This window comes from Scardinius erythrophthalmus (assembly GCF_964197995.2).
Source record: "Scardinius erythrophthalmus genome assembly, chromosome: 8".
NCBI classification, from domain to species: domain Eukaryota; kingdom Metazoa; phylum Chordata; class Actinopteri; order Cypriniformes; family Leuciscidae; genus Scardinius; species Scardinius erythrophthalmus.
Genome location: NC_138228.1, coordinates 4,206,983 through 4,271,199, shown reverse-complemented (window position 1 = coordinate 4,271,199; position 64,217 = coordinate 4,206,983). Strand labels below are relative to the sequence as shown.

General features: G+C 40.5%; 2 protein-coding genes across 2 annotated transcripts; one reads left to right on the top strand and one right to left on the bottom strand.

Annotated features, from left to right (window-relative positions):
* The first annotated feature begins 2,248 nt into the window (after window positions 1-2,248).
* On the top strand, window positions 2,249-13,718 carry LOC308695039 (uncharacterized protein). The gene is made up of 5 exons (XM_081372952.1): window positions 2,249-2,470; window positions 4,105-4,210; window positions 12,480-12,579; window positions 12,798-12,853; window positions 13,085-13,718. The coding sequence occupies exons 2-5, from the start codon at window positions 4,118-4,120 to the stop codon at window positions 13,181-13,183; spliced, it is 348 nt and encodes a 115-aa protein (XP_081229078.1). The 5' UTR covers window positions 2,249-2,470; window positions 4,105-4,117; the 3' UTR covers window positions 13,184-13,718.
* Window positions 13,719-27,701: 13,983 nt separating this feature from the next.
* Window positions 27,702-57,279, bottom strand: cfap45 (cilia and flagella associated protein 45). Its single transcript, XM_081372950.1, has 13 exons — window positions 57,202-57,279; window positions 42,466-42,507; window positions 41,394-41,513; window positions 41,180-41,313; window positions 38,996-39,140; window positions 36,265-36,435; window positions 36,004-36,182; window positions 35,793-35,922; window positions 35,563-35,709; window positions 34,133-34,246; window positions 33,808-34,001; window positions 29,822-30,046; window positions 27,702-27,887 (listed from the first exon to the last, which is right to left on the bottom strand). Exons 2-13 carry the CDS (start codon window positions 42,466-42,468, stop codon window positions 27,812-27,814), a joined length of 1,638 nt encoding a protein of 545 aa, XP_081229076.1. The 5' UTR covers window positions 42,469-42,507; window positions 57,202-57,279; the 3' UTR covers window positions 27,702-27,811.
* Between the last annotated feature and the right edge of the window lie 6,938 nt (window positions 57,280-64,217).

Below are 64,217 nucleotides of genomic sequence, written 5' to 3'. Positions count from 1 at the left end.
ATGCCCCGCGGAAACCCTGGCTGATCATAGCTGTACAGGGCGCCTTATTATTTTTCATCTCCATAAATATATCTAGTAGTAAAGCCAAGGCCGTAACCAGGGTTTGAAAATTAGTGAGGTCTGGGGTGAGGTGCAGGGCCGGATTAAGAATTCAGAGGCCCCTGGGCACAATGTCTTGTAGGCCCCCCCTAAGGCAGGCCAAATGTATAGTTTGTCCAAGTACATTTTAGGACATTAAAAGGAACTTTGTTGTACTATGCTGGAGTAAAGTTAATAAATTATCGTTCTTTCCCATAGGATTTTTAAAACTATGTTGGGTAAACCTCTGTCCCTCTAGGGGGGTTCGGGGACATGCTCCCCCGCAAGAACATTTTGTACATTTTAAAGTTAAATGCATCAGTCTGGTGCACTTTGAGAGCTCAAAATTAAGAGCTTCAACGGGCTACAACCATAGACTGTAAAAAATGGCTTCAACCCATGAACTGTGCACAAAGAAAAAGCATTGACTTGTACCTAGACATTAAAGAGGGCTCAAACATATTTTTTATTTATGATATAGAGTCTCAGTCTACATTAAATTATCACTGGTGTTTTAGGACGCCAAACAATTAGTATAATAATATAATAATGATTTATATAATTATTCCTATGACATAAAATAGCCTATAAACGTACTGTATTAAATGAAAATGAATATTTCAAAAGTATATTTTACATTACACTATAGGAAAATTACAATACTTTTGTCCTAATGTCTTCTTCACTTGCAAGAAATAAACTCTTTGATCGCGTGAGCAAAGTGCGCACTTTTCTTTAAATCACGCAGCACAAACATAATGCCTATATAGGATACTTAAAGTCTTGTGCTGTTTTATAAAGCACAAAACCATATCACGGTTTCGATTTTAGTTCGTTTGCAAAATATAACGCTAGAGACCTTTATGTTAGGCTATACATTTTACATCTCATGTGTATTGGGAAAAGGGAGAAGAGCGAGTTCGGCAAAAGGCGGATTCGAACTCGAGTCGAACGCGTCAAAAACTACTTTGTTGTAAGCACCTCACGCACGCTCTCAAGCCCCGTTCACTGTTCTACATTCTCGCAGCAACATGAATTGCAAACACACATGTGACGTGGTTTAAACGGCTAATCATTCAGAGAGCTTGAAATTTTATTTTTGAATACAAAAATGAATGTATGATGCATAGGCTAATAACCTTTAGATCCCCCCCATGTGACCCATGTAAGCAGTGGAATTCCCTCCCAGTTTAAAAAACGAAATTCAGGCCCTGCATTTATTAAGGCAAACCTAGTAAAAACTAATGCAGTCTATACACTGACCTGGCAGCTCTGTGAAATGTAATACAACAGTGCCACCTACTGTCTAAATGCATTAACACTAAAAGTCTGAGTTGAAACCTAGACATAGGTAAATGGGTTTGTCAATTAGCCTGAAATAAAAAAAAATTAAAACAATTCAGATCTTGTACATCCTCACATTGGAGTATCGAGTTAATGTACAAAGTTTGGTTTCGATACGTGACAGCGTTCCTGAAATATGAACTACTTCCTGTTTTGGCGACTACGCCGCCGATTTCGTTTGGCTGTGACGGGCAAACGCTTCCAAAAATCAAAAATCCTTCTAGTAACTTTTGTGAGGCTTAGTCCAAGGATCATGTACGTCCAGTTTCGTGAAGTTCGGACCAAATTTGTGACCTGTGAAACTTTAGTTTCGCTTTCTGTTCAATCCACTATGGCGGACGAACGACATGGACTTGTGATGTCATCTTCGCGAGCAACTTACACCGGTACTGACCGAACGTTTTAAAGTTGGAACGGTGTCTCTGTCTCAAAGGGCCTAGGCGCAGGAGCTGGCCAAAATTTTTCTCCCGGGAATAATAATAATAATAATAATAATAATAATAATAAGAAAACTTAAGAAGAACAATAAGTGTGCGCTTTCAGCAAGCACACTTAATAATAATAATAATAAAATTAAAAAAGACAGCAATGCGTATGAAATATCCATACAAATAAATAAACAAGTTTTAGCATAATAATCAACCTGTTCGAAAAGGGATACGTAGAAGCCCTAGGAATGTATGTATATACATATATGTATATGTATATACATACATATATATGTGTGTGTGTGTGTGTGTGTGTGTGTGTGTGTGGCGGAGCTGCAATCACATGTGTACATTTGTGTGGGCCTATATGAACTGAACCAATCATGGTTCACCTGGTTGCCATATGAATTTTTTTTTTTTTTTTCCAATTGACCGATTGGCGCCAATTCTGATTTCATTCTGAAATTATTTCGTCTTTAGCCTACGAACTTTTGTCGACATGAATCCCACTCAATTCCAGGAGATACTATCTTATAAAAAGGATGGAACTTTCCCACCTGGTTTTTCAAGCACTGAAAAATCTAATTTTTCCCGAAAGACTAAGAGCTTCGAACTGCAAAGTGAGTTTATTTATGTTTTTAATCATTCTTAGCTGACTTCAAAGGATAGTTGATCTTGAACTTTTTATTTGGAATTTAAATAAAGCCAGCGCGCACACAACTAGAACAAAAATGCTAGATTATAGACTATTTATCGTGGACAACTGACCACTCCTGAAGTGCATGACTTTTGGGAAAGATTTATGTCCGTGCGTGAAGTAGCCTATATTTCATATTTCATCTGCTACTGTGCAATTGTTCACATTGTATGATGAAAACTGTCAGGGGTGCGTTTCCCGTACAACGTAACTCGCTGCTTAACTTTCTCGTTGAAGAAATCAACTAGCTAGTCACGACTGTTTTCCGAAACTGTATGGTCGCTAAGTGGTCGTTCAACTAACAGTTACGTTGGTTTATGACGTCGCGCACGTGGTGGTGTAATAACTTGTTTTAATGAATCTGTTTGAGATCGAATTAACGCTAGATGTTTTGTTTTGCTATAAATTATACATGGCATCTGAAGACTATTTCTCATTTTTCTCAGTTATTTTGCTTTATTTACAGATTCAGTCATAGCTAGGCTTCTTGCATAGTAGAGCACGTTCGCACATGCGCACTCTTCAAAAACGGTGCTTTAAATCTCTTGACAAACTAAAATACGTAAATGACATTTATATGTATTCTAAACAGAAGACACAGGTTGTACTGAATGTCAGCTTGCTTATTTTGCTCAAGATAAGGATTTATTAAATTATGGTTGTTAACCCTTCCCCCTCGGTGCTTTTGGCCGTAGGCTATTTCTTAAAGAAACAGTTGTACGTGAATTATGAGCCTGTGGATCGGGAAGCATTTTTGTGAAACAGTGAAAATAAATACTCCTGAAAAGATTATCTGGTCTGCCTCTATAAATGGTGTACTTATTTTGTATGTAAGTTCCATTTCTTGCTAAATGTCTTTTAAAAGTATGGAGAAACGTGACATTATGTTTGCAACTGAGATTTAATGTAATGTAATTTCTGTTCTTTATTAGAAGTTATCCATTACTCCAGTCTACTATATATATACACAGAGACACAGTCATTAATCCATTTTCTGATCCAACATTTTCTGAGGTATTGTTGAAGTATGATACCCAGAACGTGCCCCACCATTGCAACTTTATGTGTCGACAAAGCATACTGGAGGTGTTACTTTATTTCACAAGTTCTAAAAAAAACAAGCACGTAGAGGTATAGATATTTTCATTCTTAAACGAAATTAGGCATTACAACATTTTCTGATGTGTTATTATTGAAACATGGTACCCTGAACATACCTTTCCATGCAACTTTATGTGCACACGAAGCATACTGGAGTTGTCATTACTTTATTATTTCACAAGTTCTCAAAAAACAAGCACGTAGATGTATAGATAATTTAATTCGTAAACGAAATCAAGCATTACAAAATTTTCTGATGTGTTATTGTTGAAATAGCCTATGTTGTCCAGAACATGCAACTTTACGTGCCCACTAAGCTGGAGGTGTCATTACTTTATTATTTCACAAGTTCTCAAAAAAAAAACAAGCACGTAGAGGTATAGATATTTTCATTCTTAAACGAAATCAAGCATTACAACATTTTCTGATGTGTTATTGTTGAAATATGGTACCCAGCATATGCCACTCCATGCAGCTTTGTGTGCCGACGAAGCATACTGGAGGTGTCAAAAAAAGGGCACCAAGCTTCTCGTCAGAGGAACTTAAAGTTTTGCTGGACAAGGTGAGTTGCACAAGGTGACACTAGTGTTTTCCAGCAATAGTTGGTCACTGGCCTGGGTTTCCCGAAACCTTCTTAAAGGAGAAGTTCACTTTTAAAAAAACTTTTGCTGATAATTTACTCACCCCCATGTCATCCAAGATGTCCATGTCTTTCTTTCTTCAGTCGAAAAGAAATTAAGGTTTTTGATGAAAACATTCCTGGATTTTTCCACATATTATGGATTCCATTGGGACCCAAACGGTTCAAGGTCCAGATGACAGTTTCAGTGCAGCTTCAAAGGGCTTTAAACGATACCAGACGATGAATAAGGGTCTTATCTAGCGAAACGATCGGTCATTTCAAAAATAAATAAAAAAGTTTAAGTTTTATAAGCACAAATGTTCGCCTTGCTCTGTTCTGTGATGCGCGTTCGTGACGTCACGTAATACGTAATTACGTTGAAAAGGTCAAGTTTGATGTGTTTACAAATGTGCGGAAGGAGGACCATATACACATTTTCAAATGTATTTGTGTCAGTTTATCGTTTAAAATGCCCATTTCGTGTGCGCATCCTGGGTGTTCTCTTACGAGAGGTTCTCTCGTATTGCGTAAGTAGCTTACGCATCGGGGAAAGTCTTCTTTCTTCGAGATCTGAAGCCAAAAAATTATCCTTAATTTTGTATTCATTGTCAACGCAGTGCAGCAGCCGACAGACCTAGGCAGGCTGTATAAGCGTGCTCATTGGCTGCTCGGCTGCAACTGCTTAAGCCTATCGGTGAGCGCTATGAACGCGGCAACCAATGAGGGCGCTTCGCGCCCTCCGCGCCCTTCTAACCGTCAGAATGGGCGTGGCCAGCGTGTATATATTCAGCGCTCACAGGCTAAAATTCTGATTTTCTTGTCTTCAGCGAAGCTCTTCGCATCGCTGGATCTGGAGAAGCCGCCGCCGTTGAAACCAGCGACCAGCAAGCCTAGGACAGCGCCTGAAGAAGCCGGCCGCCTTCGCCGCCTTCAGCCTTCCGTGCCTGCTACGCTATCCGGCGTCATATCCTTTTTCACTGCTGTGTGTTCGCCTACTGCAACACACCCTCTTCTCTAAAAGAGCACGGGGCGTTTTTCTAAAAATGCCCCGTTTTTCTTGCGGCTCGTGCCACGCCACGCTCAGCGACGGAGACCGCCATCTCATCTGCGCTCTCTGCCTGGGCCGCGATCACGCCGCCACCGCACTCTCCACGGGCGGCTGCCCCGAGTGCGAGGAACTTCCAATGTCGACCCTGCGGGCTCGGCTTGAAGTTTTCGATCAGCATGTCTCCCCGCCCGTCCCTGCTGGGCCGCGCAAGAAGAAGCGCCGCTCACAGCGACCGCCGGAGACCAACCAGGCGCACAGAAGCTCGCCGGAGTCTCTCCCTCGAGCTTCTCCCTCGCCTTCCCCGCCCCCCCTCTCGGCCGCGCAGCCGCCGGCTCTCGCCCGCGCCTCCGCCGCTTCTGGGGATGAGGCGGATGACTTTGGTGAACGCGCCGCGGACAGCTGTTCTCTCCTGGCCTCTGACAGTGAGGAGTGGTCCACTGCCTCCTCGTCAGTCCAGGATTCAGGCCGATCTCGAGCGGGCGAGGACGCGGAGCTTTTACGCCTCCTTACGCGAGCTGTCGAACAGCTGGGCCTTGACTGGTCTTCCCCGGAAGAACCGGCCCCGAACAGACTCGACGGCTGCTTCCTTCACCACCGCCGCCGACAGCCGGCGTCCAGAAAAGCACCCTTCCTGCCGGAGCTTCACAGCGAGCTCTCGAAGTCGTGGAATGCTCCATTCTCCGCGAGAGTGTCTTCACATGCCTCATCGACGCTCTCACAGGTTGACGGCGCCGCTGAGAAGGGGTATAATTCCATCCCCCCTGTGGAGGAGACGGTCGCAGCGCACCTTTGCCCGCCCTCTCGTTGGCGCTCAAAGGCTGCCCTCCCGTCCAAAGCATGCAGGACCACTTCAGCCCTCGTCGGCCGCGCTTTCGCCGCCGCGGGGCAGGCCGCATCAGCACTACACTCTATGGCAGTACTGCAGATTCTCCAGGCTAACCTCCTCCGTGATCTGGACGAGAAGCGCTCGGAGCCTGCTTCCCTTACGGATTTGAGGAGCGCGACGGACCTTTCCCTTCGCGCCACGAAATCCGCTGCCCAGGCCATTGGAAGGTGCATGGCCTCTCTGTCAGTTACAGAGAGGCATCTCTGGCTCACGCTCGCGGACATGAGGGAGTCTGAGCGCGCGGTGTTTCTCAACGCCCCCCTCTCCCCCACCGGCCTGTTCGGCCCAGCGGTTAGCGGGATCGTCGACCGCTTTTCGGAGGTGAAAAAGACTTCTGAGGCAATGAATTTGTTTCTGCCTCGACGCTCCAGACCCGCTGCACGCCGTCCTTCGGACCAGCCTGCACAAAGCTCTGCCCAGCGTCCAGCTCGACCTCCGTCCTCACAGCGACGACAGGGCGGCCGCCCTCGCTCTCGCTCGACCAGCCGCGCTAGACCGCCGCCTCCCCGGGGACCCCGGCAGAGGATCGCGGTGAAGCCTGAGCCTCCAAAATCCTCCTAGCCCGAGGAGAGAAGCGACGATTAGGTCCCGCCGCGGCCGGACCGTCGTCAAAGCTTCAAGCTCTGTCAGTCCCCGTTGCCACGGTTACTGCAGACACTCATTTTGCAGCCAACGAGCCGGTGAACTCACCCTCTCGCCTGCACACAACCGCCGTTTTCACGGCGACCCAGAGAAATCTCAAAGAGAGTATTATGCCTGGTCGCGCGCCTCGCGCTGTAAGTGTTTCAAATGCAGTAAATGTGCCCACTTATCTGTGTTCACCTCTGCACACAAGCACTGTAAACCCCGTGTCTCTCACAGAGCCCACTCGCATAAAGCTGGCACAAGCCGCTCGAGTGTCAAAAGTAGGTCATGTGTCCACCCCGCTGTGCCCACACCTACCCACTGCCCGCTCTGTTACACAACCCCTCTGTACCGGTCAGGTTATAAACACGGATGCTGTGCCCGCTTCTACGCGCTCACACATCCGCTCTCGTACTTTGCCCCCGACGCCGCCTTCGAGCGTCATGCTTCACACTGTATGTTCCCCGTCAAAGACCACCGGGACGCTGTGTGTAAAACGGCCGGTCACCGCTGTGAGCGACCCGCCGTATCTAAGCACCAAGAGCGCGCGCATCACGCCCGCCCCTCCGTTTCGAGCTCTCGAGCCCGCGATCAGCGGCGATCAGAGCCCGGAGGCTATTCTGCCCCTGGCCGCACACGCGAAAGCGTGGGAAGCTATTCCAGGCGCGTCAGAATGGGTGCTGAGCACAGTAAAACGAGGCTATACTCTGCAGTTCGCTCGCCGCCCTCCGCGCTTTCAAGCGCGCGTCGAGACCAGAGTGAATGGGGAAGTAGCACATCTACTTCGAGCAGAAATAGCCACACTTCTGTGCAAAAGGGCAATAGAACCGGTTTCCCCTTCCATGAGCGAGTCGGGCTTTTACAGCCGTTATTTCCTGGTTCCCAAGAAGGACGGAGCTCTCAGACCAATTCTAGATCTGAGACGTTTGAACAAGGCTCTTATGAAAAGACCGTTCAAAATGCTCACAACCAGACAAATCCTCGCGCAAATTCGCCCGAGGGACTGGTTTATATCTCTCGATCTGAAAGACGCATATTTTCAGATCCAGATAATACCCCGTCACAGGCCATTCTTGAGATTCGCCTTCGACGGTCAGGTATATCAGTACACCGTCCTGCCGTTCGGCCTGTCTTTGGCACCTCGCACATTCACGAAGTGCATGGACACGGCTCTCGCTCCCCTGAGGGGTCGGGGAATGCGAATTCTGAACTACTTGGACGACTGGCTGATCCTAGCACAGTCAGAGGCCGAACTCATCGCCCACAGAACAGTGCTTTTAAGCCATCTGGACAGCCTGGGGCTTACGGTCAACTGGACCAAGAGCTCGCTCGTGCCCAGTCAATCAACCTCTTTTCTGGGTTTGGATCTGGACACTGTAGCGATGACGGCCCGCCTGTCGACACAGCGCGCGCGCTGCATTCGACGCCTGGCCGCGTCCCTCCGGCCGGGCAGCACCGTACCTCTCAAAACATTTCAGAGGCTACTGGGTTGCATGGCCTCAGCCGCAGCAGTGCTTCGGCTGGGTCTTTTACGAATGCGCCCGCTACAACGCTGGCTGAATGCCCGAGTGCCTCACAGAGCATGGGCTTCCGGCGGTATTCGCATCAGAGTGACTCAGAGCTGCGTTTCAGCTCTGAAGCCCTGGTTAGCGGCCGACTGGTACCAGCGGGGAGTGACAATGGGAGCTATCTCACACCGCAAAGTTATCTCGACGGACGCTTCCACCTCAGGCTGGGGCGCTCTGTTCGAGGGCAAACCGGCTTTTGGCCTATGGTCAGACCGGGAAAGATGCCTCCACATAAACTGTTTGGAGATGATAGCGGTCGAGAACGCGCTCAGGCGCTTCCTCCCATTCATACGGGATCACCATGTGCTAGTCCGCTCGGACAACATGTCCGTGGTATCCTATGTGAACCGACAGGGCGGTGTCAGATCCATGGTCTCTGCACCCCCAGACAGTCCAGTTTCTCTGGCGCCTATTCGGCAGAGCGGAAATCGACCTCTTTGCGTCGAAAGACAATGCTCAATGCCCGAAGTTTTACTCGAAGAGCGAGGACGCGCTGTCCCAGACATGGCCCAGCCTCCCGCTGTATGCTTTTCCTCCAATCTCCCTGTTGCCACAGGTCATTTCGAGGATCAGAGAAACGCACCACTCAGTGCTGCTTATAGCCCCGCGATGGGAAAACCAAACTTGGTACCCAGAGCTAGTGAGGCTGTCGCACTCACCCCCATGGCCGATCCCGGTGAGAAAGGATCTCCTCTCCCAAGCCGCTGGATCGATCTGGCATCCCCATCCAGAGCGCTGGTCGCTGCATGCATGGGTGATCAACGGATACCCGTTGACCTGTCAGAAGGGGTCGTGAACACGATCACGCAGTCCAGAGCCCCCTCCACGAGACGGCTCTACGCGTCTAAATGGTCGGTGTTTTCTAAATGGTGCGCTACTCAAAACCTGGATCCGCGCGCATGCGGGGTTCCGCGGGTGCTCTCCTTCTTGCAAGAGCTGTTGGAAAAGGGCAGATCCCCTTCCACGCTCAAAGTATATGTGGCCGCTATTACAGCGTTCGCTGAGACGACGCTCGGCCGGGCAATGGGAAGGAATGAGCTCATTATCCGCTTCCTCAGAGGAGCTAGACGGATGAACCCCCCGCGGCCCCCCTCGGTTCCCTCGTGGGATCTGTCCTTGGTCCTGGCGGCCCTAAAGGCTTTTCCCTTTGAACCGCTTGAATCCGCGGATCTAAGGTATCTGTCGCTTAAAACCGTTTTTCTGATAGCTTTGTCTTCAGTCAAACGAGTGGGTGATTTGCACGCGCTATCTGTTAGCCCTGCATGTCTCGAGTTCGGGCCGAATGACTCGAAAGTCATTCTCAGACCGAGGCACGGTTACATCCCCAAAGCGATTGGAACCCCGTTTAGGGCACAAGTTATTTCCCTCTCGGCTCTGCCAGCATCCGATGGTGGGGACAGTGATAACCTCCTATGCCCTGTCCGGGCGCTGAGAGTTTACATCACGCGCTCCGCCGCTTTCAGGCGTTCAGAGCAGCTCTTTGTTTCCTTCGGCGGACGCACCAAGGGTCTTGCCGCCTCGAAGCAGAGCTTGTCCAGGTGGATAGTGGACGCGATAGCAGCAGCTTATGCCTCCAAACACCTGCAGTGCCCTCTGGGCATCAGAGCCCATTCCACTAGAGGCATGGCCTCGTCGTGGGCCTGGTCCAGCGGAATTTCTATCCACGACATTTGTATGGCGGCGGGCTGGGCCTCCCCGTCTACATTCGTGAGGTTTTATAACCTGGAAGTTCCTGCCCTACAGGCAAAAATATTGTCAGTATAAGTGACATGTATGCTCTGCCCAGCTCCCGTGTGCAGACTACGTTCATATGCTGGCACTATTCTGGTAACTACTCAGGGTGAAGTGTTGACTCAGACCGGCTGATCCGTTCTGTTTCCTATTTCCCGTTACGCGCTGTGATCGGTGCTGGCCCGCGCTGCTGGCCGCCCGCATTGTTCTCTGCCGCGTGGGAATTTTTCTCTTCATGTGAGACCGACTATGTCGTTTTCTCCTACCCTTATGAGTGCTTATGTACTGTTTGGGCTCGCTCCGCCGGCCCTACTGTTGTACTGCTATGTTTATAGACCGGCCGCGCCGCTCTATTTCATATGCTGCATGAAGTGCATGTACTACGCTGGCCCGTCTCTCGACCGGCCACATTTTCCAGCAGAGTGTTTTCCCCGGTTCCCCTGGGATTCATGGGCTGGATGCTCGGCGCACACGGCGTTGACAAAGGGTTCCCGATGCGTAAGCTACTTACGCAATACGAGAGAACCTCTCGTAAGAGAACGTACTCGGTTACTAACGTAACCTCGGTTCTCTCTAGAAGAGGGAACGAGTATTGCGTAACCTGCCGTGTCGCGCCACGAGCTTTTGCGCTTCAGACTGCGAAAACCAGAATTTTAGCCTGTGAGCGCTGAATATATACACGCTGGCCACGCCCATTCTGACGGTTAGAAGGGCGCGGAGGGCGCGAAGCGCCCTCATTGGTTGCCGCGTTCATAGCGCTCACCGATAGGCTTAAGCAGTTGCAGCCGAGCAGCCAATGAGCACGCTTATACAGCCTGCCTAGGTCTGTCGGCTGCTGCACTGCGTTGACAATGAATACAAAATTAAGGATAATTTTTTGGCTTCAGATCTCGAAGAAAGAAGACTTTCCCCGATGCGTAAGCTACTTACGCAATACTCGTTCCCTCTTCTAGAGAGAACCGAGGTTACGTTAGTAACCGAGTACGTTTTAATATTAAAAAGCCAAAAAGAACATTTTCTTCAATTTTTCAAGCGTGACCTATTCAACGTAATTGCGTATTACGTGACGTCACGAACGCGCATCACAGAACAGAGCAAGGCGAACATTTGTGCTTATAAAACTTAAACTTTTTTATTTATTTTTGAAATGACCGATCGTTTCGCTAGATAAGAACCTTATTCATGGTCTGGTATCGTTTAAAGCCCTTTGAAGCTGCACTGAAACTGTCATCTGGACCTTGAACCGTTTGGGTCCCAATGGAATCCATAATATGTGAAAAAATCCAGGAATGTTTTCATCAAAAACCTTAATTTCTTTTCGACTGAAGAAAGAAAGACATGGACATCTTGGATGACATGGGGGTGAGTAAATTATCAGCAAAAGTTTTTTTAAAAGTGAACTTCTCCTTTAACGCTACGTCGTTCTTAAGTTACACCTTAAGCTGAATAATTAAAATTCTAACAACAATCAGTGTAATGACAATTTTATTCTTTGCACGAAAACACTCAAATTAGCCTAACTGAACACTGTCTGGATGTATTAAAATTCAGAATTATATTCATATAGACTTGCAACAGTGATAAGGTAAAAAAAATTGTATCATTTAATAAATGCATAACACAAACAGGGCTGGGTTTCCCGATAAAGTTGTATCTTAGCCCGATACGAAGACTCTTAAGGTATAACTTAACTAACTGCTTTCATCTCTTTACCATTTATGTTCGCTGAGGTGGAGCTGCGATGAAATATTGTTCTTGTAAATACTTTCCAGCATTTCAGTAATAAAAGTTTACATATTACGTAGGCCTACGGTTTTGTGTTGTGAGGTTTTGTGCTCTGACTCTGCGTGCAGCCGTGCACGAGCAGTCGAGCACAAAACCTCACAACACCCTCCCCCTGTCGGTGATTGGTTGGAACACTATTTGTTTTGGTTTTGAGTGTTTGGCTAAACCATTTGTTTTTGTGTGCAGATCTCAGAGCCTAGGCTGCCTACAGAGACGCGTTTTTTTGACTGCATGCTTATGGGGCGGGCAGCTAGCGGATCGTTAGCAAAGAATAGATGAATGTGATAAAAATATTTTTGGGCCTGAAATCACTGATACCACCTTTAAGGTACAGCATAGAGTGGGATTCAGAAGATAGGTCCTTTTATATCAGTCAATATACTGTATATGATGTAAGAAGGTATAGCAAAAGTTAATGTGAATTACCAGACATTCACCTTTACATGCTTTGGGTGACTTTAAACGTTCCCACAAATAAATACTATTGCTACAGTTCATATCCCTGCAATGGCTGGTTCATCATGTTCTTTCCCACGACAAATCAATTCTTGCATATTTTGTTCACAGTTTGCTGAGTGCATCTTGGGTGGCTTTCCACTGGCATTTGCTAACTCTGCTACAAACACCACAAGACAGCAGATTGCGGTCTCTCTCCTTGAGAATACAGGTGTCTCTTAAAATTATTGTACATATCATTTAATGTAAGTTATAGAATTTCATTACATAATCATCATGTTATGTCAATTTAGACTGGTTGGAAACATGTATTTGCTGTACATATTTTAAAATTACCAAATTATGTAACTATTGTATTATTTACTCAGACAAACATTGGTTATAATTGGCTTAAAGAAAATTAAAAGTATTACCCATTTGTTTTTGTAGATGACTTAACTGACCTGTGTCATCTTTGTGGGGAGCAGGATGGTGACACTCACTGGGTAACTGCTCATGTTTTACATGTCTTCTCAGGTTTGGCTTAAAAAGTATGATAATCAAATATCCACTAAACATTATTTTTAAATTCTACAGTATGGTCTTGCTAAACAAGAGTTATTTTAGTTGTAAGGCATGATGGCCTGCTTTGTAAGTTGAGTAATTTGCAACCATTGCTAACACTATCGTATAACTATTTCACCATAATTTTTTGTTTCCTCTTTTGTCAAATCCAGATTAGCTGTGACATTTGCACACGGTGGTACCACAGGAGCTGTGCCAAGAGGCCCTTCAAAAAGAGGAAGAACACATTCACGTGCAAAGCATGCCACTGAAATCTGTACCACCATAGATAAATAGATGAAATTTCTGCCTCACGACCCTGCACACACACACACACACACACACACACACACACACACACACACACACACACACACACACACACACACACACACACACACACACAATCTTTTAGCCACTGAACATCATCAAGTCAAGCCATAACACTGAAGTCAAGATATATTTCTCAAGGAAAATAACAGAATCAGTGATGCAAACTTAACATAAACATTCACAAGTCAGGCTGACCATAAAATCTTTTACACTATAATAGATTGTATGCAAACCACACACATTCACACATCAGGTTCAAGAATTTTATGAATGTTTTATGAATTTTTGAATTTATTATATCAAGATTTTGGCGTTTGACAGGTCTGAGAACTGTGGTTCTTGGTGTCATGTTTTGATGAAATTATATGTTTCTATGTATTTTAGAGTTATTTACTATTTATGGACAGCACTCTGGTCCATTCTAATGGTGTTAAATGTGTTTCATAAATAAAACCTGGGTTGAGTTAAGACAGCTATATTTCTGTAGCACTTTATACAGATATTTCACTGTAAAAAACAGGCAATAACAGAATCAGAGTCATTATTCCGATCAATTCAGTGAGTTATAATCTGTCAGATATTACCCTGATGAATATAATCAACTAATTTCAGGGCAGAAATAACCTTTCAGTCAATAAGTAGAGGCAACAATCACTTTTTGGCAGGTAAAATACTGCATTGTAATGGTTTGTACTGGCAATTTACAGGTATTTCAAGAGGTAAAAAGTGCTGTGTGAGTTATAATCTGTCAGATATTACCCTGATGAATATAATCAACTAATTTCAGGGCAGAAATAACCTTTCAGTCAATAAGTAGAGGCTACAATCACTTTTTGGCAGGTAAAATACTGCATTGTAATGGTTACTGGCAATTTACAGGTATTTCAAGAGGTTAAAAGTGCTATGTGAGTAATGGTTGTACTGGCCATCTAAATGTATTTTAAGAAGTAAAAAGTAGGCTACTAGGTGAGTTATAATCTGTTAAACATAATTCTTCTGAATGAAATCAAGTTTCACGGCAGAAATAACCTTTAGAGGCTTCAATCACTTTTAGGCATCACTATTACCACGGACATAAGCGGATGTTTATGTGCGCGTTATGTCTGTTTGATCCACATAAAAGCAGCTGTAGTCGTAAAGAAACTAGGCGATACGGCTTTAAGGGCTTTAACACGCCGCGTGCGCGCTCCCGCGGACGGCAATCAATTTTCGGCGGACCATCACTTTTCGGCAGCTCAGAGCGTCTTTTTAAGTTGAAAAAAGTTCAACTTTTCTGAAAAGAACGCCCTACGTCAAGCGCCTTTTTGACAGCTGACCAATGACAAGCGAGTAGCTAGACCTGTCGTTTCCATAAGCAACAAGAACAACAAGAAAAAATAAATATGGAGCACCATAGACCCCTTCAATGTTTGTAAACATCGAACGCCTAGGTTGGGTGCGCGCGCAGCATGGGGTCAGAAAAATGGTGCGGCTAATAGACCGGCATATATATGCACTGTCTTTGCAGGAACGGGAACAGAACCATAATAAACTTGTTTTAGCTAATGGCGATTGTCTGCCTGAGTAGAGTCCTGCACGGGTTCGGACGAGTGACCCGCAAATTTTGCTCAAACGGGTGAAAAATATCCAAAGTGTGTCGGACCGTCGGACACGGGGGAAGGGTCTAAACCATAGGTCTAAACCAAGCGGCAACCTCCCCGTCTCTCTCTTGAAACCAACACGGAAGTGAATTAAACTGCAATTCGTTGACTGGCCGCTTGAGGCTGTTGTCAGAAGTGAGTCAAATCTGTATCTCCCCCATGTTAAAATGCCAAATTTTACAGCAGAAAAAAACGTGTTTAAAGCCTGGTGTCTGTATGTGGATTTGGTCTATACAGCTAATTTTGCCCTTCATAACAACTGTGAGGGGGGTGAATTATTTTATAACTCGTCCGTTTAGTTGATTAATATTTAAATTTAAGGGTGTGGCCAAGCCACTTGAGTGACAGATGGATTGCCGCTGTCAGTGCTAGCCGTTTGTCTGCTGTTACTAGCCGTCACTTCACCTCAGCAATGTTAGCTGCTGAACTTACCATCTCTGCAGTGTTTGTGCTTTTTTTCGGGATTATTATTTCATACAATTTAATTCTTGGGTAACGTTACAAAGCCCACGTCTTTGGATTCCGTCGTTATCGTTCAGAGAACAACCAGCGCTGTATTTCAGTTGTTTTCCTCTGTGAACATGCACTAATGGATGTCTGACAATTTCGTTGCTTTTTGGGGTTTTCAAATTTAAAACGTCAATAAATGCTCGTTCGTTCTGCTCCCATAGAACAGATGGATTTTAATATGCTTATTTAAGTTACCGTCAGATGAAATCATGCGGGCGTCGGCGCTTTCTCCGTCCGTGAATGAGCGCGGATTTTCTAGCGCATTTACTTGCACTTCATAGGCAATATATCTATGGTTTAACGGTTAAACCATAACCCATTTGAGAGACGGCCAACATCAGAATTTAAAATGGACTGAATAAGCTCTCTACGAACTTGAGCAATGCCGCGCTGACGGACCATGAAAGAGTGACGGACAATGAAAGAGTGACGGACATGTATGCACATAAATCACTGTCACACACAAACACTCTCGAAGTAATACACAGTCTCACTTGTAGCCATGTCTTTTAACTATTATAATATTTCGAAGGGCAAAAATAGGAACGTTTAATTGGCTTTACATCATCAGCTAACTCGATCACGTCGAGCTAGGTGATTTCAGATAGCCAGGCTCCTCAGCCTCACTCACGCCCCGCCTGTTTGTCTATTTTCTGTTATCCGGGAGTGACGCAAGGCCAAGATGGCGACGGCCGGCTCCGCCCACTTTAGGCTTCAAAAATGCTCTTCAGAAACCTACGGGTGACGTCACGGACACTACGTCCATATTTTTTTACAGTCTATGGTCTAAACACGGGTTTAAAACAATCACATGCAAACGTAAAAATATATTCAGATTTTTAGGAACACGTCTACAAAAATATACCTGATTGCCTGTATTTCAAGTTGATAAAATAATTTAAAATCCACATCAGTTTATTTGTCCACGCGCCACGCCCTCCCAGGATCTTTCACTTTTATACCGCGCGCGCGACCTGCTTGCAGTCGTCGAGATGGATGCTGAGGAGTTGAAGAGAAGAATAGCTAGTGGAGATTGTAAAGTTGTCGACAGTCATCAAAAATCAAGTCCAGTGTGTGGGAGAAATTTGGAGTTATCTGAAGAAAATATTGTGAACGCTTATTTGCTGCATGCATTTTCGTGTTGGATAGCCGCAAATGTGGAACTTCATCGCCGAGGAACCCCGCAGATAACTGTGGTAACAAACCAAGCAGTTCTGTCGAACAGTACTTTTTTTTTAATTTAACATTGTTAAGTATGTGTATTTTTTATATAATAAACGGGCAGACTGGGACAATGCTACGATCTAAGATGCTCGTGTTTGTAGTGTTATTGTGTTATTGACAGTTATTGTGATAACAACGGTAGTTAAGCCCTGGTAAGTAAACAAATGTTTTCTGTAAACTGTAGACTGGTTTAATAGTTAGGTGAAGTTCGATCTCTGGCATTAATTGTGACCTGTGTCATGCTACTTAGCAGATAGCAGCAGTATCTGAACCATAGACTGTATAAAAATAGATCTGAACAGCTGTCGTCTATTTTTTTTTTTTTTTTAAACGGATGAGATCCTGCAGGAATCCGGAAAAAATTGACTCCACAACTGGTGTGATTTTCACAGTCCACGACGCAACAAATAAGGCATTTTTTCTTGACGAGAAATTATCTGGTTAACACACAATTCAATGGGATGGGATGAACTTTCTGACCCCGACATGCGCACTGCGAACTTAGAATTTTCCTGTGACGTCAACCGTGAAGGGGTGTTCGGTTCCGGTTTTTTTGGAGTCGACTCCGACTCCCGACTCCTAATTTTTGAGTCGGTGGAATCGACTCCTCGACTCCATTTACTTTGAATTAAAATAGGGTCAGGATTCAGAAGGTGCGTCTCATATGCTTGCTTCCTCGTTTCCTCACTTCTTGCTCGTATGTCCTACGCCCTACGACCCTGAAACCGATCGAGCTCCGCTCTCATGTAGGACATCTAAATTCACCGGGAGGAGGGCTAGGAACGAGGAGGCTTCCTGAGGAGTCAAGAGCGAGGATACAAATGTTTCCTATACTATACTAAAATGTTTAATCAACTAAACCTTATAAATCCCCCTCCTTTTCACATCTCAGCTTCTTCAAATCATATTTAAGTGTGCAATATGTTAGTATTAATCATTAAACTTGTAAAAGCAGACTTGTTTTAGACAGTGTATTTATATGGGGCGCCGTTTGTAAAGCGGCTCACACTGAAAATAACAGCAACATTTTGTCACATTTAGCTTCAAACAATGTTTAAAAAACTGGTATGAATTTTTGACGGTCACTTTTTATACCACATTTACAACAATATTTGTCAACTTAGAAATATTTTAAATAGTTAAATTTAAATATTAAATGTTACACCTAAATGTTAAATGTTAAATCTAAATGTTAAATCTAAATCTAAATGTTAAATCTAAATCTAAATGTTAAATCTAAATCTAAATGTTAAATCTAAATCTAAATGTTAAATCTAAATCTAAATGTTAAATCTAAATCTAAATGTTAAATCTAAATCTAAATCTTAATGTTAAATCTAAATATTAAATCTAAATCTTAATCTAAATGTTAAATCTAAATATTAAATCTAAATCTAAATGTTAAATCTAAATATTAAATCTAAATCTAAATGTTAAATCTAAATATTAAATCTAAATCTAAATGTTAAATCTAAATCTTAATGTTAAATCTAAATATTAAATCTAAATATTAAATCTAAATGTTAAATCTAAATGTTAAATCTAAATCTAAATGTTAAATCTAAATGTTAAATCTAAATGTTAAATCTAAATGTTAAATCTAAATCTAAATGTTAAATCTAAATGTTAAATCTAAATCTAAATGTTGAATCTAAATGTTTCAGGTGAAACTAAATATTTAACAAATATGCAAATTCAAAATGGCGGTAATCGGATTTAGATTCAACATTTAGATTTAGATTTAACATTTAGATTTAGATTTAACATTTAGATTTAACATTTAGATTTAGATTTAACATTTAGATTTAGATTTAACATTTAGATTTAACATTTAGATTTAGATTTGACATTTAGATTTAACATTTAGATATAGATTCAACATTTAGATTTAACATTTAGATTTAGATTTAACATTTAGATTTAGATTTAACATTTAGATTTAACATTTAGATTTAGATTTAACATTTAGATTTAACATTTAGATTTAGATTTAATATTTAGATTTAGCATTTAGATTTAGATTTAACATTTAGATTTAGATTTAACATTTAGATTTAGATTTAATATTTAGATTTAGATTTAACATTTAGATTTAGATTTAACATTTAGATTTAGATTTAACATTTAGATTTAACATTTAGATTTAACATTTATATTTAATATTTAGATTTATATTTAATATTTAGATTTAACATTTAGATTTAACATTTAGATTTAACATTTAGATTTAGATTTAACATTTAGATTTAGATTTAGCATTTAGATTTAACATTTAACATTTAGGTGTAACATTTAATATTAAGATTTAAAATATCTCTACGTTGACAAATATTGTTGTAAATGTGCTAAAAAGTGACCGTCAAAAATTCATACCAGTTTTTTAAACATTGTTGAAGCTAAATGTGACAAAATGTTGCTGTTATTTTCAGCGTGAGCCGCTTTACAAATGGCACCCCATATATTTATCTATTTATTTTGTATATTATTTTATATAATTTTAATGTAGTGAAGCTATGAACTTTAACTTAAGCATGTTTAACTTTATTTTTTATCTTTTTTTGTTTAACATTGAAAAATATTAGTTATATTATTTCCAATAATAACTGTTGTTTATTAATAGTTTTTAATGCACTTGTCATTTAATAATAGAAAATGAACTTCATATAGAGTGAGTACATGCCATTTCACTAATGTTAATGTTCCATCCTCGCATCCTAAGGGGATGGAGGTAAGAGGAAAGGAAACAAGGATGCATATATAAGAATTGACAAGCACACAAAGCATTACATAGTTTTTGTTATACACTTAATTTACTCCCTTCAGTTTTTAGAAGTACAACACTATAGGCCTATTTACACAGCACTTGTCTTTTCATGTCTTATTTAGGGATAACACATGATAACATACATTACCTGGAAATTATAGATATCAAAGCTCTTCTGTAGAAAACGTCTAATTTTGTATACAAATAAGTAAAGGTCATTATTAAAATGTTTAATATTGAAAAATTAATCAACACAGACAAGAAACAAAAATCACCTCTAAGAATGCCTATATGAAATAAAAAAGTATATTTAATGACTGATTGCAACATTACCAGTTTTATTGACGTTTTTGCATTTCATAAACATGCAAGACGTTGAACTGTTGAATTTTAAACAACGTTTACAAATATCACAACGAACTTTAGTTTTGTCTTCGGTCTGGTTGAAATATTTCCACACGGTTGAGGTCGGGGTTGCCATTATAAGTTAACGACGTTACTGGATTCAAAAACAGTCATCACTCAACAGTATCACTCAATCAACCACCACTTACCAATTATGGGCATGTCCCACTCTCACCCTGAGGACTGGTACATGATTGGTTCGTAAAACCTACTGCAGTGTTTTGTGCCAATCACAACCAATTGACTGTATTGAACCACATCATTATTGATTGAGCCGCAAAACAGACCCAACAGAAAAAAAAAACTATCTATACATTAGAGAGAGAGAGGGAGAAATCATAGACCATGCATTCCTTGTGCTGTTCTGCTTATTTAAGTTCTCTTCCGTTTGCCGGAACATTTTACAGTGTGTGAGGTAATAAATCCGGCCACTTCACAGAAGCAGTGGACAAGCTGAGTCACTTCCCAGTCTTCAGAGAATATGACCTGTTTCCTTTTTGCTCACCACCACTTTCAATCACTTAGTGTTGTTGGTTTTATATGCAACTATAAGATTAGTAGCCTATTGTGCAATGGAAGGTGCTAGTCTGAACATATTTGTTGAATAGGCTACTGTTTGTTTTAACAGATGATCTAAACCACCTGTGCTTTTACTGTGGGATGCAGGACCAGGATGAAGCGCAATGGGGAATTTATTTACATTGCAAAATGTAAAAAATTAAAAGGATTTTTTTTTCTGATATTTTTTTTTAATTACAAAAATGTTGTGCATCATCAGACAGCATCTACTAATAAAGGCATGATTAGTAATGTTTGATTTCTTACCTTCCATTGTACAACGTGATGTAGAAAATTCTAACTGTATTCAGAACAACATTATGTTGATGAGAACTTCCAAAAATCAAAGGAACAGTAAGAATATTAGCAGAGATCACCAGAGATATCCTATAATTCAAAACATATGTACACGTCCCTGTTTTCCCGGGTTTGCTGTGACGGCTGTCAAAGGTGGAACACCATGAATGTGTACAGAGGCCTCCTGTGAATGAGGAGTATGCAAGTAATGGTGTCCCTTGCTGTAACATTTGATTTATTACCTGCATCTTAGTCCGCTTGCATTTATTGATTTGTTTGTTTGTCTGTCAGAAGGATTTTTTAAAAAGTTTTTTTTCCGTATCCTGGGATTTTTCTTTCTTTCACTTTTCTAACATTGCAAGCCTTGTTGGAAATATGTGCTGTAGTTTTGACAGTATTTGATTTATTATTTACTCATTATTCGCATGAACAATACTTCTACAGCATTTATTAATCTTAGTTCATCTCATTTTTTTTATATTTACTAATACATTATTAAAATCAAAAGTTGTATTTGTTAACATTAGTTGTGAACTAACATGAACAAAGATTAATAAGTATTGTATTGCTCACTGTTAGATCATGTTAGTTAATACATTAACTAATGTTAGCAAATGAGACCTTATTGTAAAGTTTTACCCATTTTATTAGTTACATTTATATTACTGCTTGAATATTGATTTTATTATTGATATATTTCTTTTTTATTATTATTTTTTGTTGGTTCTTGTGATGGTGTTCAGCACTTGATTACAATACATTTTGTGTATGCTCCCAATAAGTTTAGTTCAGGTGAATAAGTTTATCCACTTGGCTTAAAAGTAGGGCTGATGTGGTTAAGTGGGGGCAAGTTTCATGGATATGACACTTTCATAGTGAGAGATATGAGGGGGGTGTATTTCCTGGAAGATTGGCTTGCTGTGAAAAGCACCTGCACACTATACTACACACATCTATAATATACTAATATAGGTACTACATCTAATGCAAAACTTAGTATTACTTAAGACTATAAAATTATAGGCTAGTCTTTAAGGGACTTTGGTACCTGTCCTTTCAACCAGATTTGGCAGGTTATAGGTGTTACGTAACTTACGTTAAGTATATGGATGCAAGTTGCAAGTAAAATATCTCTTTATTGGGAATGACAACAATAAGTCCAACACGCTGCAGACAGCAGGAGAGTGGTGACGCAGGGACTTCGATGGGCAACCTGGAATGATGATAAGAGTGAAGAATTCCCCGGAGTGATGATCCAGAGTCCACAACAAGACTGGAAACAGGAATCACCACAACAAGATGAACTCAAAAGGGCAAAGCGAACACATGAGGAGAACAGGAAACGACACGGGGAAACTCCAACAACGAGCTGACAAACACAAGACGTAATACAAGGCAAGTAGGCTGGCTGATGAAATGCAGCTGGCGCTAATAAGAATCAGATAATCAGCGGTAACGCCCACACGAAACAATCAGTAGCCTACGCACACTACACACACACACACACACACAATACGAGAGAGAGAGAGACAGCGGATCTAACAACAACCGTAACAATAGTAGTTGGCTCCATTATATTGGTACCATTTATTTGAAATAGCCTTACATTACTCCAATCCTCAGTACATTTTATTTGCCATACGCATACAGAATACAAAATGTGTTATATTATGCGGATACATTTCTAATTATATCTGGACTTTAATGAATCCAAAATTTGATGTAGAATGAGAAGAATGCTAATTAGTGTCGGTTTTCCGTTTAAAGGCGATGTCTTCAAATGCGCGTTCCCGTGACGGGGGTGTTTTTTTTTTTTTGGCATGCCAGACCTTGTTTTAATATTATAAGTAGCCTCTGTCCTTATCTGTCATTGTCAGCGCGTTGTCTGTGTCCTATGGAAGCTTGTTTCCGCCACACAAAAAAAAAGAGAATTGCGACTTTTTATCTCACAATTGCGAGATTACATCTCGCAATTCTGACTTTATTTCTAAGAATTGCGAGATTTAAAGTCAGAATTGCGAGATATAAAGTCACAATTGCGTGTTATAGGCTAAAGTCAGAATTCTGAGATATAGTCACAATTGCGTCTTATAAGTCAGAATTCTGACTTTTTTTCTCGCAATTGCGACTTTATATCACGCAATTCTGACTTTATATCTCAGAATTCTGACTTTATATCACGCAATTGGGAGATATAAAGTCAGAATTGCATGATATAGCCTAAAGTCGCAATTGCGTGTTATAAAGTCAGAATTGTGAGATATAAACTATTCTGTAAAAAAAAAAGTCCGCCCCCCCCCCTTAGAATTGGACTGTATATCTCACAATTCCGAGAAAAGATGTCAGAATTGCGAGATATAGGCTAAACTCGCAATTATGTGTTATAAAGTCAGAATTGCGTGATATAAAGTCAGAATTCTGAGATATAAAGTCAGAATTGCGTGATATAAAGTCAGAATTCTGAGATATAAAGTCAGAATTGCGTGATATAAAGTCGCAATTGCGAGAAAAAAAGTCAGAATTCTTACTTTATAAGACGCAATTGCGACCTTATATCTCGCAATTCTGACTTTATATCTCAGAATTCTGACTTTATATCACGCAATTCTGACTTTATATCTCGCAATTCTGAGAAGTCAGAATTGCGAGATGTAAACTCGCAATTGTGAGATAAAAAGTCGCAATTATCTTTTAAAATGTTTTATTCAGTGGCGGAAACAAAGCTTCCATAGTGTCCTCTTTGCTGTTTTCTGTTCCACTGCGTGAGAAAATGGCGTCACTTGCGTGCTGAATGTATAAGAGTTGCTGAAATCAGTCCCAGAATTGATTGATCTGACAAAACAGCTGCGTGATCTCTCCAGGTTTACACAATGTGAATGTATTTTCCATGAGAGTGCAGAGCTGTAATGTGTGTGTGTGTGTGTGTGTGTGTGTGTGTGTGTTTACTGTAGGCTACACACATGTTGGATATATCAGCTTTTGGGACAAAACCCGACTGATGGCGATCCATTTTCTTTTTAGTGCTCAGAGTTTGACAGTTTGTGGACTTCTGCTTATCCACTTGCCTTTTGAGGATTGGCAACAGGTCCCCGATGGGATTAAGACAGAGAGTTTCCTGGCCACGGATTCAAACATTTCCATGTAATGATCTCCGGGCCATTTCAGTATCACTGCTACCTTGTGACATGAAGCTTCATCATGCTGGAAAATGCACGGATCATCACCAAACTGCTCCTGATTCATTGGGAGAAGTTGCTCTTGTTTGGTTTGATACCATTCTTTGTGTAATGGTAATGTTTTGGGGCAGAAGCCTGCTTACATACTTTGACTGGAAAAACATGCCTTGAACCGTAAAAAGCAAAATCTTACTGGAAAAATCTTATCCACCACTTTCATAAACAACAACATGCTTTGCATACCAGCTGGCCACATACTGTATGTAGAATCTCATGAAGATCTTTTGAGAGGATTTCTTGGGGAAAATAAAACATTCTGGTATAAAAAGTGTAATCATTCCGTGGACATTCGCTTTCTTTTAGTAAAGTTTTACTGTCTAAAGACAAGTTTGGCTCAGACAAACCTGATATATTTGTCATAGCTGCATGCTCTGCCAATGCAAATACATTAATATTAATTCAACATGTATCTCCAACACAGTGGGTGGCCAATACAGTAGGCTACTTGTTCTCCTTTTTTAATGACACATGACTGAATGATAAAATAACAAATGACAAGAGGCAGGTGCATTGCACCTGCAAACAGATACATTTGCAGAGTGAAGTGGTCCAATATAAGAGCAGACCACCATGTCCTGATCAACTGGAAATGTAGGAAACAAACAGTGTGCTCTTAAAGTGAAGTGAAGGACAAGTATGCTCCCATACTCGGAATTTGTCCTCTGCATATAACTCATCCAAGTTAGTGCACACACATAGGAGCAGTGAGTAGTGAACACGTTGCCAGAATGATTCTGGTTCACATGGATATGCAGACACCAAAAAAAAAAAAAAAAAAAAAAAGAAAATACATTTATCATAAATTTGTATTATACATTTTTAAGGCCAGAAAAGTAATTTGTTGAGGTCAGTTTGTAAAGAAAGACTACACGCCTGCGCACGTAGCCTATATATTCAAACACGCATTCCTTTAGACTGAACTCGTTATATGCATGTGCAGCTATGAAATATGAAAACAAAATCAACATGAATTATCAATTCATCTGAGTCAAACATGACTGAATTTCCCACCACAACAGCACCTTCATACCTGCATGTTGACTGCATACTCCAGTATCAACAGTGTTTGAAGATTCATAGTTGCATGTCACACACTGGTTAAGTGTGTAAAAAAACTACATGGACCACAAAACCAGTCACATGTTGCACGGGTATCTTTGTGGCAATAGCCAACAATACATTGTATGGGTCAAAATTATCGATTTCTCTTTTATGCCAAAAATCATTAGGATATTAAGTAAAGATCATGTTCCATGAAGATATTTTGTAAATTTCCTACTATCTCAATGCAAAGCTTTTTTCATTTATTCAGCTTATTTCATAAAATGTACCCATGTGGCTGGTTTTGTCGTCCAGAGTCACAAGTACACTGTATAAAATTTCTACCCCCCCCCCCCCCCAACTCAAAATTTTCTAGTGACTAGTCACATCTACATTTTTCAGTTGTCCCAAGTGAAATTCTGTACATTTAACTTTATAATTTACAGAATTTTACTTGGGCCAATTGAAAAACTTAGATGTAACCAGTCACTAGGAAATTTTGAGTTTGAGAATTTTTGTGTACACACATAAGCTGATCGACCTTGCCGTGCCAAATCACATCTAACCAAATGTTTCCCCATAAATGTGTTTAAAGAAGTTGTAAAGTGTCGAAAGCAGTCTAAGCGGAAGAGTGGAGTAACATCTCACCGAAAGACCAGTCCAGCAGCCGCTGGCAACACCAGATACAGCATCCCACATTCTATGATAGGAGAATGTGGGATGCTGGATTCATCATACTCAGGAAGTTGAATGGATGAATCATGTTCAGGATTTTTTTTCTTATTTACCGAAAAAGTTGCTCAGCTTTTTAGGATGTGAATTACAGCAAGTTTAGGGATATATTGGAGCCAACAGCCTCGTGATCTTAGAGATTTTAGTGACCCGCAACTCCTCTCTCTCCCACTTGGCTTACTGTCTTTAGCATACTATCTCAATAAAGGCAAAAACATCTGCATTGAAAACCCTTTATGTTGCTCTTGTTGTTTTTGGCGTATGGCTACTAACAAAACGTCATTAGCATGCAGATATTCTGCAACACAAATGAGCACCACACATGACACGCAAATCAGATCCGAACATTTACTACAGAGTATGGACAGTCAATAATTTAGATCAAATTCCAAACGGATACACAAATAATAGAATTTTGACTGATAGTGTGAAGTATCTCAATCTGCTCACTTGTTTTCATTCACTCCCTCAAGTGGACTTATTAATGGACTAATGCAAGGAATAGTGAATGAGGGTATAGGGGACGATTTCGAACACAGCAGCTAGGGATGGCAGGTGGGGTAAATTAACTAATAATCAATAAATACTAATATATAATAACTAATAATAAATGTAAAAACAATTATCGTAAATTATTGGTGAAATATTGATGCTGTCCTGAGTTTTAAAGGCCCGTTCACACCAAGGACAATAACTATAATGATAAAATAGACATTGTTGGAATCACTTTCAAAATGTTTTTTTTTTTTTCAGCTAATGAACAATAAAATCATTGACAGCCAATCAGAATCCATCCTGCTTTAAAGCACTCAAGCTTATGTTGACAGATGACATAAACTGCAGCACACTTACAATAAACAGAACAATATCATCTGCTGGTGTGACGCTAACATAGTTATCGTTCTTGGTGTGGGCCTAAAGTCTAAATGTAAAGACCCCCCCCCCCCCCCCCCCACACACACACACAAAAGCAAACAAATGGCCACTTCTGTCATGTTTGATTTGCGACGTTTCCAATCCAGTCTGATTAAAGTTTCCCTTGCTTATAAAACTGGAGGCATTGTGTGATGTTTGTTCCAAGTGTGTATTTTTAAAAAACTGTACTTGTAGGTAATATATCAGTGAAATAATGGCCACTTTTATGACTGTTTCTTAACACACTTAATTACACTTTTAAAAAAGTGCACTTTGTAGTTTCAATTAAAGGTTGCATTTGAAATAATTTTGTTTTCAAAAATCTTTTGATTCATCTTTATAATCTTTTAATCTACTAACATATTACAGCGCATTTAAAGTACTTGATTATAATTTTAACTGTAGTGTGTTGTTTGCTAATACATTTAGAGTTAATGTATTTTAAATGTACAAAACATGTACATTTTACAGATACATTCAAGTACCTGACAATCAAAAAAATGGCATTAATGACATTATATTTTAGTTCAACATAAATTCTTTTGACAGTACATTCAACACACTTTAACCATATTTCAAAGACAAATAAGTAATTATAAAATTACACTAATATGTCCTACTTACGTGTGTCAAAAAAGCACTACATTTCAGCTAACTGCATTTAAATTCTAATACATTCTTCATTTAATTGCATTTAACTGTCCAAAAATATTACAATCAGTCTATACTAAAATATATTATTTTAGAGTATATTATTTCCACAAAACAGTAAGCACTCAAAAAAGGGTAACACTTTATTTTACAGTGTCCTTGTTACATGTCACATGTACTTACCATAGTAATAACAGTAAATTATGCATAATTACACGCAAATAACCCTCAACCAAATCCTAATCCTACCCTAACCCTATAGTAAGTACATGTAATTGCTTAATATTACTTAAATATATAATAATTACACTGTAACATTGACACCTTAAAATAAAGTGTAACCCAAAAAAGCAACCCTGACTTTTGAATGACAAACACATTTGGCATCAGCAAATTAAGTCACATTGAGTCAGCAACAGAGAAAAAGAAACAAACATCTCATTGTGTATCTTCTGCTTAAAAGGAAAATTCTTTCCCACTTGTGATGATGCAATCTTTTCCACAAAAATGTTTATTCACTAATTCTGCTGAGGCCACAAACCACATGTTTTTCTTCTTTTATTAATTTGACGTAGCCTCCATTTCTCTTGCTCCTCAGTTTGAAAAAGATGGAAGAGCTTGAACTTTGCGTTCCACTTCCTTGCAGTACTTTTCTGAGAGCCCAGCTGCCCTGTGGTCAGAAGAGGAAATATGTGATTGTCTGTCTAAATCATTGCAAGATGTGTGTGACCATGACATATAGAGCCCAACATATAATCTCTGCGAAGTAAGAATATTGGAACTCTCTTTTTCTTTCCCACAACCTCTATATCTGGACCACTGATCTATTCTGATCTATTCTATTCACTGATCTGGACACTTACGCCACACTTAAATGAATGTCATGGCATTACATCATAAACCTAAATGGCAGAAATACAGTGCAAACACAATCCTCAAGAAAAACTTTTCACATAATAAGCTTGTTTTGCTTTAAATTATTGTTTTGATGTAAATTATTATATCCGATCCGATGGCAGTGATACAAAAATGTGGAAGTAGAATCTGTAGTTTTCACGAAAGTCTTGGAGCGTTTTGTGTCATCTGGCGCACTTTTGCTGACAAATGAAAGCAATTTCTAACAATGTCTTACTTTGACATCATGTGCATACTATTTATAATGCTTTTCCCTTTCATTCTTGTATAGCAAGCAGATTTCTCTCTATCTTCCTTTTTTTTTGGAGTGGTAAAAATAATTGAAATTACTTGCTTCATACAAAGTTTTGTTTCAAATATTTTTTACACGTTTATTTACATAAAAAAACACTGAATTTATTTGAATTTAGTCTTTTGGGCCTTAGACTTGTTCCCAATAAAAACCCTGAATGCCACTATGGGCCCTATTTTAACGATCTGAAACGCAAGTATCAAACGCGAAACGCAAGTAACTTTGTGGGCGGCTCTAAGGCGCTGTTGCTATTATACCGACGGGATAAATGACTCTTGCGCCCGACGCAAATCTAAAATGTGTTGGTCTGAAGTAGCTTCATTACTCATAGGTGTGGTTTGGGCGTAACGTGCCATAAACTAATCAGAGCGTCATCTCACATTCCCTTTAAGAGCAGGCGCGCTTGTTCCATGGCGGATTGCTATTATAACAGTGGATTCGCCAGGAGCGGTTCACAGCCGAGGAGACCGACGTTCTCATCAGGGCCGTAAAACACAGAGAAGTGACATTGTATGGGGATGGAGAAACACACCCAAATTAGCTTCAGTTAAACAGGCGTATAATAATTTTGGTAAATATGTAAGCTAGATTTATGCCTATTTTGGCACATCTTCATGGACACCAGAATGATTTCCCTCATGTGGATTATTTTTCCTTGTAATTATGTATGGTTTGCAAAAATGGCAACTGCTGTGTGTAGATGAGAGAAGCAAAGTCTATGTGCGTTGTGCACACGCTACATTATTAGCCAAGCATGCGCCCTTAAAATAGCATCTGAATAATGCACCACTGACTTTAGACTAGGGTTTTCCTGGTCTGTGGCGGAATTGTTTTCTGAAACTGCAAAATAGCACCAGGGAACGTTTGTGCCGGAACACACCTCCTCTTTTCACTGAACCGCCCCCGGGTGCGCAAGTTCGTTCCCTAATTTACCGACGAGGGGGGAAAATTGTGGAGGGAAAAGTCCACTGTGCGCGGGTGCAAAATAGGAATGATACATGTGTCGGTGTACAAATTCAATTGCGCTGGGTGCAAGATAGGGCCCTTGGTGTGAAATTTTGTAGTTAATGCAATGAAATTCATACATTTTTAATTGTGCCATGATTGTCCAAACACTTTTTGAGGCCACTGTGTCCATCATTCCTTATTTCATTACTCATTCATAACTCATATTTTCATTACAGTCTAATGTAATTTTTAGGGCTGCCCTGACTAAAGATTTTTTCTGGTTCACTAGTAGTCGTTCATTTAAGCCATAAGTCGACAAGTCACACGTTTAATTTAATTACTTTTAATCATTTATTGATAAACTAGTGTTTATGAGTCAATGTCGGTGGCAAAGAGAATAGTGTATATATAGAAAAAAATGCATTTTGCTGTCTACTTTAAGGACATACCTGAGTTCCCTTAGCTTCTTTTCTTTAATCTCGTCCAGTCGGGCTCTGCGATTGCGTGCCTCCTCCTCCAGTCGTTCCCCCTCTCGAAACAGCTCTCGGCGCTGGCTGACGGCCTGCACTTCTCTCTCCCGTACCTGCTGCCTCACAGCCTCAGCATGCCTTTGGATCTGTTGATGCCGCTGCCCCTCTTTTTCTCGTTCTTTCTCAATTAAATCCTGCTGTGCCCTGGAAAAGGAGTATACAGCATACAGTCTTCAATGTTATCTTTGTCCATTCTCCCCTCCTCCACTTTCATAGGATAAAATGTTCTGTCAGTAAGTGCAGTGAATTCTTGGACATGTGTGTGGATTATAGAGGTAGCTGTTTAATTTTCAGGTTGACTCATTGGATTTTGTAATGCTTAATATGCTGCATTATATAAACAATAAAAGCTTACCACTGTGAAACATTCTGGGCTGGGTTTCCCGATAACGTTGTCTCTTAGCGCGCTACGAAGACTCTTAAGGTATTACTTAACTAAAGGTATACCATTACTAGGCGTGTTCCCGAACCATACCTTAGGAAGCTGCTTAAGATAAACCTTCTTACGAGCGACGTTACCCGGTGCTGTCCGTGGCAATGGTGCTGAATTGGTTGATATCGATGGCTCGAGAATCCATTATTCTCTCGTGCAGGGGCTGTTTCACTGCATTATGTGAGAAAGTGCTGTTCTTTATAAAAGAAGCACTTCAGAAATAGTTGAAATTGCATTTATTAGGACTTATGGGATAATATAAAAAAAAATCCAAACTATAATAGCCTAGCCTACATATTTTAAAATTGTATCATATATTGCTGCCATGATAACCATTTCAAATATTTACGTGCTTTCTTCTCTTTCCCATTTTTGTTCGCTGAGGTAGAGCTGCGATGAAATATTGTTCTTGTAAACACTTTCCAGCATTTCAGTAATAAAAGTGTACATCTTACGTACGGTGCTCTGCAGTGATCAAAAAGGATTTAAACAGTGAATTTTGAATCTCTTCTTGTAAACTCAGAGATGTGGATGATTCAGACAGCAATTAAATTACCACATGACCTGTTTGTCAAAAAACAGTAGGTACTAATTTGGCCAGGGATTTTTACGCGGGTTGGGTGAGAAAAAACACTGATATGATGGATTTGTCACGGTTCATGAATCGTTTGTCTCATGCTGATGTGTCTGTGTGAATGTAATTATGTGGGTGTGGTTACTCGTTGTGTTGATTAGTGTCTCTAGCTGTCATCAATCCCAGTTCCCTTTATATGCCCAGTAAATTCCCTCTCATGTTGTCAGATCGTTGTGGTTGTTCCTCGGTGTGTGTCCTGTTCCTGTGCCTCGTCTGCAAAGTTCTTCGTCTGGATTTCGTCAGTTTCTTCGTGTCGTCTAGATGTTCCACGGTTCCTGGTTGTTCACTCGAGCACGCTGTTCACCGCACCACCACCAGATTACTCGCCGAACTGCGACAGGGAGAAGGCTCGGTGGCGGACTTTTCCACTCGGTTCCGCACCCTGGCCGCAGAGTGCCGTTGGATCGAGGCGGCGCAGTGGGATATGTTCCTGCATGGGATGGCTGACCGTGTTCTAAGGGAGATTTACGCGATGGACTTACCGGAGACGCTGAACGGACTGGTGGAACTTGCTCTGAGAGTGGACGCTCGACTGAATCGTGTGACCAGATTGACGCGCCCCAGCCGTCCACAGCCCAGCACGGAGGACCACCAGCCCGGTGGTGCGAGCGCGGTCAGCCCCGCATTCGACCACGAGCCCATGCAGGTGGGGAGAGCTCGGCTTTCCCGGGAGGAGAGGGAAAGGCGGAGATCCCAAGGACTCTGCCTATACTGTGGCCAGGCGGGTCACTTCATCCACTCCTGCCCGGTAAAGGAGCAAAGCCCGGTAGTAAGTATGAGGCTACTATCGGGTGGGGTCTACGCCGAGAAGACCTCATCACCATCATCGACCCTCCTCCTGGTAAGACTGAGATGGCGAACATCGACGCACTGCACCAACGCACTACTGGATTTGGGAGCGGAGGGTAATTTCATGGACTTCCAACTTGCACTTAAGCTTCAGATTCCCATCACTCCTCTCCTGCACCAGATTACCGTCAACACACTCAATGGTCAAGAAGTGTGGCTTTCTACCAAGAATATTCTGCTCCGCTCCGTGTCTAACAAGTTAGCTCCCAAATTCATTGGCCCGTTTCCTGTCACCAAAATTATTAGTCCGGTGACAGTCCGACTCAAACTCCCTCCTGCGTACAGGAGAATTCACCCCGCCTTCCATGTGTCTAAAGTCAAGCCCGTGTTTTATTCTCACATTAATCCGCCTGCCCCGGTTCCCCCCCCCCCCGCCGCGACTCGTAGACGGGAAACCCTCATATTTGGTACATCGCATTCTGGACTCGAGACGGAGGGGACGCGGATTTCAGTACTTGGTGGACTGGGAGGGTTACGGTCCGGAGGAGAGAAGTTGGGTACCTGCTAGAGACATCCTGGATCACTCCCTTATCGATGATTACAATCGACAGGTAAGGTTGTCTTGGAACGCCAGGAGGCGTTCCTAGGGAGGGGGGTACTGTCACGGTTCATGAATCGGCTGTCTCATGCTGATGTGTCTGTGTGAATGTAATTGTGTGGGTGTGGTTACTCGTTGTGTTGATTAGTGTCTCTAGCTGTCATCAATCCCAGTTCCCTTTATATGCCCAGTAAATTCCCTCTCTTGTTGTCAGATCGTTGTGGTTGTTCCTCGGTGTGTGTCCTGTTCCTGTGCCTCGTCTGCAAAGTTCTTCGTCTGGATTTCGTCAGTTTCTTCGTGTCGTCTGGATGTTCCACAGTTCCTGGTTGTTCACTCGAGCACGCTGTTCACCGCACCACCACCAGATCGCCATCTCGTCCCTGCTTCAATTCCACCTGAGTGTTTGTCCCCGACCTGTGTCTACATCTGACCATTTAATAATAAACTAAGCTTTTACTTGCATCTTGCATCCTCCTGTTATTTCCTCACAGGATTCGGACGGCACTAAAATCTGCGACTTACCCCTGTAAATGTTTAAAATACGAGCCCATGAGAAACAATTAGCATCCGAATAGGCCTAGGACTTAACTGACAGTAGCCTATGCTTTCACTTGCCTTTAAAAGCGCTCTTTAATTAAATTAATAATATAATTAATATAATAATATAATTAAAATTCTAACAACAATCAGTGTAATGACAATTTTATTCTTTGCTAAAAAAAAACACCTGAATTAGCCTAACTGAACACTGTCTGGTGTATTAACTTCAGAGTTATATTCGTAAAACTTAACAGTGATAAGGTAAAGCTAAGAGTGGTCCAGACCAAACTTCCGAACGTATAACTTACAGAAGGTATACTTAACTATTAACGTTTCGGGAAACACGTATTATCGATAAGGTACAGCTTAAGGTGTAACCTAAGAACGACGTAGCGTTAAGAAGGTTTCGGGAAACGCAGCCCTGCTCTAGACGTGCTTGCAGAAATTGGTTCTGGTCTATCTGCTTGATCATTTCGGGCTCTAACTGATTCGGTTATACCAATGCCATTATTAACTGTGTGTTTACATTTGCTTTAGAAGCCTTGGAGTTTCCAGTTATGGAAAGGGCATTGAGGATTTTGGCCAATCACAATGCACTGGGTCAGCTGGCCAATCAGAGCAATCTGTGCTTCAGACAGACTGGGAATAGAGGCTATGCAATAATATACAGTATGTAAAAGAATGCTGTGTTTTTTTTAACAAAAAAAAAAAAAAAGTTAACCTATTCTATTACACCCAATAAACAAAATAATGAACTTTTAAAATAGCATCATATGACCCCTTTAAAATGCACAAATGTAGATCGGGGGGACCCGAAAATGTTAGCAAGCTTAGTTTCTGGACCTCTGTATTTCTAAAACCTTGTGTACGGCCATGCTAATAGTACTTGACACATGTGATGGTGTTTGTACCTCAGGACCCTCTCAAACTCTGCTCTCTCTCGTCTGGCTTCAATGGACAGCAAGTGATCTTTATGAGTCATTTGCACCAAACGAGCAGCCTTTAGCTTCTCTTCTTCTTCCAACTTTTTCAAAGTCTGCTCTTTCTCTTTTCTTCTCCATTCCCTCGCAGCCGCTTCCTGGTTCCTCCGTGCCCTGATCTCATCCTCACAGTTCAGAGAAAAACTAATTTATTTGAAATCCAGAATCCAGCATGCAAAATGTATTACGCCATCATGGGTATTCTCATACAAAGGAATTTAGTAATTTTTTATAAAAACAATCTGTATCATTTTACCTGCTCAGCTTTATGGTCTCTGTCCCGTTCTTGAAGAGCTCTCAGTCGCGCCACTTCCTTCTCTTTTTCTTTTTTGATTCGTATCTGCTCAGCTTCATACTCTGCCTCTCGTTCCTAGAGTTAATTAAACACATATGGGACTGATGTGGCTATTCAATGTGGCTTGGTGGGAAAGCCAACTGCAGCTGCTGATGTCGCCAGGTCCTTGAAGTTTTTTGTTTAGCTTGTCTCAACATTTTCCTATGATTAATCTACCATTATGTGATCCTTCCTTTGATCACAGTAAAGTAGGTCAGACTTAAAAAGATCTTTTTTCACTTGTGGTCCACTTCTAATATTGTGCAAAATCAATGGACAGACAAATGACAGACTGGAAATAATTAATTTACAATGAAGAATATTACGGTCCAGTTGCATGGAGGTCTGACTTATATGCATAAATGTTCTGATTCAATTTGAACTTTTGCAACTGGACCATATGTGACCACACGGCCAGATCTTAATGAAAACAATGAGCACAAGAATAACCAGCATTTTTGCACTGAAATATTAATATTTAAACACTTTTTCTGTAAAATGGGTGGTTATAATTATGTATGTATATATGTATGTATTTGAGGAGCGGAGAACAGTGTCTTCGTCTAGCATGTGTCGTCGAGTCATAGCCAGTCCTGTACAAGCCCAATTGCTTTTGCAAAGCACTTCACAGTTTGTTACTTGAGATTTTGGCCAAATGACAGAAAAACTGACCAATCGAGTCTCTTCAGAAAATTTGCACTAAACCACTCAGTTCCTTTTACGAACTCTTTATGAAAAAGTGGTCAAAGTGTTAGTTGCGAAGACTGTCAATGGAGGGACAGAAAGCTCTCAGATTTCAGCAAAAAGATCTTCATTTCTGTTTTGTAGATGAACAAAAGTTTTACGGATTTGGAACGACATGAGGGTGAGTAAATGAGGACAGAATTTTAATTTTTGGGTAAACTATCCCTTTAAAGTAGTCAAGTACTTTTTACAAAAAAGGATCAGGGAACATTTTATCTCACATTTAAAGTCCAATTCACACTGCGCAGACAGACAGCAACAAGACAGTTCGTCTGTGTGTTTCCGGATCAGTGCGTTACCCCAGTTAGCATCTATTGGCATGGGCTTATAGGGCTTTTTGCCGATATAACATGCTGAATCATGCTTGTCGGCTTGTAGAATGTCAGAGAAGTGACGTACTATAATCTAATGTTTGTCCACGTTGGTCGCTGTCTGTCGATGCAGTGTGAAATGGCCTATATGAATGCTTAATTAATCTTATTTATTGTATTTGATTAACAAGGAAAGAACTGCAAGAACAGTCTGCCCCTGATTTTAAAGTTTAAGATTACAGTGGTGGATGTCAAGAGAGGCGATAGTGAGAAACCCATTGAAAAGACTTTTCTTACCAACTTCTTGGTTGTATACTCTACAGCACGCAGATCTGCTAATCTCTCTTCTTCCTTTTTCTGCTCTTTAGCACGCAGGTTCTCCTCATTAATCCTTTGAATATCCTGAAGCAATTTCCTCTGCTCCTCCTTCTTCCTTTCAATGACCTGAGATAACATTACACAAAGAGTGATTTTGAAAACTACCAGTAGTTTTGATTCAAATTGATCTGGAGATTCATTGCATGTACTTTGAGCTCCTCCATCTGCATCTTTTCCATGTTTTCCAGCAACTGCTGACCCTCCTGGTCCTTGATCTCATCCTGAAGCATTTTCTCCTCCAGGCGCATCTGTATCTGGTCGAGGACCCGCAGCTTCCCGCTTTAATAACACCCACCCATTAACCAGGGAGCAATACATTGTATGTAGAGTATATGGAATACAGAGTTCAAACATCCTTACTGAATCATCTGCTCTTTGCGCAGTTGTTCGATTTTTTCCTGAGTTTCTACGGCCCGGCGACGCTCCACCTCCATGATGGCATCCAGCCTTTTCTCCTCCTCCAGCCACTTTGTGCGGTTCTGTTTCTTCTCCTCAATCTGCGCATCCCGGACAACATGGCACTGCACTTTCTGAATCAACTGCAGGAGTACAAAGACAACATTTGCATGTCGGAAATAACCAGTGTGTCATGGTTTGGCTTGTTAGTGTGGTCCTATCTACCTCATTGAGCTTCTTGACTTCATCTTCTTGTTCCATTCTCATGGCGTTGGCTCGTTCCAACAGGTACTGAGCGCGGTCCCTCGCCTCTATCTCGAGCTCACTGAGGTTCTGGTTCTTCTGCCGAGAGAGGTCCGCCTGACGCATCTGTGCTTTTCTCTGCTCTGCAGAATCCTGATATGACAACAACCAGATCAGGGGCGTTTCCTCAGAGGAGGCAAGGGAGGCAGTGCCTCCTCAAAAAATAGGATCAAATATCTCAAAATGTTAACAGATCCCCTAAAGTGTGCGATGGGTTTAGTGGGGAGGAATTAAGAATGAATGGGGGAAAGTAATTTGAGAGGAGGTACTGCTTCCTTCTATCACGCTATGATTAATTCGTGTGATAAATCCCACCTCCTGTTTACATGCGTATTTCACGTTCGCTAATCAGTCTGAATGAACAAAATGAATGCGTTAATGGGAAGACTAATTAAAAAGTCATTTAACAGCTCTGCCACTTGGATAACACCGCTTTATTTTCTATTAAAAAAACAGCTGAACATCAGGTCACAAATAAAATATATTGTTTAAATAGTTTACAGCCTTTAGTTATTATTTTGAAATAAATGTAAAAAAAAATTAACCTAATGAGATTTATATTTGGTTGTAATAAATAGAACTAGATTTACAATTCCTGAAGCATATAGCAGTGCTTGGAAGACAACCAAAGAATATTGTGGAGGCCATTCATACAGAACACATGTGGGTAGGGGAATGGGGGGGGGGTGGTTAGAGACATCTGTCTAGCCCATGTTTACCAAGAAAAACAATGTGGAATACAACGAGTTCTGTTTGAACGACCCGCTAAAGTGTACATGGTGACCTTAATTTCGTTTAGATTAAAAGATGCTGCAGAGCCTTCGAGGTTATCATGATACAATTGTTTTTTTCAGCTGCACACAGAAATCAACTAATCAATGTGAAGTTCCATGTGAAATGCTTACTCGCTTATTCTCGCTAATGCTTACACACACACACACACACACACACACACACTGTTACGTCCCTCGTTAATTAGATGTTATTTGTCTAGGAATACTATTAGACGTAACAACAGTTTTGCATGTGTGTGTTTACGCAGTAACAGGAATTGCAATGGAAAAAGAAGAGACAACAACCCATGACTCAGTTGAGAGATTTTTAATTCCTCAACTGCAATAAAGTGAGGTAGTAATGAAAAAAAATAAAGTAATGAAAAGTAATGAACTAATAAATATTTACAATTCGTACAACGTAACCAGAATAATCAAAAGTACAAACAAACTGAGGGAGAGGAAAGAGCAAGAGAGTGGTGCTTAAATCAAAAAACTGAATATAACAAAAAGACCCTTTAACTAAAGTTAAAGAACTAAACTAACTATCAACAAAAAAGGTAGAAATAAACATCTTCAGCGTACGAGACGCTATAACTAAACTATACTAACTAAAACAAAAACATACATAATTAGCACCACCCCTAACACTAGTGCGTCTAATACATCTCAGTAAACTACGTGTGCAAATGTAGGTCGCGACCTGCTTACCTGACTCACAACCTCTCCCGCCAGTCTACACAATGTTGAACGATGAACTGAGATGAAAATCTCATAACAGCAACAAACACTTAGAAAGCACTGCAAGCACGTAAGTTACCAAGAGTAACACAAAATACAAAGAGAACTGATCTAACTGCAAGATCACAAAAGCAGCAAACCCCAAATAATGATCAGTCTCTCAGACTGGTCTCTCGGACAAGAGAACCGTCCTCACAGAGTGTGCAAAACCCAGAGTCTGTCTCGACTGCCGCCATTGAAGTCAGAGCCATTCATAAACTACCCGGCGACAGGCACACACAGTGCCAAACAAGAACAAATTCAGGAATCAAAGTCTTTACACAAATTAAAAATTATGAAAATGATTGAGCTTACTCTATAAAGCACGAACATTTCATGAAGACCCAGCAACATATTACATTTTTGAGTCAGCTTCTGGCTGTCACAAATGCTAGTTCATTTATTTCTAAATGATGCCACTTATAATGAAGTTGTGCATTCATTAATTAAGCTGTGCATTTCACACTCCATGTGAAAAATGAAATGCATTTCTCGATGTGCTGGGGAAATCATAGCTGACTGTCAGCTCCCGTCTCAGACCTGCTCTGCTGCTTCACTGGACGCTTATATTTGTGTAAATATGCACTATATTACTGATGATGTACTTAGGGCACGTCATACACATTATTAGAATTATTATTAAAGTATTGTTGCATTTTCTAATTTTCACTATTAGTTTGATGGCGTAAATATAATGTGACCTGGGAGAGATGATGTGGTGGATTAGCATTGTTGTTTCATTGAGTTTAATACATCCTTAAATACAGTTCATACAGAATTGTTTGTTTAATTCTTTCTTGTAAAAATGTGCATGTATGAACAAAGAACAAACGTTGTTATGGTCTTTTTAAAATAATTTCTCACGATGTAGCGATTCAAAGGAAATGACTGAATGAATAAATAGTCTGTTATTGACATTGGAGCACTACAAAAAAACAATACAGGAAACATTTATATTTTATACTGGGAAAATTCTGGGTGGCTTATGCTTTTTCTTAGGGTGGCCCACCCCATGCAACCCCGGTAGATCCGCTTCTGCATGTGTGTGAAATTAAAGCAATTTAAGACAGAGTTTGAAAGTTTCTAAATGGTTGACTCACCAGGGCTTCCTCCCGGGCTTGGCGTTGGGCCTCCAGCACAGCTGCCTTCTCCTCTTCACTAGAAACATGAGACTCAACCATGATCCGCCTGAACTGATCCGAGGACAGGATGACAGACTGTCCAGATGGGTCCTCACTTGGGATTCTGGTTAAAAAAACAAGAGCAAAGAGCAAGCTTAAAGGGGTTATGAACTGCATTTTTTTATTATTATTAATTTTTAATGTTTCCCAAGGAGCACTTATAATGTTAGTAGGATTTTACACCAAAAATGGTCATAATTTAGAAATAAAAGGGGCGTGTCTACTGTGAGACTTCAGTGTTAACGCCGACTGCTGTGATTGGCTTGCATATTAAATAAGTATTATACGTGGAACTCTCTCGAAAACTTTCACTACGTTTTTACTATTAAAGCTGTCGAGATAAACTAATGTGAAAAGTGTTGATTATAGCATTATATTTAGATCTACTCCCGTCGCATGAAAGGTTGCAGCGATGGGCATGTAGCCGATGACACACATGAATGCGGTGATCTTGTCAATGCAACTCGATTTCTGCACTCCCACGAATGCTTTCATCATAACTAACAGTGCAAACAAAATGTGAATGGTAACACTTTATAATAATGGTCCGTCATTAATAAGTAACTATGCAGGAAGTAATGAAGGACTAATGAGTAGTTCTACATTAACACTTCAGCTACTACTATTAACTAATAAAGAAACAAGCTTAACTAATCAGTAAGTCATATAAAATTTAGGAGATTATTCCTTATTAGGTAATCAATAATTACTTAATGAGATTAGCTTCATTAATAACTATTAACTAACTGACAAATTATAAAGGACATTATCGTGTGTCTGAGACGTAATCAGTCATCATTTTAACAATGAAAATAGTCATAAAATACATCACTATTTACTCAAGTGTTACCCAGTCACTATGCAGGAACTACTAGTGATCTGGACCATTATTTTAAAGTGAAAAACATCTTTTGTCCAGATCACCAGTAGTCCTTGAAGAGTGACTAGGTAACACTTGAGTAAGTAGTGCTGAATTTTATGACCACGTTGATGGTAAAAAAAAGATAATTGCTAACGTCTCAGACACGATAATGTTGTGATTAGTAATTAATTAGTAATTCTTTATAAGTTGTCATAATTACTTATTAGTTCTTAATGATACCAATCTCATTAAGTAACTATTGATTAACTAATAAGGAACTATCTTAGTCCTAAATTTGATATTACTTACTGATTAGTGAATATTGTTTCCATATTAGTTAATAGTAGTAGCTGAGGTGTTAATGTAGAACTACTCAAAAGTCCTTCCTGCATAGTTACTTATTAATGACGGACCATTATTTTAAGACAGCGTCATTGATTATAATGGACTCACTGATAAACTTGCGCTCTTTGATTGGCAGCTCCAGCGATTATAAAGGGAGCATTCTTTGATTGCTGTCAGTTTATAATTTAATCACAGTTTAAATAACAGATTGCTACTAAGAGAAACGATGTGAAGTTGACTGTTTAGTCACTGGATTGATTTACTGATGCATAAACGGCAATAAACAATGAACGTCTGACTACATGAAATCAGAAATCACTGATCACAGATTCAGCATTAGAACGATCACGGTTACTTACATATTGTTGCATTACTATCGGGTTCATAACTTGCAGTTAAAGTCTGTTTGAAAAGCCGAATTTTTCCGAACAAACAAATAATGCACATTGCTCGCATGGAAGGTAATGTTACTTTTAGTCCAGTGATTCTGTATCTCTATTCTCATCTCACTAATATGCCAGTGGGCGGGGCCAAAGATGCGATGATGTAAAAGACGGTCTTTCGCCACACTATTGCGTCATAATATGACAAAACAAGTCTTCAGAGCATGGTTTCAATAAAAGCTGTTTTTGGAATAACAAGGAAGTTTTGAGTTCTGAAACTTACGAGATGTTTTTATATTACAATGACCTCGTATATGTCAAAAGATTAAGGATAATTTAATTTCTCAATTCATGACCCCTTTAAAAATAGTGAAAACATAAATGGCCAATATATGCAGTTCAGGGATACACAGATTTACTGGTTTTATTCAAGTCAACATTTCTAACAAGTAATGTACATATCTCAATAAGATACATGTCTCCACAGTGTAAAAACCTTTTGCTTCTACTTGCCTGAGGTCTCTGATGAGGTCTTTAGTGATGATGCGGACTGTCTCTGGCTCTTTGGTTGCAGGAGCAGAGCGTGACAGTGACCTTGACCTCACGCTTCTGCCTTCAGCATCATCTTTTATATCAGCAGCAGAATGCTGAGAAAGATTCGATAGACAGTTGGATCTTCCTTGACTTTTCATTTAATGTCTAAGACCATAAAGTAGGCTTTTTCTACCTGTTTGGGGGTCCCAAAAAGGCTCTCGTCCACATGAGAGGTGAGGGCCCGTGTGCGATAGCGGCGAGTCAAACCGCTGCTGCCCGACAGTTTCCCAGATGATGACTCAGCGCTTTTAGGCTGAAAAACATGTCAAATTACCAACTAGTGAGTCGCTATGTGATTTAAGTCTCAGGAGTCTTTAATACAACAACAAAACAGTTAGTTTCTGGTTATTTTTTTTATTCATTATAAAAGTACCGACTCATAACATTCATTCGTTCTGGAATTGGACTACACTTCCTGCTGAATATACAAGGGTGGTTAAAAGTTTGGAATAATTGTATTTATTTATTAATTTTCATGTTTTTGAAAGTATCTTCTGCTCACCAAGGCTGGATTTATTTCATCAAATATACAGTACAAATTGTAAAATATTATTAAAATTTAATACAAGTGTTTCCAATGTGATTATTTTAAAATGTAATTTATTCCTGTGATCAAAGCTGAATTTTCAGCATCATTACTCACATGGTCCTTCAGAAATCATTCTAATATGCTGATTTAGTGCTCAATTTATCAGTTATAATTGGCACTCATTTATTAATAATGTTTTTTATTGCTGTCAATGAAAAAAAAAAGAAAATTACTCATATTTTTGCAGAAAATGTGATACTTTTTCCTGGGGTTCTTTATTATAAAGTATCAAGTTAAAAAGAACAGCATTTATTTTAAATATAAATATCAAATCAATTTAAACTGGTAATTATTTTTAATAATAAATAATTAAGTTAATATTTCTATTTTCTTTCTCGTTTTCAAAAATAAATAAATAAAAGTTAAGCAGCAAAACAGTTCAACGTTGATAAAAAAAAATTTCTTGAGCAGCAAATCAGCATATTAGAATGATTTCTGGAGAATGTTTTGCATTTTTCATCAAATAAATGCATCCTTGGTGAGCATAAGACACTTAACGTTAAACGTTTAAAAATCTGACTCATTCCAAACTTTTGACAGCCAGAAAAAAAGAACATTTTATCATTTTAATGCCCATAATATAGTGTATATGGTGTGTAAAAGTAACGTTACTTACCATTTCTATCGAGCTGACGTGAAAAAGCTCATAGGATAGCAGCTAGACGTTATGACACAGATACAAACAGAGTCACGACAAAGTGAAAAGGGATGCCACACAAGTATTTCTAATTTATGTGTTTAAAAATGGCGCTAAAATAAAAGAAATAGAGAATAACACATGTGTTAACCACAGCTAGCCTACTAGCAATAAAACCGACTCTCCACAGTGGTAGTTTGTTATTGTCTTTCCATGGAGACGCGGTTACTGCGGTTACGTAGCCTACAGTCAATAGAAGAGTTCCTGCAAGACAGGAAGCTGCCGTTTCAGGACCGCATTTCTAGGACCCTCAGTTGTTGTGTTTTTTTATTATTATTAATTTATTTTATGTACTAGCAGTTTGTAGGATTTTGGACCACTTTATTTTATTTTATTTTATTTAACCTTTATTTAACCAGATTATCTCATTGAGATTTAAAACCTCAAGAGAGACCTGGCCAAAATGGCAGCATATTAACAGTGCATAGTTACAAATACGATCACCAAGCATACGCACAACAACAAGGAACATTTAAACAAGATCCTCAAGATACATAAACAAACAACATCAGACTACTTAAAAGTACAGTATACCTACCTACCATAGGTTTAAAACGATTTAGTTATAAAACAGTGACAACTATTTTATGGCATCTATTTCCAAAACTTTCATGCATTGTTTAAAATCACCAAAAGAAATCAGTTCGCAATTACAAATCAGTCTGTAATGTGTTCCAGGTGGCTGGGGCAGCATAACTAAAAGCCTTCTTACCAAGCTCTGTACGAACCGTAGGTACAGATAACAAGTAGGCCTACAAGTTACCGGAGCGTAAATTATAAGAACTGATTTTACGTGACATTGGAGCAAAGATAAGAGGGAAGCATATAGACTTATAAATAAAAATAAGCCAATGTATATGCCTCCTCAGTCCTCACTGACAATGAGGGCCAGTTTGTCATTTTGTACTACAAGGAATGATGTATAATTGATGCCTTACATCCAGTCATAAATCTTAATGCATTATGGTAGACAGTATCCAACAAAGACAAACATCGATCAGGCACATTTCTATAGAGCAAATCACTGCAATCGAGTGCAGTGAGAAAAGTTGCTCAACCAATCTCCTCCTGGTTTTCCACGAAAAACAGGCTTTGTTTCTAAAATAAAATCCTATTTTTAATTTGAGCTTTTGTACCACTTTATCACTGTGCAACTTAAAAGAGAGCTGATCGTCGATTAAAGGTGCTGTATGTAACTTTTTTTATAAAATGAATCCTTTTTTTATTGCCCGTCTGTGAAGGGGTTGTAATCACACATTACATTGATCCACTTTTCGTGTTTTGCTATAGGAGGATCTTTGTTGACATCTTTGTACGCATGCGCGAGTGGTTGTGTGGCAACAAATCAAACAGTATTGCGGGCTGTAAAGACGCGACGAGCACTTTCAAGAGAGTTAGCGGGCAAAATCCACAATATATAAGCACTTTAACATCTGAAGACCGGAGGAGGTTTGGAGAGAAGCTCAAAATTTGTATTGGTGACAAAATCGAAGTTATTCAAAGCCCATATGAGATCTCCGCTGACTGTGCGTGCAACTCCCCAAACAGACGAGGCATTTATACTTGACGCAACTGTTTTGTTTTAGACTGAACACCAGACCATACAACTGATTTAGACGCGCAAACTGGGTGATGATGAGATGTACTAATATCCGTCTGCTCGGGCAGATTCGGCTCAAAGTCGTGCATCTGCGGATGCGGAGGCGCGCGCGCTGTAAAGCCGAATCTGCCCGAGCAGGCGGATATTACTAGTTTTTTTATTACCTTCGCGCTCATGCGGACGCGTCGAGTATAAACAAGGTTTTACAGCACAGCCACTTGTTTTTTCATATTTTTTTGCAAGTGGAAGATCTTGGTTTACATTTGGACTTGGATGTGATCTTATAGGCTTGAAAAGGTTGGTGACCACTGCATAACGCAAACCCAGTCAAACGTTTGACAGCAGTATCTTCTATTCTATGCGCCTTATAATCCGGTGCGCCCTATATATGAAAACAGTTATAAAAATGGCCATTCATTGAAGGTGCGCCTCTGCTTATAGTGCGGAAAATACGGTAGTCTGGGTGCTGTGGATCGCGGTTTGGGACACCTGAATCAGAACGCGAAAACATATGACTCGGTTGATTTGACTCAGTTTTATTATTTTTTATTTTATTCAATCTTCTATAAATACATAGTCACTAAGACTTAGGCCTACCATGAACAAAATGAGCCTCACAAACTCGATCAGTAACGTTAGGAATCCAGGCTTCGGAGCGTCCAGGTTCAATCGCCTAATTGCACACAACCATTTCTTTCGTTTTTCACGATCCTTTTCGGAGGGAATTCGAAAAAACTTTTTATCAGGCCCCCAACGAGCCGTACAATCGACCACACAGCAAGAGTGAACCATCCTCTTCTCTAAATCCTCCTCCAAACGTGCAAAACAATCAATTTACATGTATCTAGCGGTGTTTTCTGCCACACGATTCCCATGATGCAACGCGGCAAACATAAACAATGACGCCACAAAAGATCCGCCTATTACCTCTGAAGGCCAGTATTCCTATTTTTATGTGAAGTCTCCGGGTCGGATTTTCTGCGAAATCCACCGGATGTGACGTGCATGCGCGCTCCCGAGCCTACAGTCTATACGCTGATTTCACGCAGCCGTTATTTTGAAATCGAAAGCGAGGCTCCGGTGGGAAGAAAACCGGAAGTGTCGCCTTTAATCATAGGAGAGTCGTGAATGCGATGGCGTATTGTCGTGTTTAATGATGTTTTGTCAATTCTAAAACTGTACATACATTTCTTTCATACTTTAGACTATATACAGTGAAATTCATTTATAAATAAAATACTTTTTTTATATTATTCAGAAAGTAAAAAAAGAAGCAGGAATGAACTATATAAATATCCTATATTGGATATTAACATCCAAAAGTGTAAATCGCGGCAGCAGCTTTAGGTTGGTAGTCCAAAGCCATTGTTGTTTATCTTTACTTCCGGGGTTTTTCCCACCGGAGCCTCACTTTCGATTTCAAAATGGCGGCTGTGTGAAATCAGCGTATTGCAACTGCACTGCAGCTAACGACATGGAGTCTGATAACACCAAAAAACGACCTGCCTCCAGCACAACACAGACTCCAACACAAACTCCAAAAAAAAAAAAAAAAAATATATATATATATATATATCTGCTGAAGCTCGTCAGGCCAAACGTCAATCGGATCGACTCAGGACGAAAACACGGATCAACATCGGCAGAGCGTTTGAATTGTGGAGAGCAGTGGCGTAGCCACGAGGGGGCCTCAGATTTCTGATTGCTTAAAATAATAAAAATAAGAAATTGTTGATGTGTTAGTCTAATTGATAGATTGACCAATCAAAATACTGCGCGGTAAAATGCGACTGTTTTCAAACTTAATTTGACGTGTTGTGCGTAACCTACGCTGTCATCTTCGCGTGAGAGTTCATGCGGTGAATGGCAGCGTTGTGCAAAGTACAATATTACGCACGAAAAGATGAGCGAGAAGGAGAAAATAAGCCATCTACATCTGAGTTTGTTTCAGCTTACTACAAGACGACAGCGAGTGAAGCGGCTAGGAGACAGAAACGCACATATTTCAGGAATAGCGGTGAGACTTCGACTCAGATCGGCACAATGCGCAATTATGGAGCTAGAAGAGTCTCAATAAAGATAAATGCACAAACTGCATTCACATATGCACACACAGGATACACAAATGCACACACATGATTCATAAATACACACACAGGATACACAAATGCGCACAAAATTCACAAATGCACACACAGAATTTAAAAAGCACAGAAGATTCACAAATGCATACAAAATTCAGAAATGCACACAAAATTCATAAATACACACACAATTCAGAAATGAAAACAAAATTTACAAATGCACACAAGATTCACAAATGCTCAGGACAAGATTCAGAAATGTATTTCTGATGCACACACAAATATATCTTGATTTACAAACTGCTTGCGGTCTGTGAACTTCACTGCATTTGTGTGTGAATTTTGAGACTCCCCTGACTTGGCTCAACACACAAATGCCTTTTTTTAAACAGGGAATGACCTGTGACCAATCAGATACGTCCCTTGTTTTAGCCAATCACAAGAACGCACCCCACGTGGGAGATTGTTTACTTGTAAACCAATCACATGAAGTGTGGGCGCCAGCGCTAGAGCGAGGTGGGTGGAGTTCTGCCAGTTGGTTTAGACCGGCTTCTTAGGCGGTGGGCCAAGTCTGTCTATCTCGTTTAGTTTTTGATTTGACAGTTACTCAGCAGCTGTGTGGCTCATTTTTGTCTGTATGAATAATTCACAAAAAGATTAATGATTGTTTCCAACGCCAATTGTTGCACATTAAAGTATAAAAATAGATTTCATTTCGCTAGCTGATCACAAACGTTGGCCGGAGTGAGATCCAATCAACGCTTGTGTTGTTACCTTGTTGAATAGATTTGGCCAATCACGTTATTCGTTGAACCGACGTCGCGTCAGTTTTGAGTCTAGTACAGTCTACAACCCAACGTGAAGAGACCGGTGTGTCTCGGCAAGACAACGTCAAGGTAAGATTTGTTTTACAATGATTATACACCCCTATATCTTAATGCTTTTCATATAAGTTGTATTTAAGACTGCAAGCTATAGTTCGCCGTGAGTGTTGTCGTCAGTGATGCGCGGGTCAATGTATAAACAAACCGCACCCGACCGACGTTTTCAACTAACCCGCCCGCAACTCGGACCGCAAAAAACGAAAAAGAAAATATTGTACCCGACCCGCTTCCTGACCCGCATTTTTTTTAAGTAGCTATAATGCTCATCGTAGCTATTAATATAACTTAATATTCTAATTTTGTCACGAATTATAAAAAATCGTCAATATAAGCTCATAATTTGAACTAAAATAGTCTAAATGTTTAGTTTTAAAAACAATTTTAAAAAGCTGGCATTGTCTATTTTAATGTTTCTGCGCAAGTTCGGCAGACAGCAAGGTTCGGGTTTGTTCCGATCAGAGCTCGTGAGCGGAGAGCGCATTTCTGAATATTCCGCTCCGCTCATGGTCGCTCGCCCAACCCAGATGGCCTGCTGGTTCGAAAATATGTGGAATAAGGGCTGCCTCCGACTATTTTTTTTTTCTTGTCGACTAGTTGTTCATTTAAGCCATTCGTGGACAAATCGCCCCTTTATATTAAATTAATTACTTAAAGGCTAGCCTACAGTAATACGCGTAATGACCGCACGCTTAAAGCTTGCCACAAAGAACCGGTTGAAGTAATGATTATGAATGTGTCTAAATTAGCAAGGAGACATTTAATTGTTTAGTAATAAACTGGTGTTTTCTGTGTCGCTGCAAAGATGAAGTTGACAATGCGGAGATTGCGGACTCGCCATGAACGCCAGAGAGAAATGCACATTTCATATGGATTAGCCTACATAATCAGAGAGTATAGCCTAATTATTTTGGTTTGAATATTTTCGTTTAAAAGTAGACATTTCAAGCTTTCTGTAATATATAGCCTATATTTATCAAATCTGTGAGGCACAAGTTGAGTTTCGGCGCCCTCCAGTTCACATGCAGTGATCGCGTACCGGCGCCTTATTTTGTCTGCTATATGCTTCTTATTTAATAAATACGGGCAATTGATTGATAAAACATTGATCAAAATTAAGATACAATTTATACAAAACGAAAATCTTTTAAAAAGAGTTTTCTATAAAACAAAACTTAATGAAGTCGTCAAAATCATGTTTTACCAAAAACAGCGCCGTTGCTAGGAGGGCGCCAGCGCCTCTGCCTCTCAGCGCCTCTGCCTCTCAGCGCCTCTGCCTCGCGAGTGGATGATAGCCCTGAAGACACCTAGCAATGATGTACCTTTAGTGGTAGTATACCTTGAGTTAAGTTATCGCAGCGCGCTAAGAGACAATGTTGTCGGAAAATAAAGCCCAGGTATATTCATAATGGAGATTCCAAAGCTCTCTTCTTTGGTCAGAACCATGGAGAGCGATCGCGGATTTACTTTTACAATGCAACACAATATTTAAAGAGCATCAAGCTATTACAATCTATATTATGTATACGCACAGATAATATAACAGCAGGCTATATTAGTAAATATTTTTTTATTCAGTGATTGGATAACGTTTTTTTATTTTATTTTTATTTAACGTTTTTAATTTAAGGCCCACCCACAATTGGTCTGGCTTATCCAAAACTGGAATCCTGGCGCCGTGCCTGGTTGGTCGTGCCAGTTTTGTGGTTATCAAATGTGTAAATAGCATCGCAAGAAGTAGCCTACACATGACAAAGCCAGCACTTTGGTCATCATCTTTCATTATTTCGGCAAATGTCTCCCACACTTTGCTCTTTCTATTTGTGTATTTGCGGAGCTTCCACTCCCCAGTCTTCACCTTTTCTCTTGCCGCCTCCATCTCTACCTGCAGACTGAGCTCGTGCGTCATCTTCGCGCCAGTTATTCAGCCAATTAAGTGTAAATTAAATTTAAAACGTATTCATAGAAAATTGTGTCTAGAACTATATCAATTACAAAGGTTTAATTGGCATCTTTATTTCAAACGATCCGACCGACCGCGACCCGAATATCATTTAAAATATTTTTGGATGACTAGTAACCGCAGGCACCCGCTCATTTCGGATCAACCCGCGCATCACTGGTTGTTGTTGATGAGAACAGTAACGTTAGCCACGAAAGAATGTTGGTAAGTGGAGCAGTACAGCTATCTAACGGTATGCTGCTTAGGCTAATCCAAAATAATAATTCGGTACATACACAATAAACTAAGCAAAGAGTTTTCAAATACGGGATTATTACGGGAAAATTTTTAAACGGGAAGACAGCAGGAAATAAGTCTGACTAAGGGAGAATCACGGGGTAAACGGGAGGGTATGTCGAGGTTGGTTACAGCAAGCTACCTAGGCTACAAGTAAGCTAGACTAATTATCAGCTAAAAAGAGTGCAAACCAAAATAAAGAATGATTTCAAATCAACTTTATAGTGGTAGTCATGGAGTTATTTAAGCCAATTATGGTTGATTGTCACAGTTTATACAATGACACAATTCTGTGCATGGTACATCTGTCAGTGGTTGGGCTTCACCTACACAACAGAACAGGTATAAGATGGAATATGGTGGAAAAATATTTTAGTTAAAGATGGCTGTTTTTGAGCTATTTAACAAAATTATTTGTGGTCAGAACTGCAGTAGTCTTAATACAAATGTCAAGATGAAAAATGTGATTGAATATTATCTAGTAATGTGCGCTTTCTGTGTTTATTTATCTGAATATAATTCAGTTGTTTATCTAACACGGACAGGACAACATCATATCTCTCCACACCCAAATGACTAGAGGTGATCGTTGACAATCATCACATCAACAGCACCATGATGGAGCAGGTCAAGATCACGGAGTTGCTTAGTATCCACATCACAGATGACCCATCTCGATCTATCAACACCACCAACAGAACCTGGCCAAGAAAGTCCAAAAACCTCTGCACTTCCTCCCACAGTTGAGGAAGGCTCATCTCCCAAAAATCCATCCTCTTAACTTTCTATAGGGGAATCATAGAGAGCCTCTTCCTTCCACCCCCACCCTCCAGTAACCTAAGGGCAGCTGATTGACTCTTGCACAAATACACTGGTAGTTTACACTATGATGCTGCTACATTGTTTTATTTTTAAATTTGCTATGAACATTTGACCCCACTTACACTGCCTTTGCTACTTGTCATGTCATGCACTTACACAATTAATACTATATTAATTAGGGATAAGGCACGATTTTCAAATATTCGATTAGCTGATTTTATTATAGAATAGGATGTGCGGGATGATTGTCTTTAAAAAATCCCCATGTTTTAGTTGTGGTTATAAGTTGCAATCCTAAATTCACATAAAATTTGTATACATTTAATAAATATATTCTTAATATTTGTTGTTTTTGTTTGTGTTTAAGCGTGTATATGTATATCAATATTAATTTTGAGACTTGAAATGTAAACTCTCAAGGGTTGGATTTCTAAATATATGTTGGTTATGTGTCTATTCAGAATGACTTCTGAGCAACAACCTTTTTTTTTTTTGGGTATGTCATATGCATCACTTGCATATCATTATTCATTCACGTGAAAACATGTTTAACAGTACCAGACATTAGGAAAATATGACATACGGATGTGCATTGTGCCGTTACAGTCAAGTCAAGTTTATTTATATAGCGCTTTTCACAATAGAGATTGTATCAAAGCAGCTTCACAGTATTAAATTAAAATAATACATCAATGTTTGTTTCTAGTGGAAAACGTCCACGTTTGGTAATGCTGATCAATAGTATTGTTGATTGATTAATTAAATTAAATATCCCCAACTGAGCAAGCCATAGGCAACAGTCCATTGCATTAATAAAAATAATTTGTGTGTAGGCTACATTGAACAGACTTTGCCCAACTTGTCTGGGAAAGGAGTTACAGGGCTTTTTACATTTGAGGCTAAACGGATAAAACACCTCATTTTTACTTCAGTATTACTGAACTACATTACTAAAATTACATTTTTTAAGATTAAAGCAAAATTAAAATTTATAGAACGCAGCTTCTTGGTCACTGACAAAGATTACTTTGCCTCCGCTGTAGAAACTGTGTTCATTATTTATTGGTTGTCAAGGAAACGGGAGGTTTTCTAACGTTATGATTAGTACTCCTACTTACTTGCCGGTTTAAAAAAGTAAGAGTTTGTAAGGACATTTTGCGTCAAATGTGCAAACAACAAAGTTGGAAACAATGTCTGCAGTACTTATACGATTTTATTACATGGCCTCAGCAAAAAAAAAAAAAAAAAACGTACACAGCTGAGAGGTAAGTATTAAATTCGTAATTTCGAGGTCCGGCCCACCGCCTCAACCATAGACTGTAAAAAATGGTCTCAACCAACTGGCAGAACTCCACCCACCTCCTCGCGCCCACACTTCATGTGATTGGCTTACAAGTAAACAATCCCCCACGTGGGGTGCGTTCTTGTGATTGGCTAAAACAAGGGAGGTATCTGATTGGTCACAGGTCATTCCCTGTTTAAAAAAAGGCATTTGTGTGTCGAGCCAAGTCAGGGGAGTCTCAAAATTCACACACAAATGCAGTGAAGTTCACAGACCGCAAGCAGTTTGTAAATCAAGATAGATTTGTGTGTGCATCAGAAATACATTTCTGAATCTTGTCCTGAGCATTTGTGAATCTTGTGTGCATTTGTAAATTTTGTTTTCATTTCTGAATTGTGTGTGTATTTATGAATTTTGTGTGCATTTCTGAATTTTGTATGCATTTATGAATCTTCTGTGCTTTTTAAATTCTGTGTGTGCATTTGTGAATTTTGTGCGCATTTGTGTATCCTGTGTGTGTATTTATGAATCATGTGTGTGCATTTGTGTATCCTGTGTGTGCATATGTGAATGCAGTTTGTGCATTTATCTTTATTGAGACTCTTCTAGCTCCATACGCAATGACTTGTTTGCAATTGATGAACCGCCTTCACAACCAGAGATGACCACATTTCCTGTATAGCCTATATCTGTTGTATATGAAGAGTTTGGTTTCAAAACGCGATAAATCCATTATGATTAATTTGAGTAATAATGTGTTTTCTTTACCAAGAGAGTGGAAAGATGAAAACCACTATTTTTTGTTTCAAACTTTCACATAGCATATTTAGGTTATAATAACATAAAAAAAATTTAAAACCAGATTTTGATTTTCAAATATTTATTATAAAAAAGGATTAGTTTCCCCCCAAAATGCAAAAGGCTAAATTCATGACACTTTTTTTTCCAAAATGCAATTAATCCATTGAATCAATATAAAAGTTATTTTTCATATTTTAACTGTTGAAAATACACAACAAAGTAAGTTGATCCACATATGACAGCCTCTGAACTTGGCCAATACTAATCTTATATAACTTACAGGCACTGGACTAAAAATAGCCGACATTAAATCACCATCGCTAAGAAATACCTCCTGAACTTTTTTGACGGCGATCAGCTGTAAAATGGCTTGGTCCTGCTCGGTTTTCGTTGACTTTGAGTAAAACAATTGAAAGTTTTTCAAAAGATCCCCTGGGGTCAAAGTGTCAGCGTGACAGAAGTTTGATGCTGTCGTGTGTCGTGTATATATATATATATATATATATATTAGTTGCCCCCTCATTTTAAGATGGGCCCCCCCAAAAATAAAATTCTGGCTACGCCCCTGGTGGAGAGGGCTTGCTTGAAATAGCAAGGTAAAATATAACATACATAAGACATGAAATGAATACAAAAGACTGTTCCATGATAACAAAAAGCAGGTGCTTTAGGATGTAACTTTTATTTTATGTTCTAGATCTACTGTCTAACGTCACTCATCCCACTACTATCATATTGTTTATAATACACATTTCCAGACATGTTCAGTACAGTAATATTACTTACTGTCTTATTGTTACACTGAAATTGTCCAGTCTAGTTGACTAACCGTTTTCGTTTTCATTCATTGACCTTATATTGACATTGCTGATTGTGAAAGATACACAAATAGTTAGTAAAATAATGCTAGATAACACCACATGTCGGCAAAATACAGTCAATGTAACGTTATCATGGTACGAGCATGGAGCATTAGTTCTACGTCAAGCTGATAAAAGTAGCCTATTATGGTAATGTTGCAGTGGGAGTTTACATGAGTTTCCAGCATGTTGTGTGATGCTTTCTCCGTTGTGTTGAAAAGTGTGGCCGCCGGTAGTGAGTTTGCGCTCTTGAGTTTGAGCACGCGCACGAGCACTGTTGTTGCAATCTGAAACATCACCGCTAGAGGCCGCTGGATCCTACATACAGCACCTTTAATATACCCAAATATTTGTACAATTTGACTTGTTCGATCTGCTCACCATGTATAGTAAAAATACTTGGAAGACTGTCCGAAGACTTCTTAGATTTTGAATAAAGCATATCTTAGTTTTCTCAACATTCAAATTGGACCCAAGACTGACCCTTGCGGTACACCACATTGCTGATTTGGAATTGTCAAAATAAGCACACTGAGTTCTATCTGCCAAGTGGATCCGATCTACCAATCTACAGTATGGTCAGAAAAACCAATATTGAAGCTTTTCCAGCAAAATACAATGGTCCACTGTATCAAATGCTTTGGCTAAATCTAAGAGCTACACAGGTGTTCTTGCAGTCCACTTACTATCCGGTTCTGTATTTGTGTAATTAATTTTCATGAATGATTTATTTGTTTAATTATTTACATTTATACTGTACTAACCAACCCCTAACCACAAACACATCCGTTGGAAACCCTCTTGAAATGTTTAACCCAGTTTAAATAAATGAGGCTCTATCAGGGCCGTTTGAAGGAATTTGGGGGCCCCAAGCAAAATGGACATGGAGGCCCCCCCAATACCCCCCCCCCACCGCAGCTTAGCCATAGTTCACCCACACTTTATATAAATAAAAAATGTTTACAGTGCAAATACTGCAGTTGCATATACTGTGCATAAAATTTTGAACATTTTCAACAATTGAACATTTGCAGTAACCTTGAAGTAACTGTTCAAGATCCATTGATAACTTAAAAATAATGTCATATTTGCATAAACTGTCACTACAGAAGCCTATATCCCGACACTAGCACATTAAAGGAACACTCCACCGTTTTTTGAAATAGGGCTTATCCACCTTCTTTTCTACATTTAGATAGGTGGGCAAATGCATTTTTGTCTCAGTACATGCATTGTTTTAGTTTGACAGGGTCGGCGCTAGCTTAGCTTAGCACAATGAATGGAATCCTTTGTTGCCAGCTAGCATGTCCTGAGTAAAAGTAATATATATAAAAAAAAAAACCCACCTAATTACTTCTTGTGGCCTGCGTATTCACAACGAGTACAAATAGCGATGCAGATTAACACTAGGCAATTTCCTAGGCAGATATTGACTTATATATTAAGGACTATATTAGGGGGAAGCACAAGCGAAGCACTGCTACTTGGGCGTGATATCTCTGCGCCCAAGTAGCAGTGCTTCGCCTGTGCTTCCCCCTAATATAGTCCCAAGTCAATATCTGCATAGGAAATCGCCTAGTGTTAATCTGCATCGCTATTTGTACTCGTTGTGAATACGCAGGCCACAAGAAGTAATTAGGTGTTTTTTTTTTTTTATATATTACTTTTACTCCAAAGGATTCCATTCATTATGCTAAGCTAAGCTAGCGCCGACCCTGTCAAACTAAAACAATGCATGCACTGAGACAAAAATGCATTTGCCCACCTATCTAAATGTAGGAAAGAAGGTGAATAAGCCCTATTTCAAAAAACGGTGGAGTGTTCCTTTAAGATAAGCTATGAAAAAATCATGTACCTCTGCCTCTTTCTGGTTAAATAATGTATAGATGGATTAACTTACAAGTATTTATTAAGTAAAAAGACTTGTTTGCTAACAGTTAAATGACAATTAACTAAAGATTAAATTAAAGACTAACAATTTACCATCTATTAATGCTGGTTATTACCCCTGACTGAGCCTGGGTTCTCCCAAGTTTTTTTTTTTTCTCCATTAGGTCACCTGATGGAGTTTTAGGACACCATTAGGTCACTTGATGGAGTTTTTTCGGTTCCTTGCCACTGTTGCCTTTGGCTTGCTCAGTTGGGGATATTAAACAAACTTTGTTGTATTATTTTATTTTAATGTAATACTGTGAAGCTGCTTTGATACAATCTGTATTGTGAAAAGCGCTATACAAATATACTTGATTTGATTTGATTATAAAAAAGTGTTACCGAAAAGATATGTTAGCAATTCCATATTTTGATATGGATTTTATGGATTTTATATTATTCTTATTTTGATATTAGAAGGGAAGGGATGCAGCTGCTTTCACAACTACCAATGCTTAAAAACATCCCGAGGTAATGTTTGATGCACGGAATTTATTGTGTGGTTTTCCTAACCCCCATTTGGGAAATAGATTATAACGGTGGAATAGTTAGTATAGACCCTTCAATGTTTGTAAACATCGAACGCCTAGGTTGGGTGCGCGCGCAGCATGGGGTCAGAAAATGGTGCGGCTAATAGACCGGCATATTGTGTCAAGGGTATGCACTGTCTTTGCCATCACAGGAACGGGAACAGAACCATAATAAACTTGTTTTAGCTAATGGCGATTGTCTGCCTGATACGAGTCCTGCACGGGTTCGGACGGGTGACCTGCAAATTTTGCTCAAACGAGTGAAAAATATCCAACTGTGTCGGGTCGGACACGGGGGAAATACGGGTCTAAACACGGGTTTAAAACTATCACATGCAAACGTAAAAATATATTCATATTTTTAGGAACACGTCTACAAAAATATGCCTGTATTTCAAGTTGATAAAATAATTTAAAATCCACATCAGTTTATTTGCCCACGCGCCACGCCCTCCCAGGATCTTTCACTTTTAAAATTTCATCACTGCGCGTGCGCGCGCGCGATCTGCTTGCAGTCGTCGAGATGGATGCTGAGGAGTTAAAGAGAAGAATAGCTAGTGGAGATTGTAAAGTTGTCGACAGTCATCAAAAATCAAGTCCAGTGTGTGGGAGAAATTTGGAGTTATCTGAAGAAAATTATTGTGAAATGCTTGCTGCATTTTCGTGTTGGATAGCCGTAAATGTGGATCTTCATCGCCAAGGAACCACGCAGATATGTGGTAACAAACCAAGCAGCTCTGTCGAACAGTACTTTTTCAAATTTAACACTGTTAAGTATGTGTATTTTTTTATATAATAAACGGGCAGACAGGGACAATGCTACGATCAAAGATGTTCGTGTTTGTAGTGTTATTGTGTTATTGACAGTTAACGTTATTGTGACAACAACGGTATAAGTTAGTTAAGCTGGTAAGTAAACAAATGTTTTCTGTAAACTGTAGACTGGTTTAATAGTTAGGTGAAGTTCGATATCTGGCATTAATTGTGACCTGTGTCATGCTAGCCTACTTAGCAGATAACGTTAGCAGTATCTATCTGAACCATAGACTGTAAAAAAAAATAGATCTGAACAGATATCGTCTATTTTTTTTTAAACGGATGAGATCCTGCAGGAATCCTAAAAAACTTGACTCGACAACCGGTGTGATTTTAACAGTCCACGACGCAACAAGTAGGCATTTTTTTCTTGACGAGAAATTCTCTGGTTAACACACAATTCAATGGGATGGAATGAACTTTCTGACCCCGACATGCGCACTGCGAACTTAGAATTTTCCTGTGACGTCAACCGTGAAGGGGTCTATAGCATGCCACTTTCATCAAAACCTATTACAAAGCTATAGCAATGTCATGTCATTAAATACGATAAACAGTGATTCTGGAACAGATCTGCGTCTTCCTTATCCCGTTAAAAAAACATATTATAGTATGTAACCATATTCCGTCCTTTCGAAAAAAAAAGTTGCACTAACTGTTCGTTACAAGCAGCATTTGCCGTCAGGCAGATAGCTAACATAAACATATTTTTTGCTAGCCTACCTGCTGCAAAAGTACACCATTTGTACAAGACAAGTAGAGCTATTTTATCCAGTGTAATTTATCACGTATCACTATATTTTTTTACCTTTAACTTCTTTCTTTTCTGTCTTCCTGAAGCATAATTCGCTTCATGATAACTTCCGAGGAGGTTTTGTATTTTGCCGGCAGCAGAGATCGCGTGGTTGGCTGGCTGCTGTCAGCGACTACTGAGGGGGGCCCCCTTGAGGGGGATCCCGATAACAGTGTCATTGCACTTTACTGCATTGACTATCAAAGGGGCGCTCACAGTTTGTCGTTGCATTTTATTCTTAACCAGTCGTTGTCTTGGGGCCCCAGGCCAGCTCGGGGCCCCAAGCAATTGCTTGGTTTGCCTGTCTTGTCGCGACGGGCCTGGGCTCTATGGGTGCGGGAAGTAGGGGTGCTGCACTATGGGATGATTATAGTCTCAAAAAGATTAACACGTGTAAGCACACTTATTAATGAACTTGATGCATGTTGCAGAAATGTTTTATCCATGCCTTTCAACTTGCGTGTGCAAAATTCAAAATTGAATGAATGTGAAGCAATTTGTACAAATAGAGACATTTTTGTGAATACAAATGTTTTCCTTTGTATTAGTGTATCATAGTTTGCGCATGCAACACAGAAGATGTGCATGTGTGGATCAGGTGACACGCGTGCATTCATTGACGTCTCCTCTGAGTCGATCTCATTTGATTCATTTGGATTTTGAGACTTTCTTTTCGCGGTTTTTAAGCATTTCACAACCCACACACAAACAACTACAAATGAATAGGTCTGGTGCTAATTATTAATGAGTGCACAACTACCCATCTATTTGACAAATTCACAAATGTGTGTCACTACATTTAAACTAATACAATACAACTTGTGTGTGCAAAATCCAAAATCACATGAATGTGCAGCATTTTGTACAAATAGTTGTTAATACAAAACCTCGATCTTGTATTAATGTAGGCCAGAATTTGTGCATGCAACAAGTAAGATGTGCATTTGTGGATCAGGTGACACGCGTGCATTCATTGACTCGTTTCTGAGTCGATCCTATTTGATTCATTTGGATTTTGAGACTTTCATTTCGCAGGTTTCGCCTTTCACGATCCACACACAGATGTCTGAGAAAACCTGCTACCACTAGATGGCAGTATTCTGCTAAAACAGACAACGGCAGCATAATAAAGCGTTCTTCCCCATTTAAGACGCTTAATGAGAGTGATATTGAAGCACCAAATTTAGTACACAATATAGGCCTACCTTATTAATAAAGCATACTTTATAGAGGCAAACAGATTACATCAGATTATGAACAACACCCACAGAAAACCAACACTATAAAACGCTTAACGTGCAATCGCGCGATGCATGTTCAATAAGGTGTATTGGCTACTGAGTTTAAATATCACCGTCTTACTGCATTGACGTTAAGCTTTTTCTTTATAATATGCTCTATGGGAGGAAAACTATATAGCCTACAGAGAGCCTATATGAACGCGACGCGCGGCGTTTCATGTTAATCTGGCATTTCCCTTCCTGAGCCTGTTAAAAAGAAAAAGCTTAACATGAAATTCTGCAGTTGCGTTTAACTTTGCGTGTGTATGGGAGAGCAACCGGTCCGAGAGCGCAGTGAAGTAAGTTTTAGGTTTGATATTCGCCGCATTTTCTAAAGGGACCATCTGCAAATTCCACTCACAGTCAAAAAATATAAACGTCCAGTCATTCATTCAAATGAATAGGCCTACTTCCAAGGTTGTGGTAAATGCCTAGTGGGCAGACTGACTTAGCCTAGTGTATGTCCAGCCAAAATCCCGATTGAACAGTACGATTTTTTAAATTAGCCTACTGTAAATTGTTTTTCTATTCATGTTCCAAAGGTTGTATTACGTTAGTGATAGTCAGGTGAAATGTTGCATTATTCACCTTTAGTAAGTCACCAAAAACCTGTTTGGTTAATTACAGTAATTTTTGTTAAAAAAAATATTGTTTACTGTAATAGGCAAGGGCGGTATTTGGACAATTTCACCTGTAAGCCAGTCTAGTCACTATGAACATACTACAGCCATTTTGAACATGAAAAAACCCTTTTAGTGAATTACAGTATTTTTCTGCAGAATACAGGCTACATACAGTACATGAAGTAAAGTAAGAAAGTAATTAAGCTACATTTTATTTATAAAGCACATTTAAACATAGCAGGGCTATCCAAAGTGCTGAACAAAGTAAAAACAAACAGAATAAAGCATAGAAACAACCAAACAGAACAGGCAGAAACAGCATCAGGAGATCATTAAAATGCCAGGGAATAAAAATAAGTTTTCAATTTAGATTTAAAAATAGCAATTTAAAAATGAAGGGAAGACTTGTCCAAATTTTACTTGTAAATCCGTCTTACAGGAACCTTCTACAAGCTTTGGAATTTGAAAATGTCTGTTTTTAAATATTAAAAGTAATTTGAATGAAAACAACTTATACGTTTTAACGCAGTGGAATTGGCCGACGTTCCCTTGTGCATCACGAGCCGTGGTTAGCGCGTCAAAGCATTCTCATGTACAAATATGCAGCTACACACGTAGGGCCAGTTGATTTTCAATTAATATTTCATGTCGATATACAATGGTTGCATATTGTTAAAACTAATCGTGCTATAGTAAGACTAGCCTATAACAATGGCTTAAGGGTCAAGGGAAAACAAATGTACTGTGAAAATCGTCTATAACATTTAAAAACAGACATTTTCAAATTCCAAAGCTTGCATACTATGAATATTATGTGTAGTCAGATAAAAAATAAGCATAATATGAACGCAACTGCGAAACATTTTTTTTTAACAGGAAGGGAAATGCCATTAACATGAAACGCCGCGCGTCGCGTTCATAGGCGCTTGTCTGTAGGCTATATAGTTTTCCTCCCATAGAGCATATTATAAAGAAAAAGCTTAACGTCAATGCAGTAAGACGGTGATATTTAAACTCAGTAGCCAATACACCTTATTGAACATGCATCGCGCGATTGCACGTTAAGCGTTTTATAGTGTTGGTTTTCTGTGGGTGTTGTTCATAATCTGATGTAATCTGTTTGACTCTATAAAGTATGCTTTATTAATAAGGTAGGCCTATATTCTGTTCTAAATTTGGTGCTTCAATATCACTCTCATTAAGCGTCTTAAATGGGGAAGAACGCTTTATTATGCTGCCGTTGTCTGTTTTAGCAGAATACTGCCATCTAGTGGTAGCAGGTTTTCTCAGACATCTGTGTGTGGATCGTGAAAGGCGAAACCTGCGAAATGAAAGTCTCAAAATCCAAATGAATCAAATAGGATCGACTCAGAAACGAGTCAATGAATGCACGCGTGTCACCTGATCCACAAATGCACATCTTACTTGTTGCATGCACAAATTCTGGCCTACATTAATACAAGACCGAGGTTTTGTATTAACAACTATTTGTACAAAATGCTGCACATTCATGTGATTTTGGATTTTGCACACACAAGTTGTATTGTATTAGTTTAAATGTAGTGACACACATTTGTGAATTTGTCAAATAGATGGGTAGTTGTGCACTCATTAATAATTAGCACCAGACCTATTCATTTGTAGTTGTTTGTGTGTGGGTTGTGAAATGCTTAAAAACCGCGAAAAGAAAGTCTCAAAATCCAAATGAATCAAATGAGATCGACTCAGAGGAGACGTCAATGAATGCACGCGTGTCACCTGATCCACACATGCACATCTTCTGTGTTGCATGCGCAAACTATGATACACTAATACAAAGGAAAACATTTGTATTCACAAAAATGTCTCTATTTGTACAAATTGCTTCACATTCATTCAATTTTGAATTTTGCACACGCAAGTTGAAAGGCATGGATAAAACATTTCTGCAACATGTATCAAGTTCATTAATAAGTGTGCTTACACGTGTTAATCTTTTTGAGACTATAATCATCCCATACTGCACACCGTTTTTAAAACATACTTGCAGAGTGTTTGCAGAGTGTGATGTCATCTTGTGACCGCAAGTGCACCTTCGGTGTGGTGTAAGATAGGGAGTTTTTTGTGCTTATTTTTATTTCATGATGCTGTGCAGGCTCTTTTATTGTATATAACAGTGTAAACAGCTCAATAACCCTTTTATTCAAAGACTTTGTCCCATAGACCCGGTCCGTTGCATTTTGATTGTAAGCCTTATAATGGCAAAAAATTTGATGAGCAGTCTGATCCCGCCCAGTTAATATCATGCTGTTTAAACGTGTGTTCTCCTACGAGAGGTTCTCTCGTATTGCGTAAGTAGCTTACGCATCGGGAAAGTCTTCTTTCTTCGAGATCTGAAGCCAAAAAATTATCCTTAATTTTGTATTCATTGTCAACGCAGTGCAGCAGCCGACAGACCTAGGCAGGCTGTATAAGCGTGCTCATTGGCTGCTCGGCTGCAACTGCTTAAGCCTATCGGTGAGCGCTATGAACGCGGCAACCAATGAGGGCGCTTCGCGCCCTCCGCGCCCTTCTAACCGTCAGAATGGGCGTGGCCAGCGTGTATATATTCAGCGCTCACAGGCTAAAATTCTGATTTTCTTGTCTTCAGCGACGCTCTTCGCATCGCTGGATCTTGAGAGCCGCCGCCGTTGAAACCAGCGACCAGCAAGCTTAGGACAGCGCCTGAGGAAGCCGGCCGTCTTCGCCGCCTTCAGCCATCCGTGCCTGCTACGCTATCCGGCGACATATCCTTTACATTATTACTGTTTCTGTGTGTACTCTAAAAGAGCACGAGGCGTTTTTGTAAAAACGCCTCGTTTTTGCGGCTCGTGCCGCGCCCCGCTCAGCAACGGAGACCGCCACCTCTCTGCGCTCTCCGACTGGGCCGCGGGCACGCCGCCACCGCACTCTCCGAGTGCGAAGAGCTTTCAATGTCGACCCTGCGGGCTCGACTTGAAGCTTTCGACCAAGCTGTCGCTCCGCCTGTCCCTGCCGGGCCGCGCAATAAGAAGCGCCGCTCGCAGCGACCACCGGAGACTGTTGTGACTGAGGAGCTCGCCGGAACCTCTCCCTCGAGCTCTCTCTCGCCCTCTCCCTCCCGGCCGCTCAACCGCCGGCTCTGCCCGCGCCGCCGCCGCGTCAGGAGATGAGGTGAATGTGATAGATACCCGTACTCTCCCTCTGTTCGAGCCGTGCAATACGCTGCTCACAAGGGATGGCAGAAGCGGACGGTCTCGGAGCGAGTTTCCTCTCCCTCTGTTCGAGCCGCGCAAACTGAGCCGCTCACGAGGGATGGCAGAAGCGGACGGTCTCGGAGCGAGTTTCCTCTCCCTCTGTTCGAGCCGTGCAATACGCCGCTCGCAAGGGATGGCAGAAGCGGACGGTCTCGGAGCGAGTTTCCTCTCCCTCTGTTCGAGCCGTGCACTACGCCGCTCACGAGGGATGGCAGGAGCGGACGGTCTCGGAGCGAGTTTCCTCTCCCTCTGTTCGAGCCGCGCAAACTGCGCCTCTCACAAGGGATGGCAGGAGCGGACGGTCTGAGCTTTCTTTACGTTACAAGAAAGCTACTCCGTCCTCGCGCGTCACTGGTGAAAGGGGAACAGAGTGTTTTCGTCCCGCCGCGGCCTGGACTATAACCTCCATCCTCACACATTTCTCAGTCCCCTCTTAAGTTCAGGCGACTGGAATTGTTACTATTGCAGTATACGAGCCTGTTATAAATACACGCTCGCCTGCAGGCAAACGCTGTCACAAGACATGATGACGCTAACCGCATACTAATGTATTCTCCCCTGTGGCTCAGTGGCGGAATCCTAGACTGTCAAGCTAGAGACCCAGGTTCGATCCCCGCTCTCGCGGCAGTTAAAGTTTATGCTGTTCGCTTCTCCGAGCTCGCGGCCAGTTTTTCTTACATACAGAAAACAAGCCCGCTCTCTCCCTCGTTGGGCCGTGCAGATTGCGCCGTTCAAGGGATGACAAAGCGGACGGTCACGAGCAGCGTTCAGCGTGCGCGCCTCACTCACCGGCGAAAAGAGAAGAGAGTGTGTTAGTCTCGCTACGGCTGGACAACCGCCAATCCTCACACATTTCTCAGTCCCCTCTTAAGTTCAGGCGACTGGAAATATTACTATTGCAGTAAACGAGCCTGTTTTAAACACACGCTCGCCTGCAAACGAACGCCGACGCGACACAAGAGGTCGCTTTTTATATGCTCGCGCTAACTGAAAGCCTATGTGATTCCCCTGTGGCTCAGTGGCAGAATCATACGCTTTCATGCGAGAGACCCGCGTTCGATCCCAGCTCTCGGGGAAAATAAAATTTTATGCTGCTTGCTTCTCCGAGCTCGCGGCCAGTCTTTCTTACTTACAGAAAGCGAACCCGCCCCTCGCACCACACCTTCTCAGGGTGCTCGAGTATTTTTTGAGCGTCTAAACACGAGAGAAGAAAAGACGGTTAAATCCCGCAGCCCTGCGGCTGGACCACCGTCGAAGCTTAACGCTCTGTCAGTCCCCGTTGCCACGGCTACTGCAGCTGTTTACCCCGCAGTCAACGAGCCGGTATCTACTCGCTCGCCTGCGCGCATCCGCCGTTCTCACGGCAACCCAGAAAATGTCAAAAGAGCATAATGTCTGGTTGCACGGCTGACGCCGTATGTGTTTCTAGTACAGTGAATGTGCCCACGTTCTGTGCTCACCCCTGTACACAAGCACTATACATCCCGTGTCTCTCACAGAGCCCACTCTCATGAAGCAGGCAAAAGCCGCTTTAGTGTTAAAAGTAGGTCACGTGTCCACTTCTCCGTGCCCACACCTACTCACTGCCCGCTCTGTCACACGGCCTTGCACGACCGGTCATGTTTTAAATGTGAGTCCTGTGCCCGCCCTCGAGCGCTCACACATACATTTTCGCGCCTCACACTATATGTTCCCCGTCCAAAGCCACCGGGACACTGTGTGTAAAACGGCCAGCTATCGCTACGTGCGATCCGCCGTATCTAACCACCAAGAGCGCGCGCGCCGCGCCCGCCCCTGAATGTAACTCCTGTGCCCGCCCTCGAGCGCTCACACATACTAACGAACATTTTCGCCCCGACGCCGCCATCGCGCGT

Excerpts from the sequence above, each read along its gene's own strand:
- LOC308695039 (XM_081372952.1), top strand. The coding sequence starts at position 4,118 with ATGCAGCTTTGTGTGCCGACGAAGCATACTGGAGGTGTCAAAAAAAGG. Across the intron at positions 12,580-12,797 it reads CTCTCTCCTTGAGAATACAG|ATGACTTAACTGACCTGTGT; the intron begins GTGTCTCTTAAA and ends TTGTTTTTGTAG. Across the intron at positions 12,854-13,084 it reads AGGATGGTGACACTCACTGG|ATTAGCTGTGACATTTGCAC; the intron begins GTAACTGCTCAT and ends TGTCAAATCCAG.
- cfap45 (XM_081372950.1), bottom strand. Across the intron at positions 39,141-41,179 it reads GACCTCATCAGAGACCTCAG|AATCCCAAGTGAGGACCCAT; the intron begins GCAAGTAGAAGC and ends TTTTTTAACCAG. Across the intron at positions 34,002-34,132 it reads GAGACCATAAAGCTGAGCAG|GATGAGATCAGGGCACGGAG; the intron begins GTAAAATGATAC and ends CTGAACTGTGAG.